This window comes from Thermobia domestica, chromosome 17 (genome assembly GCF_964235325.1).
Source record: "Thermobia domestica chromosome 17, izTheDome1.hap1.1, whole genome shotgun sequence".
Classification (NCBI taxonomy): Eukaryota; Metazoa; Arthropoda; class Insecta; order Zygentoma; family Lepismatidae; genus Thermobia; species Thermobia domestica.
This window is the reverse complement of record NC_137470.1, coordinates 58,885,164-58,957,252: the sequence shown is the minus strand read 5'-3', so window position 1 is coordinate 58,957,252 and position 72,089 is coordinate 58,885,164. Positions and strand designations below refer to the sequence as shown.

Below are 72,089 nucleotides of genomic sequence, written 5' to 3'. Positions count from 1 at the left end.
TGACCCTATCAAGACTATGTGTACACGGGGAAATATGGTAGGGTTTCAAGATTTTTTTTTATGACAGCTGCAAGATCTTGTACAAGATCTTTTATGGTGTAGATTGGCCTTAAGGGAGGCAGGAGGGGGCAATTGCCACCCGCAAGATTTTGAGGAATACATATACTTTATCGATTGTCTACTAATATACTACTGCAAACTGTGAAAGTCTTATGTTGTTGGTGTTCTTGCCCCCTCAAGCGAAGTCTGAAATGACCCCCCTGCAACAGAAGAATAATAATAAAGGTGACCAGTGCCGGATTTCGGTTTGATGGGGCCCTAAGCTATTGAAGATAATGGGGCGAATTTATTTCTAGCATCCTTTTCAGCGACAAAATTTCGCGTTTTCTGTTTGAATATATGCTATATGGTAATTTATGGACCTAATACATATCTATTAAGTAAATACGTTTTCGTGCATATTTCGTTAACTTAACTTACTGTTTTGAATACATTACAGAAAAAAAAACTGTAAAATTTGTAAAATTAGCGGTAGTTTAATTTGATACCAATAAAGTCCCTTGACGATCTTTTTGCACCAACTATGATCCACGCTCCACGCCATGCTTCTACAATATGTGGAGACCGCATCATTTCTCATTCAAAGTTGTTTCTATTCAGTTGGGTAAAGTTTGAAACGTTTCCAGGGATCCGTGTAAGTAAATACAGTCTAAATATCATCCAGGGTTGGTAATTACTGCCTGAAGCTCAACTAATCGTGTGAGCTTTTTCCAGATCAGGTTACTGGAGTAACTCAAAATGGAATGCAACCCTCGAAGATTACACAGGGTGTAATACGACACAAATTCGCTGGAACCAGAGGCAAACTTAGAAGGTTAAAACTGGAGAAGGGGCAACTAAAACCCAGATTATGATAGATATATAGTGAGTTTACTCTAAACTTTCAAAAAATATGTAAGTAATGTCTTCAATTATTTTTGTCACTCAAGAAAACTGGGATCGTAGACCTCTCCGGCCCCTGGCTAGATACGTCTCTGGCTGAAAATCATAAAAACCTCGTTAAAAAACCTAACTATTGCACTAAAATTATTATAAGACCTATAAATGTAGGTAGCATCTTTTTACTGCGACGTGAAAAGATGTTGGTACCTTGCCTTGCTATGTAGTAACCAGTGGCGTATTTAGGGGGTGGCTTCCGGGCTTAAGCCCCCCGAAATCACTTAGTATAGTAAAGTAAATGAAATATCTTTCAGAATTTTCACATTTCCAGGCAAAGCCTGTTGCAGGCGGGTTGGAAAACAGGGCCCTATTACTTGCTTCATGATAGCTTAATACATAACAGTACAGAACACCGTTGTTGTATGTGCGTTTTATCTTATTTGCTTTTTCTTATTATTTGGAAATGACATTACAGCCACTTTTTCTTAAAAGTTTTTGGGGCCCCCAAGAGAGCTATAGCTTGTTTAGCTTATACGCAAATCCGGCACTGAAGGTGACATCCTGTACTTCAGAAGCAATAGGTATTACTTTCGATTGTAATGTAATAGGTTCTAGTACTCTGTTTAACTCTGCTATGGACAATGATTTAAAGACAGATACTTGTAGTAATATAATGATGCCAAAAGTCGTAATTAATGAATTGAAGTTTAACACACACGCACAATCGTGCTATTGAAACGCCAGTGTTTGTATGTGCTGCACTGAAAAAAAAAAAAAGTGGTTTCTAAAAAGCCAACGAAATAATGGACAGAGCTGGCCAGTATTATCTATTGTCTCATTTTGAGAAAGAGAGGGAGGAGAGTAGTGCTTTGTGTCAAGTGCGCCGATCCTGGGGTCCCAAGGGGGCCCGGGCTCCTCCAAAGCCCACGTGCGCCCCCGCATTTTATTTATGAATATACAATATTTGGCATAATTTGAATTCAATTTGTCTTAAAATCCTCATGCATGCCTTCTACATCTGAATGCCCCCCCCCCCCCAAATTTACAGAGAAATCGGTGCCCTTGCTTTGTGTTGGCGCGATAGCTTCTTATAAGAGGGTTCCAACTTGCAATTGTTTACAGCAATGTACCACATGTCTTACCCGTGTGGCATTAAACAGATTTGTAAAAACCCTTATTATAGCATTGTTGAGTTGATCTCTGTTGCGTTCAGAAGTCTTGGCGGTCTGAGCTTGTTCAGCTAATATGTCGAAAAAATTTAGCGATTTCTTCTCAGGCTCGGTGTCTTTCTCGTGTTCAAAGAAGCGCGATTTTCAATCCGTTGATGTTAGTGATAATCCTTCTTCTTCAATGGGGAAAAAGACAAAAAAATACAAATACATGTGACAACCAGGATTCGCAATTTGAAGTGTTCGATTTCGAGGAAAGTGAAAATGAACTAGATGTTGGAGAGAGCGAAGACGACAGCATTGCTTCTGAAGTTACTCATTTATATTTTTTGTCTGTTGCTTTCTTGTAATAAATACTTCAAAGATAAAAATGTTTGCAGCAGCCTATTTTATCCTTGTTTTACTTTACCTACTTATTGTGTATTTTATGTTATTAACGAAAAGTAGAGTATTATCTGTTAGTCTGCGTTGTTTGAACCTTCTTTTATTTCTATGCATTCATGTGCATTCTTGGAGGGAGAGGAGTTAAAGCAGTCTTGAACTTCTTCGACTACACAGAACACACCGTTATTATTATTTAGAAAGCTGAAAGTAGATGTAGTGTGTGTGCCACGCGGAATTCGGTAGGTCGAGCATATTGCCACGAACTTCCGCAGCCCATCCTAAGTCCTGCATTTCTTCAGTCTTAGCAGGTGAATGCTGGAATGGCACCTTATATAAGGCCAACACAGTTGTTTTCCACATCCTTGTTTCTCCCCTATTTCGCTCTGAGCCTTAGCTAACTAAAGAGTATAAAAATTGAAATTTAATTATTGTCAAAAAATGTCTACATTGCCGAGTTCTCATTTTCGTTGTCCGCCCACCCAGCAACTGGGTCCGCCTCTTTCCACCCACCCCATCAAGCGTTCCTGGCGCCGTCCCTGGTGCAAGGCCATAGGCCGAACAAACACGGTGGCCTGGGAGCAAAGCCCCCAGGTATTTCAACTGAAATTCAGTATACTTGCAGGTATGTGAGTTGCGAGGCCGTAAGCCTAGCAAACACTGATGATTGCAGGTTTGAGATGCAAAGCGTTAGAGCGAACAAATTTGCGAGTCTGAGGGCAAATCCTTCAGCAAGACGAAGGCTCGTATTGAATAAACTCTGATGAAAACACTAAGGAGGCTCACACAATATTTTCTTAATTAATAATGAAATAGGAAGTGATAGTAGATTTATACCACTCCCGGTGTTAGTAGAAGGATTGGATTGGTGACACAATTATATTCTTGGGGTGCTTAATTGATTGCAGAAAACTGCGTCTTGCTACCTACTTCCGTATAGAGGTTGATATCTACCAGTTCCAGTTTTAGTAGAGGGTAAAAGATGAAGATGAAGTGTATTCTTAGTCGATTGTAGAAAACCAGGTTACGGTTTCTGCTCTGCAGTGATCAACGTTAAAACCGGAAAAGGTTGATGTCTACCACCTCCGGTTTTAGTATAGGGTTAAGGATGGAGATGAGAACGGATGGTTAATCGATTATGGAAAACAGCGTTTTGTTATCTATTACAGTTTTTCTTCTAAAGCAATCAACGTTAAAAACAGGAAATAGTTAATCACTACCACGTCCTGTTTTACTTGTAGGTTAAGAACAGAGATAATATGCATTCTTAGGACGCTTAATCGATTTTCAGAAACAGCTTCTAGTTTTCTACTAACGTCTTTTGCTCTACAGTGATCAATCATAAACCAGAAATCGTTTATTTCTGCCACTTCCAGTTCAAGAGTCACCTCCATTAATTTTAAAACATTTTTTCCTACATATTTATGTAACACTTGGTTTAATTCCAACTAAACTTTATATGTCTTACAATCTGGAAAGAAATACGCGGGAGGGTAAGGAACCCCTAGCATCCCAAGGAGTGGGGATGGGAGAGCTGACATTTTAAAATAATTGTAATGATCGATATTCGTGTTGAATCCATAGTTTTCGGGTGAGTCGCTGATATGGATAATGACTGTTTCCATGCCGTTCAAGTTCATCTATGAAGAATCGGGAAGAGTGACATTTTAAAAGTAATCGAAAATGACGGATATTAAAGGCGAATCCATAGTTCTCATTAGGGCTAAGACGAATAGTGATACTTTTCATACAATTTAAAAAGAAGTTAGAACGCAACTTTTTAAATTTACTTAATGTAAACTTATGCATTAAGAAAAACTAGACTATTTGCCATCCAATAATGTAGATGCGACTGTAGAGTATTTTTTATTATTATTATTTTTAAAGTATGCTTTTAAATAGTACCACGACATGGGAGGGAAAGAGATTGAGACATTTCTGGCCTTTTCGACATATTCTTAAACGTTTATAAGGATTTTATTAAGATTTTCTTATAATTTTAATTTATGTTTGTTTCTTATAATGCAAGTACATACAAGTTGTAAGATGTCAATACAACTTAATTTTGAAGAGACTAAAAAATGGTGACGCCATTTCCGGTGTTCTAGTAGCTAGTACGCGCGACTTTCATGCACGTAGTTGCGCGTTCGATTCCCAGTGGGAGTCTCTTAAAAAATTTCGACGATTACTGTGTTTGAGTTTCATCATAATCTTTGAGTCTACGTTCCATATAATCTCAATGCAAAAACGGAGCTCCTCCGTGGCTAAGCGGTTAGCGTACGCGCCTTTGGCGCGGGAGACCCGGGTTCGATTCCCGGCGGGAGCTCATGTGGTTCGGATTCCACGTTAATCAGTAGGTCCACGTCTCATATAGCCTCGCTGCTGAACGGGACGTAAAACTCAAAATCAATCAATCAATCAATGCAAAAACGGAATTCTAAACTGAAATAATTAACTCGAAACCGATGAGAGTTCAAAACTCAAGGTTTCGGCAGAAATCTAGCACAAAACTTTGGAATAGAAAAAGTATCAAGTATCCAGTTGGAGGGGGAGGGAAAGGATGGGAACGACGGACATAAGACCATAAAACACATTATTGAAATGTCAGTCAATGATGATAATAGAGGTGGCTCTTGGTCCTAGGGCTTCGAAATTCTCTCTAGGGCATTTCCCGAGCGTGCTCAATCTGAGTTACCAGAATTTTCACAGTACTGTATTCACCCATCGTTTACTCAATCCCCCCGCACTGGAAAATCTGAAATGAACATTGTCTCCTATCATGCTCAATATGAATTACATGTATTTTTGCAGTACTGCTTTTCACCTATAGTGTAATTAAATTCAAGCTTTCGAAAACGTAAGTGCCGTTGTGTAACAGCGTGGACATTTTTAATCATAAATTTTCGTCATCGCATCCTTGCAGTATCAAATATATCATTTCAAGGACAATTTTCTGTTGCTCCTTTAACCTGTCATTTGGAACCGACAGTAGTTGAGGAATAATGAAAACAAAAAGTTCTGTTGAAAGAAAGTTATGTTGGCATTTGATTCAACAGAGAAAGGAACGCATATATTGTAAAACTAGTTGAATATACACATGCTTCGCACAGGGGCTGTATTTGCAAGTCAATGCCTGTGGGAGTATCACCATTGATCTCAGCGACCGCAAAAACTATGGATTTGATACTAATATGGGTCATTTTGGGATATGTTTTACATGCCTCGGTATCCACCCCCCGCTGACTCCCGGCCCGCATACTTGCAAGTCATCGCTAATGGAAATGTCACCATTGATTTCAGCGACCGCGAAAACAATGGATTTGACACTAATATCGGTCATTTTGGATTACTTTTATATGTCTTGGTATCTCACCCCCCTCCGGTGATCCCCGGCCCGGAGCCGAATAGCGTGAATTTGGAAGTTAATGCGACTGGAGTTTTACCATTGATTTCAGCGACCGCGAAAATAAGAATTTGACATTAATAGTTCAAGTGGTAGAGCGTTGGCTTCGCATTCGGAAGGTCGTGGCTTCGAATCCCGCTGCCTACCATCCTGACTGAAGTTTTCCAGGGTTTCCCTCAGTCCTACCAGGCAAATGCAGGGATGGCACCTACTAAACTGGCCCTGGGCGATACCTTCCCAAATCCTTTCCATTGTTAACGTTGTTGTATATTCAATGCAAAATGGCCTCTGAGCTGTATCTGGTGATTGTTAAATAAATAAATAGTAAAATACTGGCCATTTTCTTCTACTTTTACATGTCCCGGTAAACGCCCCCCTGAGACCCCCTGGTTCGAATTTCGAAAAAAACGTTTACTCTGGTCTGGAGCCTTGACCAAGGTATTCGTGACTAAAATTTGGTAACGCTCGGTCAATTTGTCTGGTTCCCAAGCCGGTTCCGGTAAAAGACCCCTGAGACCCCACTGCTTCGAAATTTGAAAAAATCGCTGCGTCTTGATCTGGGGCCTGGGCCCTGACTAAAATTTGGTAACTCTCGCTCCACTCGTCTGGTCCCCAGGCCGCACACAGACAGACAAACACACAAACAAACTCTTTATTTTATTTATATTAGAAGATAGTTTACAAGACAGTATTCAGTATGTACTTTTTATAATAATTGAGGTCATAACGAAAGGAAAATTGTTATATTTGAATAAACAGGAGAAGAACGTAAATATTGCAAAATCTTTTTCAATACTTTTCCTATTATTTTGCTCGAAATTTCTTCATAGTTTGTTATTAAAATACTTGCCAACATATCCTCATTTTATTGTCCTAACAAACCAATATATGTTGATAGTAAAATAGTTAGATTGATCGAGGTACTGGGTCTTCAGAATTTCATGTCACTCCCCCTCACCGTTACGAAATGTTGGCTAAACGAACCAATATATGTTCCAGGAAAATAGTTTAGAGTGATCGAGCCCCTCTTATGATGACCACAGTATTTCATGTCACTTACTCCCCCCCCCTTCACGAAATCCTGGCTACGTGCCTGCAACACTGTCAGTAGCTACGTCCTCGACTAATATACATTTACAAGTACAGCTTTATTTTCGTATTTTTTTCAACAGTTAACGAATTTAAAACCGTATTATAATTCAAAGTACTTATCATATTTTTATCGCCAAACAAGAATATGTAGTTAACTTCTTAAATACTTCGCTCCGCAGGAACTCGTTCAGCGCGTGCAACAAGCAAAAACAACATGCTTGGCGTCTCACAAATGACAAAGGAGAGAAAAGAAAAGGAAAAGGAGCACAGCAGTGCCTTATCGCAGTCAGAGCTGACAACATAGTTTCGTTCATCACTTACGCCAATACACCTACAAGCAGTGTACAAGAGTTATACAGTTACCATATACGTTTTGCCACAGTAGCGCTACAGGCGGAATGTGCACGAACTACAAATGAATATATTTCTTACAAGTATCAATCACTGTTGAACCCTCTTTACATTCTACACATCAATTTTTCTCCCACTTTTTGACCTTGACTAGCAGAAGTACCAGGCTTTCCGAGTTCACAACCATAATCTGTTTGTGTACAAAGTACGTTTTCAGTTCTTCGAATGACTCTGCGCGCGAAGAACAGTGGTGATGATCGGGCTACCGAATACGGCAGTCAGAGACACCCGGTTGCAACTTTAAATGTATATATAATATCTGTCTCTGTGTGTGATGACTAATTATTATACTCTTAAAACTAAAACTAGAGTGTGAATGAATTATCATTAAAATTTGAATTCATTACTCTGCAATTTAGAGAAGGACAGACAGAGATAGACCTATATCGTTAGTACAACTGTACCAGAAAGCTAGAATGTGTTTCCTTATTATTTATTTGTTACAGCAACAACATATTCCTTCCGTTTTCTCATCTTGAAGGAAATGTAAGCAATAAAAACATTTTTTTAAATAATTGGCAGAACGAACCAATCATTAAAATTACCAAAGAATTAATACATGAAATTCATTTTTTCAAATTTTGATCGACTGAAAAAATGTTTGTGTAGAAATAACATCTAGAGAGTAATAACATTCAACATTAACTTCAAAGAGATTGTACAGATAAGGGACTGAAAATCTTAAATCAATATATTTTTAAATACATGTGGCCTAAACAAATATACGCATATTGGAAAAATGACATTAGCATCATTCCTGTATTATTATTTAATCTCCATATATACTAAACTTTATATTTCCTCAAATATCACACGTTTTATTTTACGTTTGTTTTTCTAAATATTTTTGATTAGTTTTTCATTGTGATGTTGGAAAGAAGAAATTATATGTTTTTTTTGCCCTCTACAAATTTATAAATTTCATAAGATTAAGAAACACGAACACAATACGCATATATACACTCCTTATATTGTCACACTAACAGAAACAAGTTGAACAATCAGTAACAACACAATCGCAGTATAAGTTTCCTTGTTTTCGATGCTGCCATTCATATCACTACAAAATGAGTACATGGGAAGTATTTGAGTGAAACTTCAATATCTTTGAAAGAACTAAAGCGATCAAAAGAAAACACAACACTCTTAATTTCGGTCCCTGCGTGAAAATTGTTAAAACCTGCTCCTACTTTCCAATACTCGTGGAAATTTCCGCTTAATTTCAAGATTCCGAACTAGTTCTTTAATTCTTTAATTTCCGAACTAGTGTAAAAATACCAAGATGAGGGTTCACAATCATCTTTATTTTGAAGTTTATTTGATTTTGCAGTTATTTGTATTAAAATTTTCTTGAACCTCAATGAATATAGTATCCCACCGAGCGCAAACGAAATCAAGTGCTCGGCAAACAAGGGCAAACATAGGACAATCAATATTTGTGATTAGGAACAGCCCGCTTAAATTTTTGCATGTAGTCTCTATTACGTGCGATTTAAGACTTTTCTTTCGCTGGGCAAAAAACAGTAATTCTGTGCAAAACGAAATTAAGTGCTGGGCAAACAATGGCAAACATAGAGCAATCAATATTTATGATTAGAAACATAGAACGCTTAAGTTTCAAAAACCGTTCGAAATTAGGTTCCAGCTTCTTTTCTATCGTTCGGTAAACAAAAACTAATGCTGGGCAAAAAAGGGCAAACATAGGGCAATCAATATTTGTGATTAGAAATATAGCCCGCTTAAATTTTCACATATAGACCCGAAAACGTACGATTTAAATCTTTTCTGTCGCCGGGCAAACAAAAACTAATGCTTGGCAAACGATAGCAACTGCTGGGCAAACAAGGGCAAACATAGGGCAAGCAATATTTGTTGTTAGAAACATAGTTCGCTTTAGTCTCCAAAACGTCGGCAAAAAAACCCACTAGTGGGCAAACGAAATCAAGTGCTGGGCAAATATAGGACAATCAATATCTGTGATTAGAAACCTAGCCTGCTTTAATTTTCACATATAGTCTCGAAAACGTACGATTTAAGGATTTTCTATCGCTGGGCAAAAGAAAAAACTAATGGTGGGCAAACGAAACGAAGTTATGCGAAACCAGGGCAAACAATATTTGTGATTAGAAACATAGGCTGCTTAGGTTCAAAAACATATGAAATTAAGCTCCAGCTTCTTTTCTATCGTTGGGCAAAGAAAAAGCAATATTGGGCAAACAAAATCATGTGCTGGGCAAACATGAAGTCATCACTACTTGTGATTAGAAACATAGCTCACATAAATTTTCACATGTAGTCTCAAAAACCTACGATTTAATGCTTTTCATTAGCAAGGCAAACATAAACTAATGCTGGGCAAACGAAATCAAGTCCTGGACAAACGAAAACAATTCCTGGGCAAACAAAGGCAAACTTAGGGTAATCAATATTTGTAATTAGAAACATAGCCCGCCTAACTCTCAAAAACGTACGAAATTAGGTTCCAGCTTCTTTTGTATCGTTGGGCAAACAAAAACTAATGCTGGGCAAACGAAATTAAGTGCTGGGCAGACAAGGGCATACATAAAGCAATCAATATTTGTAATTAGAAACATAGCCTGCTTATATTTTCATGTAGTCTCGGAAACGTTCGATTTAAGGCCTTACAAGGGCATACATATGGCAATCAATATTTGTGATTAAAAACATAGCCCGCTTAAGTCTCAAAACCGAAGAAATTAGTTTCAAGCTTCTTTACTATCGTTGGGCAAACAAAAACTAATGCTGGACAAACGAAATCAAGTTCTGGGCAAACATACGTGTATCAATATTTCTGATTAGAAACATAGCCCGCTTAAGTCACAAAAACCTACGAAATTAGGTTCTAGCTTCTTTTCTCTCGTTGGGCAAAGAAAAAGTAATGCTGGGCAAACATAAAGCAATCACTACTAGTGATTAGAAACATAGCCCGCATAAATTTTCACATGTCTCAAAAACGTGCGATTTAATGCTTTTCTATAGCAAGACTAACAAAAACTAATACTGGGCAAACGAAATCAAGTCCTGGGCACGCAAGGGCAAACTTGGGGCAATCAATATTTGTGATTAGAAACATAGCCCGCCCAAGTCTCAAAAACGTACGAAATTAGGTTCCAGGTTCTTTTGTGTCGTTGGGAAAACAAAAACTAATGCTGGGCAAACGAAATTAAGTGCTGGGCAGACAAGGGCATACATATGGCAATCAATATTTATGATTAGAAACATAGCATGCTTATATTTTCATGTAGTCCCGAAAACGTTCGATCTAAGGCCTTTCTATCGCTGGGGAAACAAGAACTATTGGTGGGCAAACGAAATCAAGCGCTGGACAAACAAGGGCAAAAATGGGGCAAGCAATATTTGTGATTAGTATCATAGCCCGCTTAAATTGTCACATGTAGTCTCGAAAACGTACAATTCAAGGCCTTTCTATCGCTGGGGAAACAAAAATTATTGCTGGGCAAACGAAATCAAATGCTGGACAAACAACGGCAAAAATGGGTCAATCAATATTTGTGATTAAAAACATAGCCCGATTAAATCGCAGAAACGTACAAAATTAGGTTGCGGCTTCTTTTCTATCGTTGGGCAAACAAAAACTAATGCTGGGCAAACCAAATCAAGTGCTGGGTAAACATAGGGCAATCAATATATTTGATTAACAACATAGCCAACTTAAGTCTCAAAACTTACGAAATTAGGTTCTAGCTTCTTTTCTGTCGTTGGGCAAAGAAAAAGTAATGCTGGGCAAACAAAATCTAGTGCTGGGCAAACATAAAGCAATCGCTACTAGTGATTAGAAACATAGCCCGCATAAATTTTCACATCTAGTCTCAAAAACGTACGATTTAATGCTTTTCTATAGCAAGGCAAAAAGAAACTAATGTTGGGCAAACGAAATCAAGTCCTGGGCAAACATGGGCACACTTAAGGTAATCAATATTTGTGATTAGAAACATAGCCCGCTTATGTTTCAAAAATCGTTCGAAATTTGGTTCTAGCTTCCTTTCTGTCATTGGGCAAAGAAAAAGTAATGCTGGACAAAGGAAATCTAGTGCTGGGCAAACATAAAGCAATCACTACTAGTGATTAGAAACATAGCCCGCATAAATTTTCACATATAGTCTCAAAAACGTACGATTTAATGCTTTTCTATAGCAAGGCAAAAAAAACTAATGCTGGGCAAACGAAATCAAGTCCTGGAGAAACGAAATCTAGTCCTGGTCACACAACGGCAAACTTGGGGCAATCAATATTTGTGATTAGAAACATAGCCCGCCTAAGTCTCAAAAACTTACGAAATTAGGTTTCAGCTTCTTTTCTATCGTTGAACAAACAAAAACTAATGCTGGGGAAACGAAATTGAGTGCTGGGCAGACAAGGGCATACATAGGGCAATCAATATTTGTGATTTGAAACATAGCCGGCTTATATTTTCATATGCAGTCTTGAAAACTTACGGTTTAAGGCACTTCTGTCGCTTGGCAAAAGAAATCAAGTGCTGGGCAAACAAGGGGAAACATGGGACAATCAATATTAGTGATTAGAAACATAGTCCGCTTAAGTCTCAAAAACGTACGAAATTAGGTTCTAGCTTCTTTTCTGTCGTTGGGCAAAGAAAAAGTAATGCTGTTCAAACGAAATCAAGTGCTGGTCATACATAAAGGAATCACTACTTGTGATTAGAATCATAGCCCGCATAAATTTTCACATGTAGTCTCAAAGACGTACGATTTAATGCTTTTCTATAGCAAGGCAAAAAAAGTAATGCTCGGAAAACGAAATCGAGTCCTGGACAAACGAAATTATGTGCTGGGCAAATAATTGCTAACAAAGGGCAATCAATATTTGCGATTAGAAACATAGCCCGCTTAAGTCTCAAAAAACGTTGGAAATTAGGTTCCAGCTACTTTTCTATCGTTCGGCAAACAAAAACTAAATCTAGGCAAATATCGTACGTTTTCGAGACTACGTGTGAAATTATAAGCGGGCTATGTTTCTAATCACAAATATTGATTGCTCTATGTTTGCCCAGCATTAGTGTTTTTGCCCAGCGATAGAAAAGCCTTAAATCGTACGTTTTCGAGACTAGATGTGAAAATTAAAGTGGGACAGGTTTCCAATCACAAACACTTTTGTCCTATGTTTGCCCAGCACTTGATTTCGTTTGCCCAGCAGTAGCTTTTTGCCGAACGATAGAAAAGAACCTGCAATCTGATTTCGTACGCTTGTGAGACTTAAGCGGGCTATGTTTCTAATTACAAATATTGATTGCCCTATGTTTGTCCTTGTTTGCCTAGCACTTGATTTCGTTTGCCCAGCATTAGTTTTTGTTTGCTTTGCTATAGAAAAGCCTTAAATCGTACGTTTTCGAGACTACATATTAAATTTTAAGCGGGCTATGTTTCTAATCACAAATATTGATTGCTCTACGTTTGCCCAGAACTTGATTTCGTTTTCCCAGCATTAGTTTTTGTTTGCCCAACGATAGAAAGATGCTGGATCCTAATTTCGAATGTTCTTGAGATTTAAACGGCTATGTTTCTAATCACAAATGTTGATTGCCCTTGTTTGCCCAGCACTTGATTTTGTTTGCCACGCATTAGTTTTTGTTTGCCCAACGAAAGAAGCTGCAACCTAATTTCGAAGGTTTTTGAGACTTAAGAGGGCTATGTTTCTAATCACAAATATTGATTGCCCTACGCTTGCTTTTGTTTCCTAGTACTTGACTTCGTTTCCCCAGCACTAGTTTTTGTTTGCCCAAGGATATTAAAGTAGCTGGAACCTAATTTCGTACATTTTTGAGACTTAAGCGGGCTATGTTTCTAATCACAAATATTGATTCCCCTTGTTTGCCCAGCACTTGATTTTGTTTGTCCAGCATTTGTTTTTGTTTGCCCAACGATAGAAAAGCTGGAACCTAATTTCGTACATTTTTGAGACTTAAGTGTGCTATGTTTCTAATCACAAATATTGATTGCCCTACGTTTGCTTTTGTTTCCTAGTACTTGACTTCGTTTCCCCAGCATTAGTTTTTGTTTGCCCAACGATATTAAAGTAGCTGGAACCTAATTTCGTACATTTTTGAGACTTAAGTGTGCTATGTTTCTAATCACAAATATTGATTCCCCTTGTTTGCCCAGCACTTGATTTTGTTTGCCAAACATTAATTTTTGTTTGCCCAACGAGAGAAAGAAGCTGCAACCTAATTTCGAAGGTTTTTGAGACTTAAGAGGGCTATGTTTCTAATCACAAATATTGATTGCCCTACGTTTGCTTTTGTTTCCTAGTACTTGACTTCGTTTCCCCAGCATTAGTTTTTGTTTGCCCAACGATAGAAAGATGCTGGATCCTAATTTCGAATGTTTTTGAGATTTAAACGGCTATGTTTCCAATCACAAATGTTGATTGCCCTTGTTTGCCCAGGACTTGATTTTGTTTGCCAAGCATTAGTTTTTGTTTGCCCAACGAGAGAAAGAAACTGCAACCTAATTTTGAAGGTTTTTGAGACTTAAGTGTGCTATGTTTCTAATCGCAAATATTGATTGCCCTTGTTTGCCCAGCACTTGATTTTGTTTGTCCAGCATTAGTTTTTGTTTGCCCAACGATAGAAAAGCTGGAACCTAATTTCGTACGTTTTTGAGACTTAAGTGTGCTATGTTTCTAATCACAAATATTGATTCCCCTTGTTTGCCCAGCACTTGATTTTGTTTGCCAAGCATTAGTTTTTCTTTGCCCAACGATAGAAAGATGCTGGATCCTAATTTCGAATGTTTTTGAGATTTAAACGGCTATGTTTCTAATCACAAATGTTGATTGCCCTTGTTTGCCCAGGACCTGATTTTGTTTGCCAAGCATTAGTTTTTGTTTGCCCAACGAGAGAAAGAAGCTGCAACCTAATTTCGAAGGTTTTTGAGACTTAAGAGGGATATGTTTCTAATCACAAATATTGATTGCCCTACGTTTGCTTTTGTTTCCTAGTACTTGAGTTCGTTTCCCCAGCATTAGTTTTTGTTTGCCCAACGATATTAAAGTAGCTGGAACCTAATTTCGTACATTTTTGAGACTTAAGTGTGCTATGTTTCTAATCACAAATATTGATTGCCCTTGTTTGCCCAGCACTTGATTTTGTTTGTCCAGCATTAGTTTTTGTTTGCCCAACGATAGAAAAGCTGGAACCTAATTTCGTACGTTTTTGAGACTTAAGTGTGCTATGTTTCTAATCACAAATATTGATTCCCCTTGTTTGCCCAGCACTTGATTTTGTTTGTCCAGCATTAGTTTTTGTTTGCCCAACGATAGAAAAGCTGGAACCTAATTTCGTACGTTTTTGAGACTTAAGTGTGCTATGTTTCTAATCACAAATATTGATTCCCCTTGTTTGCCCAGCACTTGATTTTGTTTGTAGAGCATTAGTTTTTGTTTGCCCAACGATACAAATGCTGGAACCTAATTTCGTACGTTTTTGAGACTTAAGCGGGCTATGTTTCTAATCACAAATATTGATTGCCCTTGTTTGCCCAGCACTTGATTTTGTTTGTCCAGCATTAGTTTTTGTTTGCCCAACGATAGAAAAGCTGGAACCTAATTTCGTACGTTTTTGAGACTTAAGTGTGCTATGTTTCTAATCACAAATATTGATTCCCCTTGTTTGCCCAGCACTTGATTTTGTTTGTCCAGCATTAGTTTTTGTTTGCCCAACGATAGAAAAGCTGGAACCTAATTTCGTACGTTTTTCAGACTTAAGTGTGCTATGTTTCTAATCACAAATATTGATTCCCCTTGTTTGCCCAGCACTTGATTTTGTTTGTCCAGCATTAGTTTTTGTTTGCCCAACGATAGAAAAGCTGGAACCTAATTTCGTACGTTTTTGAGACTTAAGTGTGCTATGTTTGTAATCACAAATATTGATTCCCCTTGTTTGCCCAACACTTGATTTTGTTTGTTCAGCATAATTTTTGTTTGCCCAACGATACAAATGCTGGAACCTAATTTCGTACGTTTTTGAGACTTAAGCGGGCTATGTTTCTAATCACAAATACTGATTGTCCTACGTTTACCCAGCATTTGATTTCGTTTTCCCAGCATTAGTTTTTGTTTGCGCAACGATAGAAAAGAAACTGGAACATGATTTCGTACGTTTTTGAGACTACGTGTGATAATTCAATTGGGCTATGTTTCTAATCACAAATATTGATTGCCCTTGTTTGCCCAGCACTTGATTTTGTTTGTCCAGCATTAGTTTTTGTTTGCCCAACGATAGAAAAGCTGGAACCTAATTTCGTACGTTTTTGAGACTTAAGTGTGCTATGTTTCTAATCACAAATATTGATTCCCCTTGTTTGCCCAGCACTTGATTTTGTTTGTCCAGCATTAGTTTTTGTTTGCCCAACGATAGAAAAGCTGGAAGCTAATTTCGTACGTTTTTGAGACTTAAGTGTGTTATGTTTGTAATCACAAATATTGATTCCCCTTGTTTGCCCAGCACTTAATTTTGTTTGTCCAGCATAATTTTTGTTTGCCCAACGATACAAATGCTGGAACCTAATTTCGTACGTTTTTGAGACTTAAGCTGGCTATGTTTCTAATCACAAATACTGATTGTCCTACGTTTACCCAGCATTTGATTTCGTTTTCCCAGCATTAGTTTTTGTTTGCGCAACGATAGAAAAGAAACTGGAACATGATTTCGTACGTTTTTGGGACTACGTGTGATAATTCAATTGGGCTATGTTTCTAATCACAAATATTGATTGCCCTTGTTTGCCCAGCACTTGATTTTGTTTGTCCAGCATTAGTTTTTGTTTGCCCAACGATAGAAAAGCTGGAACCTAATTTCGTACGTTTTTGAGACTTAAGTGTGCTATGTTTCTAATCACAAATATTGATTCCCCTTGTTTGCCCAGCACTTGATTTTGTTTGTCCAGCATTAGTTTTTGTTTGCCCAACGATAGAAAAGCTGGAAGCTAATTTCGTACGTTTTTGAGACTTAAGTGTGTTATGTTTGTAATCACAAATATTGATTCCCCTTGTTTGCCCAGCACTTAATTTTGTTTGTCCAGCATAATTTTTGTTTGCCCAACGATACAAATGCTGGAACCTAATTTCGTACGTTTTTGAGACTTAAGCTGGCTATGTTTCTAATCACAAATACTGATTGTCCTACGTTTACCCAGCATTTGATTTCGTTTTCCCAGCATTAGTTTTTGTTTGCGCAACGATAGAAAAGAAACTGGAACATGATTTCGTACGTTTTTGAGACTACGTGTGATAATTCAATTGGGCTATGTTTCTAATCACAAATATTGATTGCCCTTGTTTGCCCAGCACTTGATTTTGTTTGTCCAGCATTAGTTTTTGTTTGCCCAACGATAGAAAAGCTGGAACCTAATTTCGTACGTTTTTGAGACTTAAGTGTGCTATGTTTCTAATCACAAATATTGATTGCCCTACGTTTGCTTTTGTTTCCTAGTACTTGACTTCGTTTCCCCAGCATTAGTTTTTCTTTGCCCAACGATAGAAAGATGCTGGATCCTAATTTCGAATGTTTTTGAGATTTAAACGGCTATGTTTCTAATCACAAATGTTGATTGCCCTTGTTTGCCCAGGACCTGATTTTGTTTGCCAAGCATTAGTTTTTGTTTGCCCAACGAGAGAAAGAAGCTGCAACCTAATTTCGAAGGTTTTTGAGACTTAAGAGGGATATGTTTCTAATCACAAATATTGATTGCCCTACGTTTGCTTTTGTTTCCTAGTACTTGAGTTCGTTTCCCCAGCATTAGTTTTTGTTTGCCCAACGATATTAAAGTAGCTGGAACCTAATTTCGTACATTTTTGAGACTTAAGTGTGCTATGTTTCTAATCAGAAATATTGATTCCCCTTGTTTGCCCAGCACTTGATTTTGTTTGCCAAGCATTAGTTTTTGTTTGCCCAACGATAGAAAAGCTGGAACCTAATTTCGAAGGTTTTTGAGACTTAAGAGGGCTATGTTTCTAATCACAAATATTGATTGCCCTACGTTTGCTTTTGTTACCTAGTACTTGACTTCGTTTCCCCAGCATTAGTTTTTGTTTGCCCAACGATATTAAAGTAGCTGGAACCTAATTTCGTACATTTTTGAGACTTAAGTGTGCTATGTTTCTAATCACAAATATTGATTCCCCTTGTTTGCCCAGCACTTGATTTTGTTTGTCCAGCATTAGTTTTTGTTTGCCCAACGATAGAAAAGCTGGAACCTAATTTCGTACGTTTTTGAGACTTAAGTGTGCTATGTTTCTAATCACAAATATTGATTCCCCTTGTTTGCCCAGCACTTGATTTTGTTTGTAGAGCATTAGTTTTTGTTTGCCCAACGATACAAATGCTGGAACCTAATTTCGTACGTTTTTGAGACTTAAGCGGGCTATGTTTCTAATCACAAATATTGATTGCCCTTGTTTGCCCAGCACTTGATTTTGTTTGTCCAGCATTAGTTTTTGTTTGCCCAACGATAGAAAAGCTGGAACCTAGTTTCGTACGTTTTTGAGACTTAAGTGTGCTATGTTTCTAATCACAAATATTGATTCCCCTTGTTTGCCCAGCACTTGATTTTGTTTGTCCAGCATTAGTTTTTGTTTGCCCAACGATAGAAAAGCTGGAACCTAATTTCGTACGTTTTTCAGACTTAAGTGTTCTATGTTTCTAATCACAAATATTGATTCCCCTTGTTTGCCCAGCACTTGATTTTGTTTGTCCAGCATTAGTTTTTGTTTGCCCAACGATAGAAAAGCTGGAACCTAATTTCGTACGTTTTTGAGACTTAAGTGTGCTATGTTTGTAATCACAAATATTGATTCCCCTTGTTTGCCCAGCACTTGATTTTGTTTGTTCAGCATAATTTTTGTTTGCCCAACGATACAAATGCTGGAACCTAATTTCGTACGTTTTTGAGACTTAAGCGGGCTATGTTTATAATCACAAATACTGATTGTCCTACGTTTACCCAGCATTTGATTTCGTTTTCCCAGCATTAGTTTTTGTTTGCGCAACGATAGAAAAGAAACTGGAACATGATTTCGTACGTTTTTGAGACTACGTGTGATAATTCAATTGGGCTATGTTTCTAATCACAAATATTGATTGCCCTTGTTTGCCCAGCACTTGATTTTGTTTGTCCAGCATTAGTTTTTGTTTGCCCAACGATAGAAAAGCTGGAACCTAATTTCGTACGTTTTTGAGACTTAAGTGTGCTATGTTTCTAATCACAAATATTGATTCCCCTTGTTTGCCCGGCACTTGATTTTGTTTGTCCAGCATTAGTTTTTGTTTGCCCAACGATAGAAAAGCTGGAAGCTAATTTCGTACGTTTTTGAGACTTAAGTGTGTTATGTTTGTAATCACAAATATTGATTCCCCTTGTTTGCCCAGCACTTAATTTTGTTTGTCCAGCATAATTTTTGTTTGCCCAACGATACAAATGCTGGAACCTAATTTCGTACGTTTTTGAGACTTAAGCTGGCTATGTTTCTAATCACAAATACTGATTGTCCTACGTTTACCCAGCATTTGATTTCGTTTTCCCAGCATTAGTTTTTGTTTGCGCAACGATAGAAAAGAAACTGGAACATGATTTCGTACGTTTTTGGGACTACGTGTGATAATTCAATTGGGCTATGTTTCTAATCACAAATATTGATTGCCCTTGTTTGCCCAGCACTTGATTTTGTTTGTCCAGCATTAGTTTTTGTTTGCCCAACGATAGAAAAGCTGGAACCTAATTTCGTACGTTTTTGAGACTTAAGTGTGCTATGTTTCTAATCACAAATATTGATTCCCCTTGTTTGCCCAGCACTTGATTTTGTTTGTCCAGCATTAGTTTTTGTTTGCCCAACGATAGAAAAGCTGGAACCTAATTTCGTACGTTTTTGAGACTTAAGTGTGCTATGTTTCTAATCACAAATATTGATTCCCCTTGTTTGCCCAGCACTTGATTTTGTTTGTCCAGCATTAGTTTTTGTTGCTCAACGATAGAAAAGCTGGAACCTAATTTCGTACGTTTTTGAGACTTAAGCGGGCTATGTTTCTAATCACAAATACTGATTGTCCTACGTTTACCCAGCATTTGATTTCGTTTTCCCAGCATTAGTTTTTGTTTGCGCAACGATAGAAAAGAAACTGGAACATGATTTCGTACGTTTTTGGGACTACGTGTGATAATTCAATTGGGCTATGTTTCTAATCACAAATATTGATGCGCTATGTTGCCCTTGTTTGGCTTGCCCAACAACTGCCTTAATTTTTCGAGCAAATGATTTGGTTAACCCAGAAATTGCTTTTGTTTGTTTAATGATAGTACTTGTATTTACACATATAGAAAAAAATAAATTCTGTAGTATTATAATTTGCATACTACAAATTCAGTAATATGATTGTGTCATTGTTACTATTGGATGCTTAGTCTGTTCCTTTAATTTTTCGTTTATGTATCGCAAAATGGTTGGTTTTGATAGAGAAATATAAGCAATTAATATTTTATGTAAAAAGAATATTAATATTTACAATTTTTTTATTTTGCTTGTAAAGTTTATTAGGCGTAAGACAGGTTTTGTTTATATATTTTTGTTTGTTTGTGGGCAAACAAAAATTTTTCTTGGGCAAACGATGGGCAATTGATTTGCATGTTGCAATATTTTATTTTCACACTTTGTTGTGCCAGTGTGATGTTGGCCCTAAAATTGTTTTTTCGTGTAACTTAGGTTTTATTTATGGGCAAACATGGGCAATCGTTCTATATAGTTTTAAATTTTATCGATTTTGCGTGCCAACTTCACACAGCTCGGGATCCGATTTTCCACGTTTTAAATTCGTATTAAAAAATAATAAGAATAGCAGCAGGATAAGCAAAATAATCATTTATATAATTAGCTTGTGTTATTTCCCGCGTTGGAACAGTCTTTGATGAATTATTTATTATGTACCACACACCTTTCAGTTTGTTTTTGTATCCGTGTATTATAGTGTCATTGTGGATTCTGATGGTTGCTCGAGTAACATTATGATTTGTATTTTTTTTATATGGGAATTAACTTCAGCTGGCAAATTAACAGAGGTTTTCTTAAGTTTATTATAATATATAAGCTTTTGCTTTGAAATTTTTATTCTTTGCGTGATCCACTTTTTCATGTTATTAAGACTTTTGCATAACTGTAATGGAAACCTTATGTTAAAATCATGTAGGAAGACATCAACAAAATAATTGAGTTTGTCATTAGCACTAGATAAGTCGTACAAGGAGTTCCAAGATTCACGAGATAATGGAAAACAAAGCAAGTTCGTCAGAAGTTTGTCAAAATTTTTAAAGAAAATTCCTAAATCACCAGAAGGGGTCCTATTGATAAACACAACACAAATATTTAACTCTTGAAGTTTTGATGCGACTACCTCAAAATGCATTTGGACGGAAACATTCCGAACGTCAATCTCAGTTGCATGTATAGAAGAGCCAGCAAAAATTGCGACACCACCTTTACTTTTGACTGTACGAGGGTACTGAGTAATAATGTTCAAACCATTAAACTAACCATATTAACGATATTTGCATCTAACCAGTGCTCACATATACAAAGAAACTGTATATTTGAGAAGTCGCTTTCCAACAATACCTCCAGAAGATCAATTTTGTTCCCTAAACCTTGCACATTATGAAAAAGAAGATGTAAAAGTCAGTATTTCCTACCATAAAAAAACATTGGATAACATCTTACGCATTATCTTCCGTCGTTCTGTATTTTGAGCATTTTCAATTATTACAATCTTCTGCTTTATAGATTGAACTATTTGGCCTCTGTATTAAACTAACCCTGTCAATACTATCTACTCCTATACTACTACACTCTACGTTAATATTGGAGTATGTATAAAGGGTCTCGCATACGTTATTGCTACTGTATCTTACTACAGGCCCTAGATTTTCATTATTGTCTAACGATGCTTGGCATGGCAAAGGTATGATACTTGTCGAGACTACAGATGATGATGATCCTACAATTTCAGCAAATTTATTACACATTGAACGTTTCCCAGTTTTTTTTAAATGTAGTCCGTGCCTAGTAAAATTATCCCTTTTCATAAAGTCCAAATCAACGTACCTTACATTACAATAACCTTTGCATATTTTCAAATTTTTGCTGTTTGTTTGTTTTAAATGTACATTAACACAGGAGTTACCGTCTATGTCATGTCTATGTGGATAACCTGCTACAATTACGTTAGAGTTATTTAACATATTTAGACACTTGTACAGATTTACCACAGCTTTGTTACCCTCACCATGTGCAACATCGTTCCCCTGCCAATGATTATTAGTGTCTCTTTCATACTCATATCCTTGCATAGTGAACCACAGTCTCTCATAGTTTCACTCATGGTGGCACCCGGCTTCGTGACACTTCATAACTGTTGCTTAATACGTCTTTTAACAGAACCGTTGTGTTTCTGGCGTGACTGTCCCCTACAATCAATATTTTCTTATTTCCACTTGGTTTGCTGTTCTTCTGTCTAGGGTAGCGTTTTTCCTCATGCATTGTTTTCGTAGGTATGTTTACCGTTTCTTGTTTGTTTTGCACACTTTTTACTTTCCGATTTTGATTTGTTGTCACTTTGATGTGCAGTAGCTCATACCATCGGACAAGTTTTTTACGAAACCCCTGTATCCTCCGTTAATTCGAACTACGATTTTAGTTAGGGGGGCCTCAGAAAATTTAGTCAGGATGAGCTCATCCTTATCCCCCTTGACTACGGGTCTGCCTCTACAACAAAAATTCCTCCTTTTAATTAGAGTTGATGTTAACCGCCAACGTTATAGCCAAAATGAAGTTAGATGTTCTATCTTACGGTGGCAGTGGAAACTTTCTCTTTCCATTTCACGTTTTACCAGCACCTGACTCTGTAAATCTTTTCATATTTTGAGCAAAGTTACCGTTAATGTGGAAAGTAACCCAGTCTTACGTTATCACTGTTTTGGGATGTGCTTGAAAATAACATTATAGATTGAGCTGTAGATAAGCTGCTGAGGATAAACCGGTGTGAGTCAGACAGGAGCTCGAGATGCTATGTGCGTGTATATACTTCATAAATGATTGTGGTGCGTACGGTGCTTGCTGGTTGCCACTGATTGAAGAACGAGAAAGCTTAGAACTTGATTCAGTATATGCTCTACCTTGTCGATTTCTCCTCTTCTCGATTATCTTGAACGGATATGTAAAAATCTTTGCATGGTCAATGATCATATGCGATAAGATAACCGAACTGAAGCAGTTTCCACAACTATGCGATGAGAAGATAATGGTAAGATTGAAAATGATCATAATGATGATCAAAATTGTATTAGTTTTGTACTTAAGCTAGCTTCCAGTAGTGAAAACTGTCAACCTCTTGCAACGTGTCGAATGTTAATGTGTTCGGATCACCGTGCGTCCACACGATTGCTATAAACACAGCCTAGACTTGGCAACTATGCCTCACTAAAAGAGCTGTAGTACGCCAGCTGGGAAACTATGCGCATGCACTATTATCTACCGGCCAGCCAAAGTGGATAACAACTTATGAGAAGGTTACGCCCTTACCTTATGAGAAGGTGAGCTGTGCTCTATTGAAATTTCACAATCATATGGTATAATAACTAACAAAAACTCAAAAAGAAAAATGGAAAATTGATAGTGATAGCGATGATGGAGAATGAGCCAGGTGCAAAGCACAAGATAACACATGGGCTTTGTTAATCAGACAAATGAATCTCTCTTCTGCATATGGTCATCTGTAGGTGATGATGAGAACAGGGGAAGCCAAATTGAGTAGAAGGTGTTTACGGTGCAGGATATGATGGAGGAAAGAGTGGAAGATGCTCATGAATAACATATTCAGATATAATTAAGAACGATGATTCTAACGGGGATAAAGTGTACTGATAGAACGTAAAGAGTGGAGACAAGGAGTATGCTGATAGTCATGTGGAGTGGGGCGTAACGCAAGGTATTAGATACTGTATGAAGTAAAGAAAAATGGGTTTGGAAACGTTTGTTGATATTGGTGAGGAGTAGTTTTTCGATATAGTACTGTAATGTGGAGATAGTTGTGCGTTGGTATAGCTCCATGGTGGGGCTAGCTAGGTAGTCGGACACGGAAAGCTATGTGGAAAATTAATTGTTCGATTATCAAAAGCTTTTGATAGAATTTAGATGACGCGGTTATCCACACTGTGAATCCGTATGTTAAGGCGTCTTTCCTAGTAAGATAGTGAAATCGTCAATTGATCCAAATTGGGCTGCTATTGATCCAAAAGGTTGCCCTTGACCTACAACTGGTGCGAGCGGTCCCGGGTTCGATTCCCGGTGGGGGCGCTCCGTCGAAAAAGTGTAAAACGCTTTTTCAGGCCAGCCACTCTGAATGAGGTTTTCCTGAGTTTTCCTCATTCACACTAGGCAAATGCTGGGGTGGTACCTAACTTTTAGGTCCCAGGCGGCTTCCTTCCAAGCCCCATTCCTTCTTCCTTTCCTTTCCCCGGAGAGTGTGCTCCCCGATGGACGTCATCCCTCAAAACGTGAAGGGCTAAATGGCCGTAGATGCCGAAAGCCCACAAATCTAAATCCTAACCTAACCTTGACCTAAAACTACCTGAAAAAAATTTTGACCCGCACCCTCTCCCCTTACCGAATTATCGTGTCAGACATGCTCAAAATTGAATATTTTTAAATTTTGGTGTGGGTTATCGAAAAATTTTGAAAGTTTCACAGATTGCAGATACTATTTTAATGTAAATGAATTTTCTTCTCAAAACCATTAATGTGTACTTTTTCTTTTTTTTGCGTGTTGAAAAAATAAAAAAATGTAGGAAAATATGGGGGGGCAACACTCGTTGATTTTTCAGTTAAAAATTTATTATAACCTTAGGTACAACATATATTTTTCGGGGCTTGAAAGTGATGGCAATATTATCAAATATAAATAAAACTGAAAACAAACGTGTTTTTCGCAGTTTTTTCCACCATCTTGTTGCCCTCAAGGAGAGGGCCTCTTCAAACACTCCTTTGCCAAAGTTGACAATTTTTCTTTCTTTTGCATCCCTTCCGCTTCGAGTGTGTACATTTCGGGATAGAAACACCAAATATATCTCCATAACAGCGCTTCCAACTTAACCAACTTTTGCACAACAAAGTTAAACACACTTCGCGTCGGCTAAACGTATCTATTAGTGCTTGCTTCACTGGCCGCACAGAGTGGAGCTCTCTACCGCGAGCTGCTTATAACTTTGTTGTGCAAGAGCAATTGAAGTGGAAGGACTGTTACGGAAATTAGTGTTTCAATTCAGATAGGACACAATAAAAACAGCCGAAGAATGACAGAAGCGGAAAGGATGCAAAAGAAAAAAAAAAGAAAGAAAATTGTCAACTTTGGCAAAGGATTGTTTGAAGGGACCCTAGCCTTAAGGGCAATAAAATGGTGGAGAAGCTGTGTGAAAAACACGTTTGTCTTAAGTTTTACTTATTATTTTTGACAATGTTTCCATCATTTTCAGATCCCGAAAAGAATATACGTTGTACCTAATGGTATAACAAATTTTTAACAAAAAATCAGCGACGTGTCTCTCCCAAAAATTTTTCTACATTTTTTTTGAAATTTTCAACACGCAAAAAATAAAGAAAATACGCATCTACGGTTTTGAAAAAAAAATACGCATTTACATCTAGATACTATCTACAATCTGTGAAACTTCGAAAATTTTTCCATCACCCCCACCAAAATTTTAAAAAAATATTGAATTTTGAGCACCTAGATACGATAACTTGGTAAGGGGAGGGGGTGGGTGTAAAAAAAATTGAGGTAATTTTAGGTCAAGGGTTACCTTTTGGGACAATAGCGACCCACTTTATGATCAAGGGCTGATTTTACTATCTTCCTAGGAAAGATTCTTTGGCCGTAGGAAAACTTTGTATGTATTTACGATCTTCTGTGCAAACTGTAGTCAAACTGTAGTGTAAAAGTTAGAGTCAAACTGTAGCAAAGGTAGAGTTCGTGCTCCCGTTTCAGGAAGAATATTTGCGTTATCTCTGTGTTTTATCATTTCCATTGTGAACCCAGTAGTAACGTTACAGCTAGAGTTCTGTGTCTGACAACGCAACGCTCAATATATCAAGCTGGAAATGTTGTGAAATACCGTTATTTTTTGTTGCTACATTACGTACTCTTAATATAATTTACAATGCTCAACACGGATGGCAAGAAATCAGTGAGAGTGACTTGAACAACGTCATTCCAGGCGGGAGAAATGTGCCAAATCAGGTGCCAAATATTTTGTTTTCGTGTTGTGTGGTGATTGTACAGACGAATGCTGGTCCAAAGTGCAGTGAACAGAAAACAACGTTTAAAGTGTACTACCAAAATATACAAAGCATTAAAAATGAACTTCAGATAGTGTTATTAGTTGCTGGAATATGACTGTTAGTGAAGAGTGAATCATAGTTGAATGATCCGGAAAGGAACAGTGAAATGCCTTTTCACAAAGAATTCTCTATATAGAGGAACGAACGCAAGACCAGAGGGGGCGGAGTGTTAGTATGTATTACAATAAATGGAGCAGGAGAGGCAGAATGGTCTCGTAAGTGTGCGTGAAATCATTTGAGCCGGGGAAAGTCTGTGAAGAAGCACAAACTTCAACCAGTGTGTCTGCAGATCACATAGAAACAGTCATCGAAGTTTACTTGAAACATGCCACGAATCACTTTCAAATAACGTCACAAGGTAATAAATTTGTTCATTTTGGTGGCCATAACTTGGGCTTAGAATGGATCGACAGTAAATATGGGATAGCATCAGACACAAATGAGACCCGTTCTTCGACTATTCTATTAAGGAACTCGATTTGAGATAGTACAATATGCATAAAGCTCGTAAAAATAACAGCTTCGATTATGCCTTTTCTACTTTTTCGACAGAATGTATCATCTCATAGAAAAAGTTACATCTCTTAAACCACGAATCTCTAGAAGTGACCTACCGCGTACCTTATCATAGTCAGTCCCCAAAAGCCAGCAACCCAACTCAAAACTAAAGCTTCTACCTGAATGGGGGAAGGAACTTGCCGTGAAATCTGTAAACTTCTATAGATGTTACCGCGGACGCATTTACTAGAAGGAACAATGTACGTTTCACTGGATTCTTTTGCCGATGTTCACAGAACAGTAAAAGAGTTTGCACTGTTCATAAAAGTAAAAACGATGGAATTTCCAACATGGCACGTCAAAGAGACTCGAGAAACATTCCGAAATAGGAAAAAGACTTGGGAACTGTGGCGGATATTGCCAAATGTATATATATATATATATATATATATATATATATATATATATATATATATATATATATATACATTTGGCAATATCCGCCACATATATATATAAACTTTTATTAAAACTTATATTTAAACTTTATTTAAATATATATAAACTTTTTAATATAAGACATCACACGAAAAAGCTATTGAGAGGTAAATACCTACTATATTTAAAATATTCAGACACTAGCATCAACAACACTAAACAAGAATGGTTTCTTCTCAGACCTAGGTCTAAACATCTAGCATACATCCTCTGATGTACAAAGCTCTATCAAGTGCAGAAGATGAGGAAAGAACAAAATTTTAATGAATAGTTTTGTAAAAAAAATTCTAAAAAAGCACAATTAACGTACCTACCTTTTTAATTCGTTATCTCATTTATCTATACAAGTCCTACAGAGGATGAGTTACTCTTGTTTTCTCTCCAAACTCAGAGAGCCTCTCGCATGGACAATACAAGCTAGGCCTTTCTGTCTTCGACACCATCTATTATCTCTTTTCTACTTTCGCTCATTTTTAATAGTTGTTTCAGGGAAAGTTGTTTCCCTCTTCTTGCAAAACACCGCGTGTCTCCATTTTTAAATCTGGATTGAAAGATCACATGTCACTCTAAAGCAAGATCTCGCTTCTCTCAGACACATCGACCGTCTGCGAGAAAATTAGCAAAGACAGGGTTTTCAAATTCACCTCTCCCTATCTTAACACAGCTCAACATGGTTTATGTCTATAGCTCTTGCCTCACCATTTAATCACGCTGTACATTGTGTTTCCAAGAATGCAAAACTTAACGCCATCTATCTCGGTTTATCTAGTGCCTTCGATTCCATTAACCATCTAACTTACAAAATTTCCAATACATTCTGTGTTCATGGGCCATTCATATCATTGATGCATAGAGAGTCGTCTTGGTAAGATCGATTTCTAACTCTTACATCCGGAGAAGCACAGGAAGCGTAATTCAAAAACTCTTATTGATATTGAACATGAATGACTCGACTAGCTGCTTCAACTCAAATTTTAAGAAAATGCTCTTATTTCCAGAAAACTGCAAAGTCTTCAAAGAAGTGTACAGAATAGAGGACCCCGAGCTGCTTCAAAGTGACATTGAAAATATTTCCTTCTGGTGTAACACACGGCTTTCAAAAATTCACCCCGATAAGAGTAAATGCTTAACATAACCTCAGTCGTAAAGAAAAATATTACTACTGAAGAAAAATACTTTATAAAACATAAGTGATTTGGCTATCTCAAGAATCAATACACATAAGGATCTCGGAGTTACTTTTAACACAAAACTAACTTTCACAGAACATACAAAGACTTTCACTAAGCATTCAATGCGTCTTCCAAGACCTCTGAACAGATCAACATAATTACAGAACATCTCATAACTAGCAACTTCCTACAGCGGAATAATTTTACAAAAACTGAAACAAACTTTAGTCAACTACTGTGAATAATTCTCCTTATCAATTACATATTATTATTATTACTATTATTATAGCTACTATGACTACTGTTACTATTATTATTGCATTATGCTATCATCTCTTAGATTTGTGAACTTCGACAAAATATCTTGCCACACTCTTGAAATGAAATGAAAAATGAAACGAAATGAAATCTTTGAGTTTTACGTCCCACATTTATGCCGGTTAGGCTAAAGGAGACGGTGATGATGAGAAATGAATGAATGAAATGGTGGAATGAAGAAAGTGGGAGGAAACGGGATAACCCCGAGGAAACCCACGCACACGGCGTCCGTCCACCACAAAGTTCACTTGGCGCGAGCTGGGATCGAACCAGGGACCCCATGCACCAGAGGTGAACTCTCTACCATTGAGCTACCGCGGCCCCCTGCCACACCCTTGGTACGTACAAAGTCTGTCATCTCTATGTTAGCATTTGTCTTAAGGAACGTGTTATTGGCGAATTTGTCGCACTTGTATGAATTGCCATGTGTGTAACCTGACTACATCCTCTAAAGTACAAGCATAATATTTTAGTAAATCGCGTCACATATCTTTTAATATATTTCCACTAACAAAATATGGAATTAAAGTAAACGCTTTTCACACTTTTGACACCCATTTTTTACCTGTATGGGATAACATGTCTCTCTGATACAAAACTTCGGCCAAATCATTCTTCATAATTTTGACACTCTCAATTCTCCAGATCTGTAATAATAAAACTGTTGCCAAATATAAACTTGAATGAAATCCACCATTCCCATTTAGAACGATTTACTTTCTTCATTCCGGTAGTAATATAATTCCCCTGTTTATTTTAGCATGTGCGTTGCAAAATTTGAGCTTCGTATTCACGATCTTTTCACGTGAATCAAGCCGTATGTGAGATTTTCATCTGTATGTTAAAATGTCTTGGAATATTTGAAGGTAGAGCAAATACTTTTCCACACTCAGCGGATGTGAGAAAATTTTCACTTATGTATATTAAAATTTGTGCTGCCAAATTTGAATGCGAAACAAATTCATCGCACAACAAAAGTTTCACAACTGTGTATTTATATGTCTTCCCAACCTTGAATGCAAACTAAATCCCTTCCCATACTCTCGACTTGAATGAGAATTTTCCACTGTGTAACCGAACTTGAATGCTGACTAAATCGCTTTCCACCTTCATTGCACGACTGAGGTTTTCTTGCTGTGAGGATTAACTTGTGATTAGCTAAACCTGAAAGTACAGTAAACCATTTTCTACACTACTAACGTTTTTCTGCTGTGTGGATTAACCTGTGTCTTGGCAAACTTGAATGTTAACTAAATCCATTACCGCACTCTTGGCTAATGTGATGTTTTTCTCCTGTGTGATTTAACACGTAACTTGACAAGTGTGAACGATGACTAAAAAATTACCACACTCTTCGATTAGGTGAGGGATCTCGCCTGTGTGTATTAACATGTGTGTAGGAAAAGATGAGGCTTTTGTGAGGCTCTTTTCTACTGTCAACATCCTATAAAATCCTTTCAAATATTCTATTAGTAAGATTGACGCCATATGCAGATGAAGTTATTGGAGATTGTCAGTGTGGATTTAGACGAAATCGATTAACTATCGACCAAATATTTACCATTCGCCAAATACTCGAAAAAAGTGGGAAAAGAATACCCTGGTACATAAACTATTTATGGATTTTAGAAAGGTGTACGACTCGGTTAGGAGAGAAGCATTGTACAACGTTCTTAGAGAACTTGGAATACCGAGAAAGCTAATTAAGATATGCTTAACCTCAGTTTTATGTCGTAGGGTCTCCAGACCCCAAGGAATCATACGGCTTGATTATTTTCTCATTTTGATAGTTAAAACACTGTACGTTTTTGATATCTTCAGAAATTCAATTTTACAGTTTATTTTATGACTATTTACCCCTAAGCCATAATTATTTGGCTTAATTGTAAATCACCCTGCTTTTTCTGTGGGATTCAGTTTGCTAATAGTTACGAAGAAATTTTAAATTACATTAACGACACTTTCTGACAATTAACCTCGTGTAAAATGATTTCAAAATAGTTCGTAATTTTTCTGTTGATGACAGTGGCGGATCTAACCCGGGGCTGGGTGGCCCAGGCCCCACCAAATTTTTGAACGTCAAAAATAATTGAAGCTACTATTTATATATATATTTCAAATGAAAATGGCTTGCGTAAACTCATGATATATCTGTCATAGACTGGAGTCTGGTTGCCCCCAACCCCAAGTTTTACCTCCTAGATCCGTCACTGGTTGATGGTGCTAAGGGACTATAGCGATCTGTCTGTTGCAAGGAGGAAAGTACTAGGAAAAGACAATTTATATATTTGTCATTTTAACTTTTCTTTTACTCTAATAATCACTTAATGTTTCCAAATAAGGCTGTCGGGAGAAAGTTTGTCTTCTATCAGCGTATTTATGTGTGTTAGTTTACCACCAAATCGACCAAACGGCCGTACCTCAGTTAGGCATGTTAAATATCTTCACCGGTATATTCATTTGTAGGTAGCACAGTCCTACCTTCTACAGTATCACTGGAATTTTGCCGAGTGACGTAACCATTGACAATCTAGAAGGTAGGAATGTGTTATCTACAAATGAATATACCTTGCATCCACTGGTGAATTTATTTGATCGAACTGGGAATACGCCCATCCAGAGTTTGACGCGTTCAAAGTAAACAGAAAGTTTGATCGTGTATAACGGATCTTAGTTGATCGCAATTTCTTCCAATCTGATAAGAAATAGTTAAGAATTTCTTAATTTGTAAGTGTGACCGCTGTTTTCGTCTCTCCTTGTAAGCAATCATTGTAGTGTAGTGTATGCCTAGTTGGTTTTCCAAACAATTAGCTTTTCGTATGAAATTATTATGAAATGAAATTATGTCACAGATGCGGTTTCATCTAATTCTAAGGTTTCTTCGATTTGATTATAAAGAACACGCGCAAATAGACTGAAAGAAGACAAACTTGCCCCCATCAGATTTGTTTGGGAATGTTTTCTTGCAAACTGTAGGAATTATTTTATACCAAGTAATTGTGTAACAGTTGAACAACTGGTTCCATTTCGTGGTCACAGCGGTTTCGTTCAATCTATGCCTAATAATCCAGATAAATATGGCATAAAAATATTTTAGTTATGTGATGCACTATACTATTTTGCACTCAAAGGTTATGTATACGTAGAAAAGCAACCAGGAGGTACTGTGGAGAACAATCTGGCTCAGAATGTTGTGAAGAAACTTTCATAACATTTGTTCAAAAGTGGAAGGAACATTACTATGAACAATTTATTTTACAAGTGTTGAACTTGCTCAGTACCTGCTAACTGCTGAATCTCACTCTCGTTGGAACGATGATGAACAACAAACGTGAATTCCCCGACATTATTCAACCTAGTAAATCTCGTAGTCTTTTGAGATCTATCTTCGGATTCAACGGTGACCTAACGATCGTAAGGTATGCACCTAAGAGAAGCAAAGCTGTGATTTTTGTCAGCACCCAACATCATGATACCGCTGTATCTGACACCCCTAAGAAAAAGCCAAATATAATTCTATATTATAACAAGACCAAAGGGATGGTGGATAAATTTCACCAAATGGTGAGAGAATTCACAAGAAAACGGCAAACAAGAAGGTCGCCAATAGCAGTGTTCTGAAATATGGTAGATGCTTCTGCGAATAATGCATCTATAATTTTCAAGATCCAGATTTATCGAATAAACCCAATGCGAGCCGTAAATTTTATCCAACATTGCCGAGGACATGGTAGAAAATCACATGCAGCGAAGATGCGAGATGTCACCTTGGTTACCAAAATCAGTGACTGCTGCAATGAAACATCTCGGAGTCTCCAAAACTGAAAACACTTTAGCAATTTGAGCGTCATCTGCAAACAGAAGAAAGCGTTGTCATCTTTGTGATAGGAAGGACAGAAAAAGTATACTAGTTTGTGAAAGATGCAACAAACATTTCTGTGCACAGCAACAACCAGTTACTTGTGCAACATGTAAATAAACGTAAAAAAAGCTGAGTTCTCCTGTAAGAATGAGAAATAGAATGAAATGTACCAAATATGAAATTGTATTTTGTGCATTAATAAAGATTAAATTGTAAAACAGAAGAGGATTTGATTTTTAAATCAATATTAAGCTAAATAATAAAACGTTAGGTTAGGTTAGGTTAGGTTAGAGGTCCTTGTACATGTTATCAGTAAATTGCTAGCCGTTAGTTTCAACATAGATATTAGATAGTCTATGATATTAGATTAAGGTCAATTAGTTTTGATTGTAAATTGTTAGTAGTCACCTTCAATATTGATAGAGTCAAAGATGGTCATTGTAAATTGTAATAGTAAAGTGTTAGTGGTAATTTTCAATATAGATACAGTCTACGATATTCGGGTCTGTGAAACAACAAGACAAAAGACTACGACAAAATTTCAGACACAAAATAGGGGATATATGAATCCCAAAGTTACGACCGGGTAGTGACAATTTCTGTCCACGAGCGTTCACATCCAAAATGGCTTGAAACAAGCAAATGCGTTGTCGCCATTATTATTTAACTTTTTTCTTGAGCACGCTATAAGGAAAATCAAAGATAGCAACCAAGGCCGAGAGTTGAACGTTATTCACCAGGTTATGGCATTAGGCAATGATGTAAATTTGATGGGGGATAATAGAAGAACAATAGAAAGAAATGCAGAGATTTTATTAAAAGGTTGCAGGGACATGGGTTTAAATGTAAATGCAGAGAAACTAAATACAAAGAAGTGCTTCGGGACCGTAATACAACAAGTTATGGATGCGTTAAAACATTAAATAATACTTTTGATGAAGCAGATAGTTTCAAATATGTAGGATCAATATTAACATACGAAAATCATATTCACGAAGAAATTAAATGTCGACTGAAAGCAAAGAACTCGTGTTACTATTGGGTTGAAAATGTCTCGTCATCGCGAAGTGTGTCGAGGAATTTGAAGCTTAAAATATACAAAACGATAATCATGCCAGTTGTTTTGTATGGTTGCGAAACATGGTCGATTACTCCGAGGGAATAACATAGACTGAAGGTATTTGAGAACAAAATCCTTAGACGAATATTCCGATCCAAGAGGAACGGGAATGGAGGAAGCTTCATAACGAGGAACTACATTATTTATAGGGTTTGCCCAACATTGTTGGGGTCGTCAGGTCTAGGAAGCTTAGATGGGCAGGTCATGTAGTTAGAATAGAAGAAAGTAGATACACTCTCACAGACTTGACTGTAAGGTCAATCAGAAAACGACCACTAGGAAGACCTGGACGCAGATGGGAGGACAATATTAAGTTGGATCTTGCAGAGATCGGAATACAAAGTAGAAACTGGATGCAGTTAGCTAAGTATAGAAGTCAGTGGAGTGCTTTTGTGAACGCGGAATTCAACCTCCGGGTTCCATAGGCTATAGAGTTAGTTAGTTAGTAGCCAAACATGATCGCACAATAAATCAAGCCACAACATTGATATTTGTGAGGTTCCTCTCCTGTGTGAATTAACATGTGATTAGCCAAACTTGAATGCACTCTATATCCCTTGCGGGAGATACCGCATGTGTAACCCTTCCCTCCTGTGTGGATTAAAATATCTATAGTCTGACTTCAACGTACACTAAATACCTTTCGACAATTTTGGTATGTGTTAGGTTTTTCGCCTGTATGGACTATCATATGTCTTGACAAGCCTGAACGTCGTGTAAATCCCCTTCCACACTCCTTGCACTTGTGAGGTTTTAATCCTGTGTGGATTTTCATGTGTGTAGCCAAATTTGAACGTACTCTAAATCTCTTTCCGCACTGTTCGCACGTGTGACGTTTTTCTCCTGTGTGGATTAACATGTGTCTTGAAAGATTTGAAAGTTGGGTAAATCCCAAGTCACACTCTTTGCACTTGTGAGGTTTTTCTCCTGTATGGATTAACATGTGATTTGATAAGCTTGAACGTTGAGTAAATCCCTTACCACATTCATTGCATGTGTGAGGTCTCTCTCCTTTGTGGATTAACATGTGTGTAGCCAAATTTGAACGTACTCTAAATCCCTTTCCACACTGTTCGCATGCGTGACGTTTTTCTCCTGTGTGGATTAACATGTGTCTTGAAAGTGTTGAACGCTTAGTAAATTCCTTCTCACATTCTTTGCACCTGTGAGGTTTTTCTCCTGTGTGGATTAACACGTGACTTGACAAGCTTGAACGTTGACTAAATCTCTGTCCACACTCAGTGCATATGTGAGGTTTTTCCCCTTTGTGGACTAAAATGTGTCTAGCCAAACTTGATCGTACTCTAAATCTCTTTCCACAGTCATTGCATGCGTGACGCTTATCTCCTGTGTGGATTAACGTGTGTATAGCCAAACTGGAGCGTACTCTAAATCTCTTCCCACACTCTTGGCATGTATGAGGTCTTTCTCCAGTGTGAATTAGCATGTGACTTGACAAGTACGACCGTTGACTAAATCCCCTACCACACTCTTGACACGTGTGAAATTTCTCACTTGTATGTGTCGTCATGTGTCTTGCCAGGTTTGAAGGTTGACTAAATTCCTTTCCACACTCTTGGCATGTGTGAGGCTTTTCTCCTGTGTGGATTATCATGTGACTTGACAAGTGTGAACGTAGACTAAATTTCTTTCCACATCCTTCGCATGTGTGGGGTTTTTTTCCTGTGTTTATCAACATGTGTTTAGTCAAATTAGAACGGTCTCTACATCCCTTCCCACACTCTTTGCATGCGAGAGGCTTTTGTCCTTTGTCTATTAACATGTGTGTATCCAAACTTGAACGTTCGCTATATCCCTTCCCACACTGTTCGCACAGGTGGGATTTCTCAGCTGTATGCATGGACTTACGACTTGACAAAGTTAAACTTTGAGTATCGCGCTTATCACTCTTCCGGTACGTATGACGCTTTTCACTTTTATGTGTTAACATATTACCTGCTATACGTGACAGAATAATTCCTTTGCCTAACTGCTTCGTAATATCACATTTGTCATCTGAGTGAGAAATTGGTTCCTTTAATATAACACACCTATTCACTTCTCTTTGAAGATCATATTCGTTGTAGCGCCTGGAACAGGTTCAATAAACAAGGAAACGTGATTTGAGTTAATCAGAAAAAAACAAAACTGAAATCAAACATTATATTTCGAGCTAAAATTACGTTTTATTTTTGTTCTGTTACATGAAATATTGTAGAAATATGGAACCGAGAACTATCGAGGTAACCCCATATCTCTCTTTTCTCGAATTTAAAGCGTGTAATTTGCTCTACTATATCAAATTGTTCAATTATTTATATATACAGTATCAGAGTTAAGTGCATACGAACATGCATATGTTATGCTATGGAATTATCACTAAGATATTTATATATCATTAACTTTTGTGTCACAAAATTTAACAATCGCAAGAACTTGTTGCAACTGCCGCTACAAAAAAAAAAAAAAAAAAAAAATGATGTTGGCAAAGAAACAAAGGAAAGGTATAACAAGTTTTACAATATTGCACAAAATATGTCATTTCAAGCATTACACCAATCTCTACGTGTGTTTTAAATATAAGATGATCCTTTGAGATAGTAAACTTTAATACTAATACAAACTTTGCGTCTATTGATATATAGCTACGCGGTTACATCTGATTCATAATTAAATCCTCTTATTAAGTATATATTTTTGAGAGGCGGCGAGTATTCAATTTCTTGTAATTTTTATCTGTTTATTTGAAATACGTGATATTATGATTCCAGAAGTCCACGTAAGGTAACGTGGACAAGCATTAGCACTTTCGTCACCCTAATTGGATTAGTGCTATTGAACGTTTCTGCTGAAAAAAAAAATAAATTTCTATTAACCTGGTGTAATTCCATTCGGAGAAATCAAAATTCTATACTCGGCTTAGAAACATGCTATTACTTTTTTTTAAAACAATGCCCGGAAGTGTTCCCGTCATCGTGAAACACTTTAGTCATTATTGTCTTTTTTTTTTTTCATTAAAAGTTAAAATGGCGTTTAAAGATAAATGCTACACGATGAATAGCAAAAAATGCAAGAAATGTGTTATGCATCACATTACAGTGTTATGCGTCACATTACATAAGACAGGAAGCTGAACTGGATGAAATAAAATATGTAATATGTTGAGTGTCTATATTTAACTGGCATTTTATCATGTAACGTTCATTCAAATGGTTATCATAAGGACGGGAAGAAAATTAAATTATTACGTGTAAAATTATATTTTGACGGGACTCTAGACAGAGGACAGTTTCACACTAGCATTTTTACGTTGAAAAACTGTCGCGTGCACTAGCGTTTTGGGAAAAACAACATTCAAGAAGGAGAAGATGAACAATCTGCATATCGTCGCACAAGAACCAGAGGTACGTAACTCCATTTTCGAAGGGATACAAGTCAGAAGACAAAAATATTGTTTTCTTAGAAAGATGTGAATTTAATACAATGATAATTGAGCTATATTACAGAAGACAATCGACAATAAGAACAGATGGCGTTACGTACCGTTTACACCAAGGGGGCTTTCAAAATTGTGTCCAAACTTGAAGAAAATGAAAACTGCATTTTTGAAGTTACGTTCCTGTGGTTTTCATGCGACGATATTATATCTCAGCAAACAAGCTCGACATCTAGCTAATGTGGCATTAGCTGCGGAAATGGGTAAACCGATTGGAATTAGATTTTGCACTGCGGTTAGCCATACATGTATCTTAGCTAGAAAACTTCTTTTTTTTTTACGTTACTGTCATTAGAAAGAAGATCGTACGTGTAAGAGAACAGGTTTAAATTTTAGGCGAAAAGCAATGTATCTGACGAGTGGATTATGGTAGGGAGGTTAAATTTGTCATATAAAATCTCTACTCAATACCAGTGAGCAAGTGATCAACGCACTACGACCTTAAAACGGGCAATTTTCGTAGATTTTTTATATATAAATTTAACATATGATATAAAATAAAACGTAATGTATAGAACTCCATCATGTATTCTCTGATGCACTTAAGTGATCACAATTTTGCTAGCATACAAAAATTTTAAGAAAACTATGTTTTCAAGCGGATTTTGTGAAATTACCCTGTAAATCCATGTAATTTCAAATTAACTTATAGCCTTATATATATGTTTTAACACATGCAACCTCAAAAACAGCAAAAAAGCTTGTAGTATACGACTTAAGAAATAACTAATGGGAAGCAAAGCATCTTCATTATTTCTTTTTCAAATAACGCCTTTATAGTTTTCGAACGTGCTTCTTTACTTATATGGAGCATTCTACTTCATGGGAACAACATCGAGGAATCACTACTTCTTCCTCCGGAATTTACATTAACATTACATGTTCCATTACCGCGTTACTACAATAAAATAATCACAGGAGAAGACGATCGGCACTCTTCACTAAGTATGACTACGTAGTTTTAAAGGCATTATAGGTAATATATCTTCTTTAAACAAAATCTTGACGGAACAAAAATTATATAATACTATATGCCTAATACTAACAGGAACACTGGACATTTATAAACCTTTACAACATAAAAACTAAAAAGGTAATTTATATACAAGCTCCCTGCTGCATATACAAGCTACCTAAACTCACAGCGACCATTTGTATTTTCCGTCATTAATAGGAAAGGCTAGTCACTACATTGCTATGAAATCCTTTATCAATGGTAATAAACAACGAGCAGTATCAAATAATTAGAAAAGTGCATACTTCAATAGGAGCCTCAGAGGCACCCCTTTGGTCTTTACATTAGTATACAAAATTACGCTATTCTTTCTGAAGTAAAAACTTGCTTAGGAAACGCAATCAGAGGGTGCATTACAAGAGAGAGAAGAATTTTAGGGCACAGGACACGAGACGAAATATCTATTAAGAATAATAGGATTAAAATTGAACAGGCTGCCTCCGAGGCACCCCATGGATAGTGATGGGTAGTGAGAATATTCCCGCTGGGAAGGAATTTAAAAAATGAGAATGTTCACGGGTTTTTTTTCCTGGCCTATAAATTCACGGTTAGTAGCTTATTTCCATTTCTTTACTTTACGTTCCAAATTATAAAAACCCTATGACTAATTACATTATTTTAAATTATTATGATTTACTTCTAGGTATTAAAGAATTTTGAGCTTAAAAAATTTAAAATTCTTTGACTGTACTTTATATAACTAATAATATGAGTTTTAAGTTCCATTTTCATGTGCACTGAAAAGTACGACAGTTGTTTAGTATTGGGGGTCAAAACTAGTTGATAGTGGAGTTCAAGTAGTAAAGAAAATATCGAACACAAATATCGAAAACAACGTGCCCTGCGGGGTTCTACCCCACCTCCACTTGCTAACGCTCGCTCATCAATGCTGTCTGAATTTAATGTTTGTAACGTAATGTAACATATGAAACCATAAAACAACCGCATCGGATTAGAATAACGCGAAAACTGGCCCGCCAAAGCTAAACAATAGAAAAATTAGTAAAGTACTAATACAAACGATGAAAAGGAACCATTTTGTAGAATTACTTAGAAATAGAGATCAAGTACTATTAATACGCCCTGAACCACTGTTAGTAATACACGTCGGTCTGTCTCCTCTCTCTGACTCGAATTTCTCAAAAGGTACTCGGACTTCTCTTACATGTGAATTAACGCATGAAATTTCGAGAAAAATGGTAGCAAGAAAGGTCGAGTGTGGCAATGTTAAATGATAAATTATAAACATAAGAAAGGATCTTGCAAATATTGTGAACGTACATATTTATGGCAAATGTTGACAAAATGGAGGGACATGTGTCTTCTGGCAGTTACCCAAACTATTTTGTTTATAACATTTAAAAATTTAATATGTACAAATCAGTAACAGAGTCAAGTTTAGAAAATCCACTTACATGTAAATTTCAACTTTTTTGCGTTTTGAAAGAATGTGGACTTACTATATCATTTTTTAAACATATTTACATTCATGGAACATATTGTAAATAAACATCCATTTATGCGTACTCTCTAATTATAATAAAATGTTAGTAACATAACATCGTTCAGAATATACATTTTAAAGGCTCCTCTGGGGACAAAAAAATAATAATCTGTCTTAAACGAATATAATGCAATTTTATTTCTGATTGTATATAAATTACCAGAAAGTTTGCATTTTTGGAAATCTTCTCGGGAATATTCCCGAAAAATATTTTCCCGGGAATTTACCCAACACTGCCCTTAGGCCTTTATGTCAATATAAAAATAACCCTATTTTTTCTGAAGTAAAATAAGAAAAGAACAATTCATTCACCACATGACTAACGAAACCCGAAATTCCAAACCTCATAAATTTAACTTCTCAACAGAATACCATCCTACACTAAGCCATGCAAACATGCATTATTATCACCATTCTTAGAGTATCGTATTGTATATTATTATCCTTTTCTTTCTGACCTACTAACCTTCACAAGAATTTTACAGTTCCCCTGCGTATTAGTGACATGAGTGACGTGACCCGTCAATCATAGACATATCGATTTAATTATATGTGTAAAAATATGTGATGTCTTCCTATTGTAAACATTCACTATATACAACAACGTAAACTTTCTTTTAGTTCATATCAGATTAAATAAGTTAATCAAAATTTAACGAGTCTTTTTCCTGCGTGTTAATAAGCACGTTTAACCGTTTCAGCTCTCACGTACACAACTGTACACATAAAGTCACCAATATATCCAATATCAACAAATCACGCACAATTGTTCAGGTTACTTTTTTCCGAAAGCTACTAGTTTAGAAAAGAAAACTAAACCACATTTACGAAGATCGGTAGATCATACTAGATTAGTAAAAACCTTTTCTGTTTCCTTTCTTTTTTAAAAAAAGAAAGTCGTACGAATGGAAATGGAAATGAATCGATACCCTCGACTTGTAACAATTAAGTTTAATTGAAGGCGAGATAGAAGAGAAAATCATACGTTTTTCAATTTGGTCTTTTTTGAGGATTGTTTACAGTTGAGATGACATTTTGTAAATCTTGTCAACCGATATTTTTACAATTCTGATCGATTGCGAGTAAAACTGTGGCTGTATGATAGGTCTATTCTAATAACTTATTCCATTGATTACAGCAACAGCTAACAATTACATACATTATTATACATGCAAAGCAAATGTCTACCACAAAGTGACATTACTGGTATTAATCTATAATATTTTACAAACTAGTAAACTTAGAGGACATGCATGCAAAATAAATTTTAATGAACTGGACGAAACTTTACGGAAACAGTTATTCATGCACTAAGGAATATATCATTATATACCAGAAAATCGACCCAAACCGGAATCAAACTCATGACGCTTTCATTATAAGACCTCGGCTTTAGCAGAGAGCTAATATCCTTAGCTATTCTTTATAAGCCAGTTAGTATAGGGATGAATCAGCCAAAGTATTGCAAATGGAAGTAAAGAAGTGTTTAACAACTCACAGAAACACGCTGTTTACGCTAAGACAACTACCATGATCAAGTTCAAGATGATAAAAGAATTGGTGAAATATTTGCATTTATGAAGAAGTGGTACCGTGTTAGCGGAATGAGTGAAATAACCAACGTAAATGGGTCTAGGATGTTTCGGTATAGAGCGTTTTGGTGTAGAATGTTTCGGTGTACGGATGTTTCGGTGTACGGACGTTACGGTGTAAGGACGCTTGGCTGTAAAGGACGTTTCGGTGTATAGCATTATAGCCACTCTGCAATAGTGTAAACTGATTAACATTGTTATTGAGTCTCATTGTTATTACTCAATCTCTTCGTAACATTGGCGTATTTTTTTTCGTTTTTCTGACTTCATGTTCGCCAATTAACTTATTTGTTCTTGTTCCATTTGAACAGCACTAACAAGGAGACTTACTGAAGTGTAATTTACTGATTTGAATGAAACTTTGCATACTTGTAGAATATCAAAAAATAATCGTCCCGTATTCTTTTTTTTTTTTTTTTTTTTTTTTTACTTTGGTAATGGTGCGGGTTTAAGGGTAGAAACCACCCTTTGAACGTTAGAGGTAGCCTCCAAGCATAAACAGAAAATAATTATTAAAATAGAAGATTAAATGATACGGCCAGCTTACTGCCAAGGGGTTTTAGGACTGATTCAGAACCTGACGTTATAATTACAAAATTCAAATTGGCGGATCTAATATGATGATTACCATTGCCAATAGTCTTCTGGTTTGAAATGATCTCCAGTTAGCTAAGAACAATTATAATTGGCAGGGACTACTGAGAGAAGGTGCAGACTGATTTGAAACCCTTTCTGTACTTATTTTAAAAGGACGTTTGATTAAATCTATAGCCCAAAAAGTTAGAAGCCAGTGCCGATGCATTTATCGCGAATGTGAAGCAACACGTGTTATTGAAAAAATAGTAACTCTGATCAATACGGTTTAATTTGGAAATGCAGACGGGACGTACTCTAGTATTTACAGGGATGCAAACAGTAGAAAGTGTGACACAGTCAGTACATTCTATGCCTCGTAGCTACATCATACAGCCTTTAATTTCTGCAAATAGTGTTTTGTTATCACCACTGTTAATTGTTTTGTAGGAGAACAATGGAACATTTGTTCTTATAGTCCAACACAACCTCTTTAAATTTGAAAATATCCTTGTGAAAGCGTCAAATCCGGGACAATTAACATCAAGTGTTGTGAGATCATGGTTCCAACAGATTTTTCTTCAAGCGTCTAATGCAAAGTCCATTTTGTTATTAGCTTCGTGGAGTGGACACAATTCATCAATTTTGAACCTATTTTAAGAACAAAAGAATAACTCATAATATAAACCATTTCTTCAGAAAAAACTGGTAGAATTCAGCCTCTTCTTGTGTTCTTTAGGTCGTTAAAAATTTTCTTGAGGCTTTTTTCTGACACTGTCCTCTACAACGATAACATGAATTAATATCTCCGTAATAATATAATTAAGATCTCAACACTGATACATAATCAGTTTTCTTCTCCTAGATTTGCTAATCTTATTGGGTATGCATGATATAAAAGCGGTTATTTGGAAGAAAAACCACCTGTGTTTGAACAATTCCTTTCAAAGATTGTGCAGTATTTTGCGATTTGTGCACACTTATTGCCGTAATAAAGTGTGTGTGTGGTGTACACAATGTTTATGCATCACACACTTTTTTACTATATATCATTACCATAAAACGTTTTCCCAATCAATTCATAATTATAACATTTGAGTATATAAGAAGTTCTGACATACAGTGAAACGAGGGGACTCACTATAAATAAGTAACCAATGTCAATTACATCAGCATTTAATTTTTATTTTATTTATTAATTTATATTTTCTACTTCATGAATTTATTTCTCCCTAACGAATATTTTTCATTTTGAAGAGTGGACGTTTCGTTGTAAACATTGGAACATTTACCCCGAACCAGCCTCACACCTAAACGTCCTTACACAGATAAATCCGTACACCGAAACGCTCTGCACCAAAACGTCCTACACGGAAACAGCCGTATCCCAACGTAAATGTCGGAATAGTAAAAACTTGCCGTGTCATATCTTATTGACCGAAGATCAAAATAACAGCATTCCTTTGTACTAGGATAACATTTCAAACCAGGATAAAGGTTTAAACTGATGGCAGTGAAGGATAAACTGTGAGGCGGCATTATTTTTTTTTTTTTAACTATTCAAATAACTTCTCCCAAATATGTGTTACATAGCCCAACTTTTTAATGGATAACTAACAGTATCAACCTGGTGCGGTGTATTACAAGGGTTATCCTGTACCCAATTTAAACAATTGAATATCGTTTCACAGTGTGAAACTAAGACTTCCGAAATATGCGAATAGAATACTTAAATTCCAAGTATACATGTGCAACAACGTGTTGATATAGAGTAAGAAGATCGAAGATAGAATCTGTTCCTTGGAAGCTGGATTTAGCTCAAAAACTATTACTAGCTATGCGTTGCTCACTTCTATAGAGATAAATGTTGAAAAAATCCTTAATTTGAAGCACTTCCGATTTGAATGGAAAGTTACGGAAGGAAATAGAACGTATCGTTGGGCCGCTGACCCGAATACAGAAGAGCTTTTCGACATCTTATACAATTTTTCTATATGAAAATCGGATAATAACAATACTAATGATTTGCAAGAAAACAGCTCCTCGATCCTGTTACCACTTTCGTTTTATAATGATAAATGTTAAAACAGGAGACAGATAACTTTAATCGCTTCAGGTTTGAGCAGGTTTTCAACGAGTAAGATAGATCGTTTCCTCGGCAAGCTGACTCGATTGAACATATGATAGTTTTGTGAAGTTTTAGTTCACACAGATAAAGTAATCGATGTATGACACTATTATCTCTATGGATTGTATTAGATTCGACATTTCAATTTGAATTTCAGGCCAAAATTTGTACATGTTTAAATATTTGGTTGTCTAGAAATATTCTTCAGATTTGAAGCTGGTAACACTGTTATCCTGGATGTGTAGGCCTTAATCAGAAATATTCGATTAAACATTTGCTTTCACACGTAAAAGTTATCAAACTGCCTTCTGGCAACTTTGATGACTCGCTGCGGTACCTGTGTTAAGACAAATTTACGAACATGGTAGCTTATTATGATATATTTATCATTTCGTTACGTTCACTGCGTTTTGTTTTGGAAGAAGATGGTAAGATGAATAATGTATAGAAGTTGTATCGTATAAGAGCTGTAAAGAGTAGTTACCAACCGTAGCTTTCAAGATTTGTTTGCAGTACGATTCGTGAAGGCACTGAGTATATATTATTTATTTCCCTGCCTTTGCTTGATTGCAAATTGTTCCGCTGGTGTCAGTTTCGCTGATGATTACACTAGGAAAGTAGTACCAGAATCATGTGCTGACATGTCATGATACACTTTTGATATTTAGTTGCTTTTCACATAACACTCAGTTAAAAAATAAAGGAATTGATTAACAAATTTTTCATTACCGTAAACAAGTACTAAAAATCTCATTTAAATTTCCTAGACGATTCTCTTGGATACAAAAATTGAAAACATCTATGTTGCATCCATTAGTGTGCTCCAGTTCTGAAACTGCGTTGTTAGTCACGGAGAAATTACCTACGGGGCATTTCACACAACGTGTTAACAATAAGATAAAACTGGTTTAGGAAGAGCAATGTCGTTGTAAGCCACAAGGAGCGCAACAGATTGCGTGTCACGCGGAGCACGACGTTGTAGGGATAGTGGCAGCTGGTGAGGGGGAGTTGCCGAAGACACGATGAGGGGGCTTAAGTTTCTCTGTGATCAACTCATATAAACTGTGCATACCTTCCCTGCGATAGTTTAAAACATTTCTTTCCATAGAATGTAACCGTGTGAACTGAATTGGCATGTCATGAAATAACAGGAAATACAGAAGAGAAGAGTTTCAGATTGTGTGTTTTCAATGATGTCCTTGACAAAATCAAAGTATTACTAACTGGTATTCGAAACTCGAAATCTCTTACCATGAATTGGTGTGTTCCGATCCAAGGCGGGTTCCTGATTTAAAATTCGAACTACCCTAAAAAGCAATGAACAAAATCTGTGGGAAACTTATCGACTAGAGAAAGGAAAACTTATCGACGAACTAAAATTATTTGCAGAGGTTCGATCTGAAACCGAAACGAGATCTTGTGAGTGAATATGATAGTGAATATATAAGTAGTGAGTATGAAGAGGAAACATGGTGAGACGATATTGAACCAGAGATGTAAAAAAATCAACTCTAAGATGGCTAGCACGTCTTGCTTCACGGGTGCGATCAAAATTATATACGAATGTCTCATGTACGTCTTATGTTATAAATAGCTCTTTAAAGTGTACAAATTCCTCTTTACGATCCCTCTACCATATGTAAATTTTTAACGAGCGTTTTTCAAACTCAAGATTATTGAATCTAGATTAAGGGCGAACCTCAGTCAAGACAACATTGAATCGTTTCTGTTAATGCAGTATGAAATGGATATACTAAACAAAGTAAATTAAGGTGTAATAACTAACAAACTCTGTCATGATAGTACAGAATTGAAAATATTCATGATGTAAGGCACAATGTCCTTGTTTCTTGTCATGTAAACAGATCAAAGTGATAAAAATTAAATGGTGTATATATATATATATATATATATATATATATATATATATAACGTGGCACTGCACAAATGGTAATCAAGCTGTTTGAAGCCAAATTGAACTACCATAACTGCATTTTCGAGGTGTCAACAAGTACCTGTGAAACTTTAAACCCAGTATCTCCAATACCACAAAAAAGGTAATTTGCTATATTATTACATTATCTTTTAATGTGAGCTTATCTATCACTGTTTTCAAAAGCGCTAATTTATCAAAAATCATTAAAAACTACATAGTTCAATCTGGCTACAGATAGTTCGAAAGTGCATTAATTTCATTGCTTTCACACAGCTCACCTGAGAACCCCATAATAAAAGGGGTCTAAGTTATACATGACGTTTCCAATAAGGTTTATTTATATTCAGAAATGTACTCTCCGCAGCACAATATGCTAACAAGATATGCTAAAAAATCGTTAATTTGAAGCACTTCCAATTTGAACAGAAACTTATGGAAGGAAATAGAATGTATCGTTGGGACGAAGGAAGTGAACATAATATTTAAATAGAGAATTGATTACAAGAAACAGCAACCTGATAGATTTTGCCATTCTTCCTCTAAGAAAATAAGTATTAAAATTGAATCTAATAGTTAATTTATACAACTTCCCTATTTGACAGTGTCGGGAATTGTCATTATATATTGTATTCAGACGCTCAATCGCTTGCAGAAAACTGATTCTGGGTATATGCTATCGTTTCTGTTCTATGGCAATAAAAGTTGAAAAATATATTGAAAACGGCTATAATAGTGAATTTGAACCATGTTCGTTTCATGTAGTGTTCTGTGGGTAATCATGATATGTTCAATTTAAATATTCAATTGTTTGCAGAAAGCCGCCTTTTGCTATATGATACCTTTTCTGCTCTGTAAGGATAAATGCTAAAACGGGAAATGGCTAACTTGAAATGCTTACCGTTTGAATAGAGGGTTAACGGAGGAGATAGACCTATTCTTGAGAAGCTGAATGGATCGTACGAAACCGTTGATATGGTTGATTTTGAGTTTTACGTCCCGTTCAGCAGCGAGGCTATATGAGACGTGGACCTACTGATTAACGTGGAATCCGAATCACATGAGCTCCCGCCGAGAATCGAACCCGGGTCTCCCGCGCCAAAGGCGACGTACGAAACCGTATCTCGATATCTCTTATAGTCTTTACTCTACAGAAATCAGTATTGAAATTACCTGTTTAGAAACTTTCAAAATCTTCCGACTTGATAAAGCGCTGTGGGTTGTTATATGGCCATTCCAAACACTCAATCGGTTGTACAAACCGTTTATTACTGACTGTTACCGTTTTCGTCCTATGATGACAAATATTAATACCACAATGGTTAATTTCAATCTATCTGCTTTGAATAGCGGTTAGTGTAAAAATGTGGCATCTTATCTTAGAACGGAAGTACTAAAATAAACCATTAGTGTATCTCTCATTGTAAAAATGCAATTCCATTCCGCGATTGTCATATACAATTAATTGTTGAAACATAGATTAATATTAAATTTAGACACTTCTTGATTTGGTAGAGTATTGTCAAGGATCGTGTTATGTTTGACACTCAATTGTTTGTTGAAATTTTTCTTCTTGCTATATTTTCGTTCTCTGGCGATAAAATTTAAATCGGTAGTGGCTAGTATTAACCAGGTTTTATTTGTATAAGATTTCAACGCAGAAGATGGAGCATATGCTTCAGATGCTTCATCCCATGCAAAAAATCACTTCCTGAGAGCTTTTACAATGCTCATTCTACGGAAATCAATTTTCAAACCAGAAGTACTAGTTATATGCAGGAAAATAGAGTAGGTTATGCTAGTTGTTAAATTTAACTTTAATTTTTAAGGCTTCACCTTCAATTTCCTGATTTTATATCGAATAGCTCAGAGTTTACATCATCAATTGCAAAAAGTATGGACATGTGCAAAAAGCCAGTTTGAAGTATGGTAAATGCTATAAATACACGAGTACCGACAAGATGATAGAAAACTGATCCTGGTGGAATACAGTCAAAAATAGTGTAAAATAATATTTAAAAAGTTGAGAAATTATGCAATTTAAAGAAAGGGAAAAATAAGTGGAAAAACAAAATGTATTTAAAAAACTTATATACAAGTAAACTATAAACCCTTGGCTCCATAACCTCTTCGTCTGTCTTGGTTCCTTGTATTCTCACGCTCCTGCACTTTCGATTGGATCATAGAATATATTCCAATGTGCAAGAAATCTAATAAAATAGACAATAGTTTTTCCTAAAACAGTCATCATTGTACTTTTCTAACGTAAGCCTGCATTCAAGAATGAAATGCCGCTTAGAAGGTGTATTTTTCCATTCTACTATGAAACTGTTGTTCAAAAGGCGGGATGTACTTAATAAATTTGTACTGAGGATTATATTCCTAATCTGGGCTGTAGAGGGCAAATTTACACGTAAATAATTAAATAAATAACGTTTTGCTGGCATTTTGTGAGTACAACAGTACACCGCAATAAAATTAACTTCACATAGCTCTGAAATCATTCTAAATAATAATAGTGTCGTCAGCCTACAGGAGTACTATATAGAAGAAAGAAAACCCGTTAAAAAGTACACTTTTCAAATGTACTAGGAGGATATCCTCTGAGAAAATGCTGCTGCTCTTAACAAAAATTGACTCTAACGTTGCTTTGAAATGGATTTCTAGTCATAATGACCATCTTTTAAATGAAACCCGCAAAGAGGAAACCAACGTCGGACACACTTTTTAAATGTATTAGGATTCTATTTTGTAAAAAAAAAAAAAAAAAAAAAAAAAAAAAAAAAAAAAAAAAAAGCGTAGTTTTTTTGCACTGATAAATCTATTCTTAATCTTGTATTCTGAAAACTATTATTAAAAGAAAAACAAAAAAAAATCCTGGGGTACCTGTGTCTACGGCCTTTCTTATGTGTGTCTAAAATCTAAAAGCAGAGTAACAAAATTTATTTCACTCACTTAGTAACAAAGACTTGCATCCTCTGCAGTTAGAAGCAAAATAGCTGCCAATAGCTGTTAAAGTTCGAAACATGTTTCAAATAGAATGATTAGGCATTTTTTTTTTTTTTTTTTTTTGCCTGGGATGTTCTTACATTCCTTTATATTCTCAAATAAGATCTCAATTCATTTTAGTCGCCTAAAAAGAATGAATGATCTCAGAATTATATTATCTGCAGTTATAATCAGAGTAGGACCCGTTCTGATCAAAAAGTTTGAGACAAGTTGATGCTACGATCAAGATTTCTATCCTTGTTTATCAGTACGGACATTAACACTTCCCCCTTCATTCATTAAAAAAAAAAAATCACGATTTACTTCCCTCTTCTAGTAGGAATAGCCCGATATCAAAAACAAAATTCTAAGATAGGCTCAGAGCAACGCAAACAAAAATTTCGAATCGGAAGGCGCTAAAAATAGAACGAAATAGAACTTTCCTACTTCTGTATTTATTTTAGACGTGTTTCGACATTGTAGGGAGCACTGATGCCTAAAAATTGTTAAAAATACTTTTATACATCAGTGGAGTAACTGTTGAGTTGATTTTGAGTTTAACGTCCCGTTCAGCAGCGAAGCTCGTGGAATCCGAATCACATGAGCTCCCGCCGGGAATCGAACCCGGGTCTCCCACGGCAAAGGCGCGTACACTAACCGCTTAGCCCCATGGAGTAACCCTGTATTGTCCTGGATTATTCAATAGGTTATTACTAATAATGTATATTTTGCAGTTATTTTTCTTGTTGTATGCTAAGTTCAAACACTGATATATATATATATATATATATATATATATATATATATATATATATATATATATATATAAGTTTATGTAAAAATTACTTTACTGCACAAACTTGTATTTTTCCTGTAGCAGGCGAAATAGCACTAGCTTCAGAAAAAAAGTATGCATATACAAAATATTTTGAAATAAGGAACTGATGATAATAAATATGAAGACAAACGTTCTTGCAATTTCCATGTCCATTGCCGATACAATTGTCACTTTTAGTCATAATTATAATAATAAATATTATTATAAAAATTGCGCTAAATTAATACCAATGAGCGAGAACTATTGAGCCTAAAAACTATGTATTCGATACTAATTGCAGCCCTATTTGATTAATCTCTCATCTCTAGTCTTCGCAATATTTTGGGCTCTTTCACCTCTATAGTACTCTTTTACATATTGTTAGTCATAAGTGTATGTTAACTTGCTGTTACAAATTAGTATATCAACCGAGCTTCACCTTTCTTACATGATGACAGAGAGGGAGAAAGTAAAATTCTAACATCTTCTTTAACACTTCCATTTTCCCTGTTCTGGTAAACCAAATAATGATACATAGCCTACACTTTCTTCAAAACTCTGATGTCTTGCATAAAAGTACTTTGAAGTATACAAACTCTACGGTGTGAATTTCTATACAAGACCAGCCAATATGAAAACATTATTCGGTCGAAGTTTACTATAAAAGATAGAGAACTAATTCCTAATAACACTTCAAATAATACCATATTGTACATAAATTCATTCACAAAGTAGCTAGCAACCACTGTAAGCTACATGAAAAACAAAATTCAGTGTGCTAGATCATGATACGGAAAAAAAAATATTTGGCAGTTAAGGAATCCACATAAGTAAGATATTTACGTTCCTAATGTATTGTGTTACTCTGGAACACAAATATGCAAGCAATGAAAGCATTTCAGGATGTTACTTATATCATCTTTGGGAACGTAAAAATACATATTCTACACATATCATATGTAAGTTTATCCTATAGACAGTGTTTTGCGCTATACTTGATATTGTGTATATTTATTTGCGTTGACCCAATTGGTACTAACCAACGCATCCTTTTGCTTCCAATCAGACCAACATCCTGAGCCTTGCCTAATTTACATAGCAATCTTTTTCTTTTACCGACCATCAAGCACATATTGGTTAGTGTTGTTTGTACAATAATTCTTGTATCGCCTATGTGCAATAGGACCCTAAAGTGAGCCTGTATGGAGAAATAGATGTCCATATCTTAGAAATGATTGCTGATTACATTTAAAGTCGACTTTCTTGAAAGAAATGAGTACCGGTATGAAATGAATTTATGTATGTATGGTCATCTACAATTAATGAACATGCATTGTTGGATAGAATACTCTTTTTTCTTGCATTTTATTAATGTTTTTCAAAGCCCTCCGGAAAGGAGAGGGTAGACTCATTCGAGATAAATCCTGAATAAAATAACAAACGTCCATAGTTTTTGTTACAGTATAACCATTTTGCATTAAGATTTCGAAAATTTCAGGATAAATTTCATTCGGCAAGTCTTTACTTTGACTCAAACAGTGACTTTAATCGGTTCTTATAGGTTCAGTCACTTCCTGGAACTGTTACTGCCTGAGTCACTTGTTAGAAGTGTTCGTTCCTTAAGTTTGACGTTCTTAGTTTAGATTGGCGGTCGTTCATATTTTCCCTACTAGGTGTCTCTGTACAGTCCTATGATAGTTTGGTAGTGCGATGTCACATGTTCTGTCTCCTTGTAGGAAGTGTGAGGAAGCACGTGGTTGAAGGCATTTCTGACGTATGGTAAAAGTAGATGTTTATTGTTTTTTCTTGTTTGTAACAATAGCAAATGTGCTTGCTCTAACAAATCGACGTATGTGCGGAAAGGAATATTGTGAAGTTGAGTATTGCGCAACTGCGCTAATCAGCAATTATGTATTTTTACCGGCATGTATGACGGCGTAAATTTGCTGATAGTTTGTCACTTGGAGAGCGATATTTTCCATTTTTACGCCATGCTGGATCTGTCTATCATTAGCAGTGAGTGGTTTCATTGTTTAATTGATACTATTTTTATTCTTGATTTTTTTTTTTTCATTTGAGTATTTTGCAAGATTTTCCTTTGTATAGAACAGTATGTATAATTTTAAGAATTATACTATAATCGTAAGTGCAAGGGGCACATCAGCTTGTTTTAAAAATAGTGAATTACTTATAGGAGGAATGGTGTTTAGTAACACTTTGGCCCTTGTACTTACAGTGTACATTACTTTGACTCGGACAGTGACTGCAACTGACTCATCTGACCCGGTTCCCGGAGCAGTTTAGGAATGATTCCTATACTACTGCGGGATCCGGGTCAGATGAATCGGTTGTAGTCACTGTTTGAGTCAAAGTAAAGACTTGCCTTTCATTCTCACGATCGGTCAATTTACCTGTCTTAAAAAAAAAAAAACTATTGTCGAGCACCCATATTGTAAATGTATACAAGAATAAAGAATTTGGTGAGAAATTCGTAATTAATAATAAAGAATTATTATTTTATCATGATACAAACTACATAAGATTTGTAACGATGGGATCGATCTTATTATCATAATTTTGTATACAGTTAGTCTATGTGTGCCATCTCATTTCCAAATTGCAGATTAGTAATCTACATTCGAGAAATCTCCCATACCTAAATATTATTAATGGATTATTGCCTTTAACCTTACAAACTTTCCGAACCAACGCATCCGTATTATTAATCTGAGCCAATTACTTTATGAAAAATCGAATATTACCTTTCTGGCCGAACTGAATTTAAACTATTTGTTGTTAATTGTTGGGAGTCCTTAGAGTATGACGCGCAAGTCTCTTGAACCACTAGTTTTCTTGGCATTTCTATATCACTTTCAAATGCAGGATGTTCTACGGCAAATTCTGATTTCACCCTATCAACGTTTACTTTTTCATCCAAAGAATACATAGCTACATCCTTCTCAATTGTTTGCTCTCCTTCCGTTGTAGATAATATTAATTCTTTGTTGTCAGTCATCAGTTCATATGTCCACCCTTTCCCTTCGAGTGGATCTACCTGAGGTAAGTCATAATCAATTTCTTCTTTGCACATCAATTCCAACTTAACAGGTGACTCACCAGCCATTATGAGTTCAAATGTAATAAGAATTTGACACTGTTCTTATACTTCCCTTGACTTTTAAGCTGCCAGTGTTAATGAAATGATTGACAAGACCGTTCACAGCAACTTTGCACTTGTAATCAAACATACGATCAGATTTTAATAAAATACATAATAAATGCAGTTTGAAAACAGTAAGTTCTTCTTCACAATTTTTATGTACCAGGTAGCAAAGACCATTGGGCAGTTATTACGTGTATTAAGCGTATAACAAATTATAAAAGCGAATTACTTAACAAAAGAATTATAGTATAGAGTAGATAAGTTATGTCCCCTTCAGGGAAGAATACAAGTACGGTTGAGGAAGCGGGGAACAGAACGATGTAGTTGTTGCCCTCTGAAAACTTTTTCGATAGTTTATCTTGTCTTGTCTTATGACTATTATCAGTCAAATAGGTAGGTGCATAAGCTCACTAGTCATATGGGCTACAAATGCTACATGGTCAAATGTGTACCTCAAACAGAGGATTTATGATTCAAAAGAAAAATTGAATAAAATGCAGGACACAATCGGGAAGAAATTACATAGGTCAGGAAAATAGTCAAAGTCAGGAAAAAGTCAAAATCTGGAAAGAAGTTCAGACACGGAAAGAGGGCGAAAAGCCAAGATGAACAGGACAAAAAATTAAGGGTAAGTGGGAAGTATAAAATTAAAAAAAAGAAAGCGTATAAAAAAGAAGGGAATGTATGTACGCGTAAATGTAACAGAAAGTGAAGGTATAGCGGGTGCCTTGTGTATTATAAGGCCCACTTAACCTTCTTCCTCTCGGAGCACCACCAGACACGAGGCACCCGCTATAACAGCCACTGCCGAACTCCGATAGTTTATTACTCTCCAAAGGCAAACTTTTTCTCAGATTTGCCAGGTATATGGTGAATGCCATGTTTGTGCGAAATCCAAAGAAATGCTCCCTTCTGATCATTTGGAGGGAGGAGATGCTGTAAATCAAGCTTCAGTGACACCTTACACATGGCTAGCCAGCAGTTAAAGAGCAGAGAAATTCCGTCTTAGTTTTTAAAATGAGGGACGAAAAAAAAAAGGTTTGAAAAACTTATCAATGAATATATTGTTTTTGAGAGTAAATATGTGACTCATTTTGCTGTAGTTTAATTTATTAGACGACAGGGAAAATCTGGAGAGATTGCTTGAAAAAATAAATACAAGTTATTTGACACATTTTTCAGTCTCGATACTTCCATAGCCAGAAAACAAAATTATAAATCAATTTACCTCGCATCACCATTGAATTTATACTTCTTGCAGCTAGCATTCATTATCGACTCAAACAACTTTTATTATTATTATTATTATTATTATTATTATTATTATTATTATTATTATTATTATTATTATTATTATTATTATTATTATTATCTCTTATTTTTTATTTAAAGTAGTTTTTAACTCAAAAATTTGGCAGGATCTGTGATTTCTGTTCTTCGTGGTGATTACCCGTTTGTTAATTTCGTAGCTTTCTTCCTGAAGAAGAATATCATCATGGCTTATTATCTAAAGGAATTAGCTGTTATTCTTACAGTTCCCAAAACTTTCTTACAGCACTTACGAACATTAATGATGGAAATACAAATATCGGGATAATTTATACAAAACTGAAGGGTAGTTACTGGGATACATATAGTATGCAGTTGAAACATGAATTCAAATGTTTGCTTTTGATTGGTAAAATAGGAAATTGTCAACAAATCTTTATCTTGCCGTCTAACAGCTGGTCACAGTTTTTAGAGGAAGTTTTTTCTAAAATTTTTTTTAAAATAGTTTGTTTTGTTAAGAAAATTTCAATAACTAATTGCCAATGGTTAGTCAAAGTTAAAATATAACCTCCTTTCTTTTTTGTATCTGATCAAAATACTTGTAATTACGGTTATGAAAGAACTATCCAACAACTTACGAACGTGAGCGATTTGACCCAAAATTATTAATTTCAGTCACAGTTATGCTTGGCTATTAAGGGGAAATTTAGGGGCAATTGATCAGATCTGACTCTGAATCTGAACACATTTCAGACTGATTAAAACTATATACATATTAATAGAAATACTTATCAGGCATACAAATAAGCAGTAGAATTTAGTAATAAACGGAGTGGGACAGTCTGAAAGGTTAGTGAAAGACAGAAATTAAGAAACTCGAGCAGAAACAGCAAGGTAAAAATCAAATGATATTTCCGTTCATACGCTAAACATATGCCCTTTAACGTACAAACTATATATTTATTAACATTCGGATATAAGAAATAAATGACAAATTAAGAGTACTTTTTAAAAATGCTCACTTTTTAAAGGATGATAAAAGAATGATTAAGAATGGAATACAATGCAAGCAATTACATACATTATGACCACCCCACCCGCAGCAATAAAACAATCTTTCTTTAATTTCAGCCATCATATCTTAAAGATATGCCTCTTTATCTTAAATATAATATACACTACTTTTTCGATTATGGAGTAGTGCTTTGTTGATGATTAACGAAAAGTAATTAGAAAACTTTTTCGAGTTCATCTTTTTAGGTTATGTTGTTTCAGTTTGCGGCTCACCTAAGAGCAAAGAGTTCTTCAACTCTAGACTAAATCATAACTAAAGGGAAAGGCCAGGCCAGTAGCCAGACCAAAAATGTAGGAGGGGTAGGAATTACGTAGGCCCGATCCAACCATATTATAGTTCATCTATATATTATAGTTCATTAGAAAACCTACCGCGAACATTTTAGGGGTCCGGCCCTCCTAGACCCCTTGGATAAATATAAAATAACTAAGAGGAACTGACGATAGAGCAAAACCCGTGCAACGATCTGACGGACAGCTATGTCTAATAAGTGCAATAAAAAGAGTTCTCTAAAGAAATTTCTTACCACACGACCGGGATCAAGACACACTTTTTTGGGGGGTGTATTAAAAAATGTTTTGCCTTTATCTACTTCTATTGCATCATAATGCTTTTATGGATAATAGATTTAGCTGAGGACATTATTATTAATTAATATTCTTATGTATAAGTTTATATGTAGAAAGGTGAGAAAACTTGTGATTGTTGGCAGGTTGTGATTACATCAAAATGCCACTAGAGTAGACTCCACATTGTTTCCTTTGTTGACATCTTGCACGTATACTTTTATCTCAAGTCTAAATACCTGCTTACATTTTCTGACATAAAATGAGGAAGAAAGTGACTCAAGCTTTTCTAAGTGTCGGTCCCATTATTTGTGTGATATGAAAAAGGAAAACAGCAAGTGTTTCGGCATTTGGTATCCAACATAGAGGCGGGATCTCGGTCAAATGAAACGAAAAAGTTGCAGTGAGTATTCTTAGCTTTTCCTATATTGTAGGATACTTTCTTTGGACGAATTTTCAATAAGTGAGAAGACAATCCTTTATCTTGAAGCACGAATGGATACACACTTTAAAAAGTTCACTGGGAGGACTTAAAACGAGTTATAAATTGTCGTGAAATGAGAGTGTCCTTTACAAATGTGAACCAGTAGCCATGTGATAAATGTGAAACAGATTGTGTCAAGTGTCATGCTGAGAATGGACAATGCACACACCTAAAACTACCTGCCCTTCCTTTGCTTCGTTTTCTCCAAGACTCTTCCATTTCAAGAAATAGAGTTAGTCGTTTGTTCGTATGTATAAGACTGGCCACCCTGAAAAAAATCTTCACAGCCGGGAGTGGGTGGAGAAACTGAGCTGGAAGGGTCGCGAAGACCGAATTTCGTAGATTTGCAACCTCCTGAGATGCGGATAGTATGCGAAGAGAGGTGTTACCTCATCCCACGCCGCGCCGTGAATAGTGATGGGAAGTGGGAATATTCCATATGAGAGAGAAAATAAAAATGACAATATCCCGGGTTTTTCCCTGGCATATAAATTCCCGGGAAGGAATTTATTTCCATTTCTTTACTTCCAAGTTATAAGAACCATATCACTAATTACTTTATTTTTAATTATTATAATTTACTTTAAGGTTTTAAGTAATTTGGAGGTTAAAAAAGTTAAAATTCCTTGACTGAATTTTATATAACTAATCATGCGATCTATTATTTCCATTTCCGTTCGAACTAAAAATAGCAAAGTACTAATTTACAAATGATTAAAACGAACCAGTTTGTAAAGTAATGAAGAATTTCTGTAGAAATAGAGGTGAAGTAGCATCAATATTCCCCGAACCACCGTTAATAATAGTATAAGTACAGTATTAGGATTTGATCCTTGTAGGAAAGATCCTCCGTTCCTGCTTGGGAAGACATATATAAGTGTATGTGTTTTGTGTCCTGCAGTTCCCTAGGAGATCTAAGACATTTACTACAATAGTCTGGGATTCGATCCCTTACGTTTTGGACGTTTTTTTAGACTTTAATTTCAGTTTCGACTTTTTACTGAAGCCGGCCATATAACCATTGGACAACACGGTTTAGAGTTCGTGTTAGAACATTTTGGGAAATCGTTATAAAAGCTTATTTTAATCGTATTTTTAATGCCGATACAATTTAATAATGTGAAAATTATTATGTTGTATAGGCATTAGTTATTTATGCTGGAAAGAAAAGTAAATTAGTTTATCTCTTAAAATAGAAAATATAAATTTATACCATGATAATTATTTTAATAAACGATATGCAAAATTTCACTTTTTCACTTTAATAAACAACCCTGAAACTGCACAAACACACATTATGTTACATTTTGGCACTTTATTTCAAATAATTGAATATGATGAAATGTAACACTTGGCCCAAATATTCTTATTACCGGTAGTCGCGCGTTACCGGTTGTATTTCACTACCTCGTTAGTTTCCGCAATTTCGCACTGTCACTTTTCACACACTTTGATGCTGGAGGAAAATTATTTTTGGTAGTTTCAGGAGGATATCCTTAAGGTTTGGGTGAGGTTCCTTACTTTCCGTTCATTTTTTTGGGATGGTCTTGAAGCTTATTTATTGTGCTGGTACTCCTTGTCGTTATGACGATTTTAAAAGTAACTATTACGAAATAATGTTTTAACATTTTAATCTTTTCTCTTGAGGCAACATTTTTATTATCGTTGATGCACTATAAATGCGTTAAACACTGTACTTAAGTGCATAATAAATGTACCATAATTCGCGCAGTGTCGTTCGTCTGCTCTTCCGGAACTGATTCCTTGGTTGCCTGCTGTTGTCTCGCCTTAACAATTGTAATATTATCTTACTTTTCTGTCCGTTTCCTCGCGTTTTTACGCAGCGGACAGGCTGGCAATGCAGCCTGGTGATGTCAAAGCTAAACATTGTTAAAAGTAACTATGACAACCCATAGGTAGGAATTTTTGAAGACGATGTTTGCTCCTTGTGCTGAATTTTAGCACAATATTTGGAGAGACGAGAGGATCACCAAGATTTCCGTCGCGGACGCAACACACACACACATATTCATATTCCTTTGTTTGCTGAGAGGAAAATTTCTACGAGTGCTTTTATACGAGGTTTGCTTAAAAGTTAAAATTTTCTTCATTAATATTCGATGAGCTGAACCATATGGTTACATAGGGGCTCGACAAGACGTTTGTTTTGAGGGAACTCAAAAACAAACAGAACCCTGCAACACAGATCCTTCACTATTGTCACCAAGTTTTTTCCACTCGTCTTCAAAACGTTAACACTGATTAAGTCATTTTTTGATGATACTGCGAAAAATTTTCAAAGTCCATTTGGAAGCTCGGTAACGAACACGTGGTCCGTAAAAGACGAGTTTCGGATTACGATTGGGCCATAATTTTATTATAAAGTTCATTAATGTATTTTAGTATATTAATATTTGTTGTATTAGAATACTAAAGTGCCACAATTTTAAACACATCAAAATATGAACAAAGTTAATACTTTCTTTTAAAATAGTATAGTTGAGGATTTGAGTAACTACTTACTGGCATTGTTTATCATTACACACAAAAATATTTTGCGTATATGTATAATAAATTGTTATTATAGCAAAATATTTACTAGTATAGTGCCTTCCACTTGCAAGTTTTACATTAAATTATTTTATTACTTTTATTAGAAAGCATTCATTTTTAATATTTACTTTTATTGAAAACAACTTGGAACACATTGAAAAATCAACACAATAAATATATGATTATTTTCGTTTAGTTCTTATAAGTAGTGTACTATTTTAATTATTACTACTATTATGAGACTATGATATTACATACAAATTAAAGTAAATATAGACGTAAATATTTCTAAAATATTAATTGTAGTATTAAAAATTTTACTTAAATCAACAATATGAATAATTAATCAAAATACTCTACATTTATTACATTCTGGTTAGCATTTGACCAAGAATGGACAAAGCAGTGTATGGCTTGTTAGACCATTACACTTCTAAACTGTCTGCCCTTCTAAATTTAGAAGACATCATCCACATTAAAATTATAGTTATATGTTTTCCAACCCTGAGATGAGGGTTTAAAATAGAGTAAAAGGGTTAAAATTTAAAAGAATAAAGAATGGAATAATACGAAATTTGCCTGCGCCTGGCTTTAAAAAATATAAAATTATCCTAAAGTGGGAAGGAAACACATCTTATGCCTTGGTAAGCCACTCGGGTCAAATAGTGGGTCACGGACGCCTACTAACGCCAACACGATATGTAAGTACTACTAATCTTAACAGGGTAATTATGTTATGTAACTTTTTTTAAATTACCAAAATCATTGCACGTGTTAATTTCATAAAATACAAGCAATGCGGCACAACGAGTTTTTTTGTTTAGCTTACACCTACTCGAGGCTTTTTTTTAACACAAAATCAATTTCGAAAGGTTTTATTTGCCAAGAGACGACTAATGTGAATGTATAAACTACTATGTGGTTTTCGCCAATCCTGATTGCTTTAGAAAGCAGTAGCTCAAAACACAAAATTGGTTTATCATTATTTATTATCACTGCATCACACAAGAAATTGACTAACTTATTACTGCTTGACTTGCAATTACTCTTCATTCGTGATGATTCTCTATGCATATCAATTTCACTGTATTCAGATTGAACACTAGATTGCCTTTTTTGATTCACCAGGATTTTCCGTTTACCTGTGTGCTTGACCTTTGTTACTGCATCACGATCAGCTGATGGCACGTCATTGATAGTAATTGGTGATTGACATTTAATTTTACGATTACACTCATTTTTAAATCGCTTAGGCATAAGGGGTTTGTTTAGCCAATTACCACATTCTTTTTGAAGAGGTTTGTGATTTTGCTAACATCCTGTGATGCCTGGTCAGCACCTAGCACGTTTACTACATTGTAAACATCCAAATGACTAATGTGATTTGATTTTAAATTTTGAACACCTTTTTCAAAAATGCATGCAGAATATTGGTTGTGGTGGTGCAACGAAACAGGCTACTTGTTAGTGCATTACATTGACTACGAGCTTTACTTTTTAAAGAAAATTTATGAACAAACTTGGAAAATTTAAAAGAAAACAGTACAACATACGTTTGACTCTTTTTCATTTTCGTTTGACTTTGTGTACTTTCTTTTTATGTTGACGGTGCTTTTTGCTATAACGAACTTGAAAATTGAATTTCCTTACAATGTGACGAACAACATTTCGTAGCCTACTAAATTTTTTTGACAGGTTTTTAATATTGTTTCCCACGTTACTGAGTTATCGGTACTATTATAACGCCTACAAAGCATAAAGCCATTTTTACTACTTTCTAAATTGACAATTTGAGTGCAAATGACAATGCGGAAAGAAACGCACCTCATTTCTTTTGTCCGTATTTCTTTTTCAACTCACAGCTGATAAAACTACTCTGCTCATGACGTACTTGAACAATCGTAACAGACACAAAAAGAAACAAGTTTTGTGAAATGGAACACGTTCTGATTTACTGGTTAGCAAGGTGCCGAGAAAGCAATTTTTCTTTATCAAACATAATACACTACAAGGATGCTTGAGTGGTTTATTTTTGCCTTGTTTAGCGCAATTTATTACTACTTCCGTAAACCTTTTCGTAGTGTGGCACGCCTTGCACCCAAGAATGTTTTTTTTCCTTTACAAAGCAAACAAACAATAGCGGAAGCAGCTGGACTCTGATTGACATGAGTATCTACAGTAGGCGTTGCCAGCTCGATGGTTGAGGGTCGCGGTTGAGAAAACTTCTTTTCAACAGCTGGGTAACTTTGTTACTTTTTCTTTTTTTGTTTTCCCTCTTTCTACAACAACAATATTTGAAAGAGACACAACAAATTCCTTGGCCTCGTTTAACTCAACATTAACGTGATAACCAAGAGGAATTATTTCTTTTCCTACATTTAATTGACATTCGGATATTTGTTCAACCTGTTCAAATTTATTGTCAAGTAATTTAATTTTAACTGATTTAAAACATCACCTGATGGTTGAGAACTAACGCATGGTAAAGTACTACAACTCTCAACACACTGATTTCCCACTGTTTTTTAATATATTTTTTGGAGAGATACGAGGGCAATGTCCCACAAAATACCTTCAAACTCAAGTCAAACCCATTCTGTTATTGTTAGCAAATTTTATTTCTAATGTTACTGTCTTAAATTTACAATCTTCATGCTTTTGAGTGCTTTTGAAATTACTAACTTTTGAAGAAGCATGTGCAAGTGTTACAAACTCAGGAGAATAAAATAACCTAATCCATCTTGGTGGTAAAATTTTACAATTTTCCTTCCGGTCATCACTGGAACCCCTATTACCCAGAACATTTTGATACTTTAAATGCCTCTTGTATATTATTTCAGCTAACTTTACTTTCGCAATGCGTACGATGCGTACGAGTTTTCATAATGAATTTTCAACTTATATTCCATGCCTGACAAACAAATACATTCTAATTCAAAAACACATTCATCTTTGACTTTTTGATAGAAATCAGATTTGCGTAATTTAAGCATTTTTGCAACAATTTTATCTTCAATTTCCGCCCTGTATTCTATGTTCATTTCTAAAAGAGATTTTGCAATTTCGTGCTTAGCTCTTTTACGAATTTCACACACTTCCTGATCTACTTTTAAAGCATTCTCGACTTCTAACAATGTAAATGCTTCTTTTCGATACCTGAATTGACTTTCTACTTTTAGGTATTCAGTTACTTTCCAAATTCTCCGCATTTTATGCAAAACAGGTTTTATTTTTCTATTTATGGGTTCGATGATTAATTTAATAATGTTTAGAAAACGGAATTGAATAATACCAGAAAGGCACTACAATCTGTGTTAATAAAAGGTAAAATTAGCGTCGGTTTATTCAATTTTAGCAAATGTCCTTGTTCGGGCGCCATATATAAGTACAGTATCAGGGTTCGATCCTCGTACGACCCTCTTCAGGAGCACATATATAAGTATATGTTGTTCGTGTCCTGCAGTTCCCTAGGAGGGTTTACACATTTACGAAAGTCCGGGATTCGATCCTTTGTGTTTCGGACGTTTTCTTTAGACTTTAATAGCAGTTTAGATTTTCTACCAAAGCTGACCATATAACCATTGGACAACACGGTTCAGAGTTCGGGTTAGAACATTTTGTGATATCGTTATAAAAGCTGATACTAATCGTATTTTCAATGCCGATATAATTTAATAATGTAAAAATTATTATGTTGTATAGGCATTAGTTATTTTTGCTGGAAAGAAAAGTAAATTAGATTACCTCTTAAACTAGAAAATATAAATTTATACCGTGATAATTATTTTAATAAACGATATGCGCAATTTCACTTTTCACTTTAACAAAGAACATTGAAACTACACAAACACATATTACATTGCATTTTGGCACTTTAATTCAAATAATTGAATATGATGAAATGAAACACTTGGCCCAATTATTCTTATTACAATCGCGGAAGGCGCGGTTTACTGGTTTTATTTCACTACATCGTTAGTTTCCGCAATTTCGCACTGTCACTTTTCATACACTTTGATGCTGGAAGAAAATTATTTTTGGTGGTTAAAGGGGGACATCCTTAAGGTTGGGAGTGAAGTCCCTCACTTTACGTTCATTTTTTGGGTGGTATTGAAGTTTATTTATTGAGCTGTTACTCCTTGTCGTTAAGACGATTTTAAAAGTATCTGTTATGAGCAAACGTTTTAAGATTTCAATATTTTCTTTTGAGACAACATTTTTATTATCGTTAACGCACTAGAAATGCGTTAAACATTCTACCTAACTGCATAATAAGTGTACCATAATTCGCACAGTGTCGTTCGTCTGTTCTTCCGGAGCTGACTCCTTGGTTATATGCTGTTGTCACACCAGGAACAATTGTCAGACTAACTTAGTTTTCTCTCCGTCTCCTTGCGTTTTTACGCAGCGGACAGACTGACAATGGAGCCTGGTGATGTCAAAGCTAGAAATTGTCAAAAGTAACTATGGCAACCCATAGGTAGGAATTTTTGGAGACGAAGTTTGCTCCTTGCGCTGAAGTTTAGCACCATATTTGAAGAGACGAGAGGGTCACCAAGATTTCCGTCGCAGACGCGACACACACACACATATTCATATTCCTCTGTTTGCTGAGAGGAAAATTTCTATGAGTGCTTTTATACGATGTGTAGTTAAAAGTTAAAATTTTCTTCATTAATATTCGATGAAGTGAACCATATGGTTACAATACTCGTCGGTCTGTATGCTGTCTCTGACTCGAATATCTCAAGAGGTACTAAGACTTCTGTTATATGTGAATTAACGCATGTTATTTCGAGAGTTATGTAGGGAGAAAGGTACGGTCGTGTGGCAATGTTACACGCAAAATTATAAAGATAAGTCAGTATGGTGCAAATATTGTGAACATAAAAATGTATGTGAAAATATTGAGACATGTTTCTTCTGCTAGTTACAGAGACTAATTTGTTTATATCATTTAAAACAGTAATATGTTTATAATATTAGTAGTAGAATCAAGTGTAGAAAATCCACTTACATATAAATTTAAACTGTTTAGCGGTGTAAAAGTATGTGGACTTACTATACCACTTTCCCCACACATTTACTTGCATACAACATATTGTATGTAAGTATAGATTTATGCGTACTATTTAAATATAATAAAATATTAATAAAATAACATAATATCAATCACAATACACATCTTAAATAATGCTCTGGAGACAACAGTAATAATATACTGTGATAAAGAAGCAAATTTAACTTAGAAATCGTAATATAGTAATAGAATGCACTTTTTTGTGATTGCAAATAAATTCCCGGAATATTTCTATTTTGGGGAATTTTCCCGAGAATATTCCCAGGAAGATATTTTACACAAAGATGGGAATTTTCCGGCAATTTATGTACAATCACTTAGAAAATTGTATTCTATTCTTATATTCCGATTTTAAAGTTAAATTTGTTTCTCTGCAGGTAAATATGAAAAAAATGTATAGTAAGTTCACAAACTTTTAAACCTCTAAACAGTTAAAATTTAAACTTAAGTGGATTTTCTAAACTTGACTCCACTATTGAGATTATAAACGTATTAAATTTTTAAATGTTATAAATAAATTAGGTTGGGGGAACTGTTAAAACACATGACCCAGCATTTTATCAAAATTTGCGCATAAATATTTATGTTTACAATATCAGCAGATACTGACTTATTTTTAAAATTTTGCACGTAACGTTGCCACACAGAAACTTTCTTTCTACCCATTTCTCGAAATTTCCCTGCGTTAATTCACATGTAACAGAAGTCCCAGTACCTCTTCAGAAATTCTAGTCAAAGAGAGAAGACAGACCGTCGTCTATTACTAACGTTGGTTCGGGGTTTATTAATAGTACTTCATAAATTCTTCTACATAAATTCTACTTTACTTACAAAATGGTTCCTCTTCATCATTTGTAAATAAGTACTTTGCTACTCTTTAGTGCAAATGGAAATGGAACTTTAAAAAATCATACTATTAGTTATATGAAGTACAGTGAACGAATTTTATCTTTTTAATCTCCAAATTATTTAAAACCTAGAAGTAAATCATAATAAATGAAAATAAAATATTTAATCGTATGGTTCTTATGATTTGGAAGATAAAAGTAAAGAAATTAAAATAAATTCCTTCCCCGGAATTTATATGTCAGTGATAAACCCGGGTATATTCCCATTTTTATTTTCCTTCCCACCAGGAATATTCCCACTGCCCAATCACTAGACGTGACATGAATCATAATACATTTCTCATTTCTTGTTTGCTACTGAGCCAGAATGAGTGTTCCAATCAGGATTGGAAACAGATACTGTTTAGTACTAAAAAGTAATCTAATGTAAGATATTTTTGGTTGTCATTTTTTTTTTCAATATTTGTTGCAATAGACATTGACAAAGATTTTAGCTAGATGGGTAGATAGAAAACACATAGATAATATTACAAACTTTTCCCGGCTATAGATAAAATTTTGATTTATACTAATATCCTGTATTTAATAAGTCTGGGTTTAGTTTCACTATACGTATTCATAGAAGGGGTGAATTCAAGGGGCAGCCTGGGTGAACCTCTCCCCGCAGAAAATTCATTCCCTGCGGGGAAACTTAAAATTTCAATCGCAAAGTGTAAAATTGCCTCACCCAATTATTTGCTTTCTTTTCCGTGCACGTACTGGCAAAATCCGATCTGTCAATAAGACGAAGCCCCATTCTATATAAATATTAAACATGTATCACCTTAGATAGAATAGGAACTAGTCAATATAATCTATGTCTCTTAACGCTATCAGCGAGTTTGGCAGAACATGAAATCGTCAACTGATGATGAAAAGTTGATATTTTAAGAGGTACTATACTCTAGCTCTATATTATGTATTAGTATAGATTGAGATAAGAAATGAAAGAAATGGAAGATTTTTCGATCATTCAATATGATTTCTGATTTCAACAGACTTCAGCTCTTGAAAACGAACAGCTCTTTATTACTTCAAGTACAGCCACCTAAATCCCACTTTTCGCATATATTATATATTAGAAAAGATTGAGATAGAAAAGGAAAGATAGTGAATATCCTTCGACCATTCCATGTGATCTCTGATGTCAACAGACTTCAGTTCTAGGAAATGAACAACTCTATCGTTATTTGAAATAGAGTGATCCAAATCCCACTTTTCGCATTTATTATGTATTAGTAGATATTAAGATAGAAAACAAAAAATAGGAAAGAATCTTCGATCATTCCATATGATTTCTGATCAAGTCTTCAGTTCTAAGAAATGAACAGCTCTTTCATTATATGAAAACAGAGCGATCTAAATCCCACTTTTCGCATATAATATGTATTAGTAGAGATTAACATAGAAAAGGAAAGATAGAGAAAACCCTTTGATCGTTCCATCTGATCTCTGATGTTAACCCTTAAATGTATACCATGGGTCTAAGAGGCACGGCACCTTGAAGAAAGTGAATTTATTTGGTCATTTTTCAGATTTTCATGCTAATTTTCTCTGACATCTTTCAAAATATGTTAAGGATTATCTTCATAGAAGCAATTTACTTAAATTGACAACATAACACATTTATTGATAGTTTTTTTTTCATTTATACCTCGTTATTACATAACATGAGTTTCAGAGGCCCGCTAAAGCTTTTACGCTAGTTTGCCCAGTATCTCTCACGGAAACGTTATGTTTTTTTTCTTTCTTAAGTTATACTTATGCGTTTTTCTGCTTAATGCCAAAGAGAGGGCGTAATCCTCTAATGACTGGGAGTTGATGTCTCTTTGCTCCTATAAAATAATTGACGAATAAATAATTATGAAGTTAATCCTATTCCCTCACCCTTAAAAAAATCTGCTTTTGAAGTGAATGGTGTCTCAGAAGTGGAAGCTCCTGTGATTGTGGCGTATCTGGAGGAGAGTGCGATAAGAAATTGTTTTGTTTTATATGCATTTTCAGTTATATATAAAAAACAGAGTTGCGGGTGGATTATTTGCACGTTTGTAAACCCTGAATCTGGCAGAAGAGTCAAATCGATTTCCAGACCTCAGTTAATTATTTAGTAGCATAAGAAGATCGAAAATGTTAAATTTCCTGAGTTCCCGGTTTCCTAAGTATAGTATGGGTGCCCTGGGTTGAATTGCAATCTAAAGAAGTTACACGTCCGTTTTGGTATAGTTGTTCAATGTGAATAACATAACTGAAGTAAAATACGGTATATGTGTGTGTCACTAAACACATGCACCAGATTACAATGTATCTACCATTTCACAGGCAATTCACAAGTCAATATTTATCTGTCTCTCATAAAAATCTACACTTGAATAACTTTATTTTAAGTGTCAATGAAGTACAGACAATTTAACTTTGCTATTTGGTTTGCTTTTCTTTAGGAAAGAAAAGTATCGTTAGATGATGATAAGATATATTACGGAACGAGGGCTGGTCGAGAAAGGAGGAAGATAGCTCGGGTATAAACATACATGCATCATATGATGAAGATTCAGATGCGTAAACGTTAGCCTCAATTTCTTCGACTCAATTGTCAGATTCGTGTGATAATACTGCAAATACAAATGCTTCTTCATATAGACGTACATAAACGCTTCAAGTGAATAACTGTGTGTCTAAATCTAATAAACTTTGGTCTTGTGATCCTCTGTCAAATTCTTAAACACCGGTCTGGAACAATACGTTTCAGGGATGGATCTACTCGTAACGCAAGTACTTCTGATATGAAAAAGTTCATTTTTGCTCTTTACGTCTCCAGAAAAACTTTCCGAAATTTTGATATGCAATAACAAAGAAGAAAGAGGTTAGCAGTTGAGTACTTGGAAGTATGTAACTACGAAAGGACTCGAAGATTTCATTCGAATATTATTATCTGAAGTTGAAAAAACACGGAGACCCCTCAGTCCGTGAGTTATTTTGTTCTGGTAGTAATCCACACTATCGAGCGTCTGTCTGTGAATAGACTTCAAACAAGAATAAAGTTGTTTGACGATAAAAGTAAAAGGAACGAAAGGGTAAAAGCAGATCGACTGGTTCCTTTCTGATACGTGACGAACAGTTCGTTTCTTTTAAAGGACCCTCTATTCGATCAATACATAACTAGGAAACCAACCAAGCATGGACTTAAAATATTTTTGTTGTGCAATACGAAAAATAGCTATATATAATGATGGAATGATGTACACGAGAGGAGAGGCAAATAACCCTGCAGCCAGTGGCGTATTTACGACGTTTTTTCCTGGAGGCTTTGCCTGAAATTTTGAAAATTCTGCAAGATATTTCATATAATTCACTATAGTAAGTAAGATTTCCGGGGCTTAAACCCGGAAACCCAACTCCCTAAATACGCCACTGCCCCTAGCAAAAGATTTCGCCAAGAGATAGTTCTTGAGTTAGCGTAGTTCTTCTCAGCACAACGCACACATACTAAAACGTTATTCTAGAGATTGAGAAAAAACTAGATATAATCATATATTACAATAAAAAGAAAGAAGCAGTGTATTCTGTGGACCAGATGCCAAAAAACTACGCTACAAAAGTGATGACCATGTATTTTGTTTTTCAACATACTAGATGTAACATGTTTAAAACATTTCTAGTGTATGAGTCACAACCTGTAATATCTTTCCCAAGAAATCATTCAAGGGAATTTTTTTTTCTAAAATACGCTAGCAAAAGAACTATTGTTACCGTATATTCAAGAAAGAAATACATCTTCGGAAAACAACAACGACTGCATTTGAACTCTGTGGACTAAATCCCCGTGAGAACTGACGCGATTCTTTTCCAGAAAACACGAAAGAGATGCTATAAATGTCTATTAAGCAGACAGAAAAACAAAAATGGTATTTCTCGAGTCACAAAAACTATATGTGGTGAGCACAGTGTAATTGTGTGCAGTGAATGCAAGCACTAATAGCTTAGGTTCAAAAGGAACAATTTGCTGGAGATATGTCACAAAGAGAAGTAACCGCGTGTTATCACTCAAGTTGACTGTAAACCAACTTCAAAGTTTAGCGTATTAATATACTATAGTGTTCTATACTAATACAGTTTATAATATATATGAGTAGAGTGGTGAAACTTTGTGGCTTTTTTGACCTACTGCGCTTGCGCAATACGTTCCGTTTCCTGTTCCTGTTCCGGTTCCGATTCCTGCTCCGACCTCTGTTCCGACTAAAGTTCCAATACCTCTTCTGCTTTCCCCGGAGCAAACTACACGCAACGAGTAGCCTTTTACGACTATGAACAGCACACAAGAACACGCACGCGCAGAAATATTACACACAATAGCAGACTATAAACGACCATAACACTGCCGGTAGTGTTTTTTCATTTATTACATAACACCAGGGATGTACTCGTTCTCTTTTACAAGCACATTTTATGTGAAGAAAGACAATGGCAACATAGTAGAGTGATTAGAAAATAACAGCATTTAAAAAGTATGATTATTCACACACACACACACACACACACACACACACACACACACACACACACACTTGATTGCTCATGCGCAGTAAAATTACATTTCCAATTTAGTAGACATTGCATACATGCGCAGAAACATTACAGTTCAACTTACATACAACAGCAAAACTATGAACGAACATGACACTGTAGGTAATGTCTTTTCACACATTATATAATATCAGGGATATAGGGTCACAGTGGCTCAGTGGTAGAGCGTTCATTTCCGGTGTTTGCGGTCCCTGGTTCGATATCAGCTCGCGCCATATGGACTTTGTGGTGGACAAACACCGTGTACGTGGGTTTTCTCGGGGTTCTCCCGTTTCCTCCCACTTTCTTCATTCCACCATTTCACTCATATCTCATCACCACCGCCTCCTCTAGCCTAACCGGCATAATCGTGGGACGTAAAACATAAAGATGTCATTTCATTTCATCAGGGATATACTCGTTCTGTTTTATGAGCACTTTTTTTAATGCCAACATAGCAGAGCCGAGATTAAAAAATATCAAAAGGGTTATGTCTGTCCGTCTGATTCACTGATTGAAATTTTGATGCTTTAAGGATGTTGATAACTTCTAGATAAAATCAGGGCATACTTTTTGTACTTACATTTTCAAAACGAAACAAAAGGACTAAAGATTTTTGAGAATACTTCGACAATCAGCAATCAAAATGTTAAGATCGGAAACTGGTTTCTTTGAAAACAATTCACAGTTCCAAAAAAAAAAAAAAATGTGTCATCTCTTTAATTCTTTTCAAATTGAAATGATAGAAATTATTTCTGTTTTTAACACTGATTATCATAAGTCCGATCCGATCCTTATTTTTCCATGGGGTCTTTACATGATGTACAAACCTATTACATTTTAGGTTTGACGAGTATGGTGGCTCAGTTGTAGAGGGTTTACATTCAGTACATTTGGGTCCCTGATTCGATCACGGCTCACACCGTGTGGACTTTCTGATAAATTCAAAAAATCTACAAACACAATGTTGTTCACCTTAAACGAACGTTGTACTGTGATCGAACTAAAGACTGTCGCAATATAGATAAGTGTACAGCAATTCCTTAGTAAAAAAAAAGACGTCCGTAAGGTTTATTTTCAGATCAACCATTCTAAATGAAGTTTCTTAATTCCTAAAAGAGAAGTACCGGAATAATATCAGCATTAGTATGCTAATTTAGAAATCCTATCATATTTAAACGTATTAATCGATCACAAAACACAAATTTTATGTGAAAATAATAAAAAGATCTCAATTTCACTATATTATTATTATTATTATTATTATTATTATTATTATTATTATTATTATTATTATTATTATTAAATGCACTAGATTTATTACTACACTGTTTAGTATAAATGAAAAATATTTTCTCCTTCTTTATGAACAGAAGTCCACTTCATTGACACCCATCAACGGTAGGGTTCGTTTCCCGTCAAACTTGACTGTGTTTGTACACTATCAGATAAATCAGTCATAATTGAATCAATGAGTTTGGTGTTTGTAGTCTAAAAACAAGTGGAATCAAATGTACAAGTTTTTCCCATTCTGTTAAAAATTTCTCTTAAATCGAAATACAAGGCCTTTACCAAAACGATTCACTTGTTCAAATGTGTCACTATTCAGTACAATACAAATTAATTTGGCTTTCATTGAATTAAGACCATATTCAACATTTAATATGACAAGGAGGAGGAACAACCGTGTTTCGTCTTGTTTATATATGCCCTATACACTTACGATTATGATATGAATTCAGTAAATTCAAGATCGTGCATGTTACGTCCAGATAAATTAATCTTCATTCCTTTATATATTAAACATATATTTCCATTTTTCCAAATACGATGCTAATGCATCATTATCAATAAAATCCCTGGAGGTTATACATAATAGCACATACGTAAATTATTTGTATAAATACATATTGTTTTGATAACTTTAGATATGTACATGTACTTTTCTTTACAGTTATATACAAAGAAAAAGTATGTAATGGAACTTTATTAAATTTTACTTCAAATTGTATCATATTGAAAGGTGAGCTCCTTATTGCAATTTTTACTGGCATTTTTAGGTATATCATCATTCGGAGCACTATGGAATACTTGCATATCAGAGCATATTTCCTGTATTCGTTTAAAAAACGCATATCCCTTCTTAAGGTAAAAAGACCATTTCGCATGTTCTATCCATGGAACATCGTTATCAGTCTAATCTTTTAATCTACCAGCACAATAGAAGCATATAGTTTGGTCTCTTTTGTTCGTGTAAAAAAATCCAGCATCACTTAATTGATCCGGACATTGTTTTAATGAAACAGGCCAATGTTCGAATGTTCTTAAACGTAATTCCTTTGTACAATACTGATTATATTGAGGGGCAAAACATTTATATGCACTACTATATGGTAATTCTGGCATTTGTTTTAATGGTATCCTTTCAGATACAGAATTTGGTCGCAGTTCCATTCTTAATCTCCCACTATTCGTATTTTTCTAATCATCTGCTTAAATGAAATCTTGCTTACGTTTCTATGTTCAATTATGTTCGAAATCTATGAAAGTCAATATTATAAAGTAACTTATGACTTACACAGCCATGTTATTTCAGTAGCTGATCAACAGAGACTAATGACACTATGCATACAGATTAGGGTGGGCCGAACATTTTTTTTCAGATATTCAGGATTGAGTAGTTATCAAAAGTTGTGCATTGGTACGAAATGAAGCATGTCAAATATGTTGATTTTAAAACAATATTTAACCGGGCCCCAGTGGCCCTAAAATTCCTAATTTTTTGTTCAAATAAAATGGTTTTAGGTAATAATAACATTTTACCAGACAATACTATTAATACATAAAACATGAAATACATGGTTTCAATATACACAAATAACTATTAAGAGCTTTAACTTTCATAACTACCATATTAACACACGAAAAACCTTTGTGTTGAACCCACCTCAGAACTCTCAAACTTTAAGAGAATATCACTTTTTCGCATCTGGATGCAAAATACATAACGCTGGCTTTCCGAAGGCGGCGCTTACATTGCTGAATTCAAATAAACTAGAAACAATATGGCTGCGAGCCTCTCTTCCTGTATTGTTTTGACTACGAATT

The 72,089-nt window shown here is 35.5% G+C and overlaps 1 protein-coding gene across 1 annotated transcript; it reads right to left on the bottom strand.

Moving 5' to 3' along the window:
* Window positions 1-26,914: 26,914 nt before the first annotated feature.
* On the bottom strand, window positions 26,915-52,922 carry LOC145674603 (uncharacterized). The gene is made up of 2 exons (XM_081744821.1): window positions 52,107-52,922; window positions 26,915-35,388 (listed from the first exon to the last, which is right to left on the bottom strand). Exons 1-2 carry the CDS (start codon window positions 52,466-52,468, stop codon window positions 33,921-33,923), a joined length of 1,830 nt encoding a protein of 609 aa, XP_081600947.1. The 5' UTR covers window positions 52,469-52,922; the 3' UTR covers window positions 26,915-33,920.
* Between the last annotated feature and the right edge of the window lie 19,167 nt (window positions 52,923-72,089).

What these genes read in the sequence shown, in the direction of transcription:
- LOC145674603 (XM_081744821.1), bottom strand. Translation starts at nt 52,468, where the DNA reads ATGGCTGGTGAGTCACCTGTTAAGTTGGAATTGATGTGCAAAGAAGAA. An exon ending in AATTCAGTTCGGCCAGAAAG is followed by an intron (nt 35,389 to 52,106) that starts GTAATATTCGAT and finishes AACCTGTTCCAG; the next exon opens with GCGCTACAACGAATATGATC.